This window comes from Stegostoma tigrinum, unplaced genomic scaffold, assembly GCF_030684315.1.
Source record: "Stegostoma tigrinum isolate sSteTig4 unplaced genomic scaffold, sSteTig4.hap1 scaffold_54, whole genome shotgun sequence".
In the NCBI taxonomy this organism is placed as follows: domain Eukaryota; kingdom Metazoa; phylum Chordata; class Chondrichthyes; order Orectolobiformes; family Stegostomatidae; genus Stegostoma; species Stegostoma tigrinum.
This window is the reverse complement of record NW_026728472.1, coordinates 746,088-818,176: the sequence shown is the minus strand read 5'-3', so window position 1 is coordinate 818,176 and position 72,089 is coordinate 746,088. Positions and strand designations below refer to the sequence as shown.

Genomic DNA, 72,089 nt, shown 5'->3' with positions numbered 1-72,089 from the left:
CAAGCAAATAAAGCAGCACAAGATTGAAAAGCATGCTTTTCCCCTTTCATACAATTCCAAACATTTTGTACAGTGCAATTTTCAGTACTAACTTTTTGTCTCTTGTCAAAGTTGATCAAGCCATTCTGTAAGAGATAGACAAGGACAAAGAAAATTAATTCAAATGTACAAAGGTCAAACAGTACAACAAGATCATGAAATTTAAAAGATCAGAAGTGAAATACAAGCTCTGTAAACTTGGTTCCATTTTAGTATATCGTCAAAGGCCAATCACAAATGATCTGTCATACCACCAGGTCATATCTTGGACACTACATAGAGCCCTTTGCTCCAGTCAAGTAGGTCAGTACCAAGCTGAAGACATTCTCAGCTGTTCAACTGCTCAATACGCAGTGACATCCAGGTAACCAATTTACCTGTACAGAATAAAAATGATGTGCAATTTATCCAACCTTTTGAAAAACTAAACCCATATTCAATTAACTGCAAAGTGATTTGCATGTTCCTTTGTTTACAAATTGTTTGATTCACAGCACAAAGCATCAAATTATTCTGATTGGGATTATTAATCAAACTCATTCATTTTTTTTATTGCTTTGATTCTCATCTACAAGCAGCTTGCAATGAAACCATAATAATAGCGCTCATCAGCAAATAAGGAATCCAAATCTTGTAAGAGAGACTTACTGAATGGTAATTCGGGAAAGCCGAATCCAGTGCTGAAAATTCTGTTAAGAAAGTTCCCAGGTACGGCACAATTCCCTGAACGATATCCTAGAAAAAGAGAGGTGAATTTGTTTAATCCATTGTGAACTCATTGTCCTATTTCTCAAAATTACTACTCCATGTCTTATTTATTCCCTTGATCATACAACTAAATCTATTTAGAATCAAAATTTAGGACTCAAAATTTTAGACAGTTATACAGTGGAATGCAACGTTAGATCTATAAAGGCCAGGCAAGTTCAACGTTTGATCCCTCATCTGTGAACTGGAAACCAAACTCAATATTTGTGTAACCTCATCATTTGGAGATTGGAAATTTTCTATGTAACGTGCAATTTCGCTTGAAGATAAAAACAATTTACCTCACCAGATCTCCAAAACTTTGTCTCAACAAGTTTAAACGTCATTTTTTTCTAAACTCAAGAATACAATTCTTCTCAAGGTCTTTTCATTAGACACCTCTCTTACCCGAAGAAATAATTTAATGGTCTCAGATGGTGGGTTGGTTCAGAACCTAAGAGCCTAGGAGATACATCGAATTGGCAAATTGGAGCCAAAATTGGGTTTGCGGCAGGAAGTAAATGTGATTTTTGAAGGGCTTTTCAGCAACTTGATGCTTTCATCCAGCAGCATACCACAGGGTACAGTAATAGTTCTTACTGTGCGTACATTAATGTTGAAGACACGAAAGCTCCAAGTATGAACAGCCGGTTCACAGATGACACAAGAATTGGACGGTTGTGAACAGCAAAAAGCCTTAGTCTCTCGGGTTACGCATATGGGCTGGTTAGAAGGCCTGAACAGAGGCAAATAGAATTCAATCCAGAAAAGTGTGAGGTGAAGCATTTTGGGGGTCTAATAGGTCAGGAGAATATATGTTCAATGAGATAATAAGGTGTGGAGCTGGATGAACACAGCAGGCCAGGCAGCTTCAGAGGAGCAGGAAAGTTGATGTTTTGGGTCTGGATGACAGAGGATCAAAAGGACTTTGGTGTGTGCATAAACATATTCTTGAAGGCAGGAGGACCTGTGGATAAGTTGGTAAAATATTGGATACTTGCCTGAATATAACAGCAAACGGGTAATGATGGAACTGTAAATAACATTAGTTGAGCCACAGCTGGAACAATGTGTGCCTCAAAACTAAGGCATTTTGCTACTTACTACCGCTCCAATTCTTGTGTCATCTGTGAACCTGCTGTTCACACTTGGAGCTTTTGTGTCTTGAACATTAATGTACACACAGCAAGAACTATTGCGGTGCCCTGCACCACTGCCAAAGCACATTTGTGTAAGATGCTGAAAGATTAGCAAACCATGCACTGTAATTCACTGCATAATCTGGGAGAAAGCTTTATGGAAGTTATACAACTGTCCAATCATGAACTCACATTTTCCCCTGTATACTTACAGAATTTTGCACCACAAAAACAATCATCATGCAGAGCACACATTTTTGATTATAAAAGCAAACCTACTTTTAGATTCAATCTAGATCAGAAAAATATGTTGAAATTCTGTACAGTGCACCAATCACAACACACAATAAACAAAGTGTGACAGCAGGGCAGTAGAAATTCTGGGGCAAACATCTGGAAAGCAATGTAAAAAGATAGTTCACTGCAACTAGAACATTGAGCAGTTTGAAAAATGGAGTGTCTGTCAAACTGACAACATGCTAGCATGATTACTGCATTTCTCCCTCTTCAAATACCAGCTTGAAAGTGTTTCAATTCCAACTAAGAATGATTTAGAGAATAAGAAAACGTTGACTATTTTCTGAGCTGGACAACTAGTTTGGTAAAGTGGCACCAAAATATTTATATCTGACCAATTATTCTGTTATTTTGTCAAATTCAGGAGCAAAATGAGTGGACAAAGAGCATGATAAAAGGAGTGAGGAGGAATGGCTAGAAACTTGTCAGTTTTCGTCCAAGCTAGTTGAAACTAGATAGTTGATGTCTGAAATACTGAACAAAGAGATATGAATATCTCTCCATTCCTACGCAGCAAATAGTTCTGACTGCAGAGAACAAGAAAAGGAAGACATGGTAATTGAGTAAAAACACTTATGAGAACCAGTTAAATCTCTTAATGTTTTGCCTTGGCTTTTATTAATTACAAGGCCCTTGAGGTGTACAAAGCAAAAGAAAAAGAAATTGGCACATATCGCACTTTAGACATTGCTTCAGTTCAAATTTCCAAGATAATGAACACTGAGAAAGATAATCTATGAAGGCTGCATCACTGCATCATAGACATTGCTTCAGTTCAAATTTCCAAGATCATGAACACTGAGAAAGGTAATCTATGAAGGCTGCATCACTGCATCATATACATTGCTTCAGTTCAAATTTCCAAGATAATGAACACTGAGAAAGATAATCTATGAAGGCTGCATTACTGCATCATAGACATTGCTTCAGTTCAAATTTCCAAGATAATGAACGCTGAGAAAGATAATCTATGAAGGCTGCATCACTGCAGTATAACCAAATTAGATGTCGATTAAAATGTTAACTGCAATATCATCAGCAATTATAAGAATCATGACAAAACAATCTTGGAAGACTTGAGCCAAGCCAGACCACCTGGACTGCAATACATATACTCCTGTTGCAGTATTGATTGACAGAATCTGTATGCATTCAGTCACCAACTGAGTTCATTGCAGATATTTTACTAGAAACTATTGATCATGCCCTGAATATAGTCACACTGGGCCAAGTGCAACACCTTACCTCCATTAGCAGCTCTCTACTCGCTACAAAGTTATCTTCTTCATTGTTTGAAAGGTCTTCAAATGTTGTCTTACTGCTCCTAGTCAAGAGAATGAGACAAATTACTCTTGACAGAATAGAGTCAAGATAACAAACAGCTGATACGGAATCTGACAAATAAGCAAGTAATACAGAGAGTGAACGGCAGTGAAGCATTTTTACAATAAGTATAGTTATTTTAACCCAATTGTTCAGAAATGTTTTGGCAATCTCTGGGGCAGGTAGAACTTGAACCCTGATTGTTGAAACCCAGGGATGGGGATACTGCCATTGTGCTGCAAAAGCTCTTGAGTGCAGTCGTTTTGGTGAATCTCATTGCAGCAAGAGAGATTTCATTCCCAAGCTGCCTACAAAAACACAACCATGATCAAATGGTCTGAGGCACACGAACATAAACTACAGGTGTGCACTTCAAAGTGTTATAGAGTGCTTTCTTGGGAGATTAAAATAATTGTTGTCTTTGTATTTTAGCATCCCACACAAACCTCCGGCTTATATCACCCCATCACAGCATATCCACAGGAAACTGTGTTACGTTACATCCAACAGCAGATCAGTTTTGGAACACGATAGTTAAATATTTCAAGTTGCCAAACAGTTTTCTTTTTCCAATTAAACAAATTAACTCTTCGCTCCTTTGTGAAAGGATGAAAGATTCTGCCAATTAACCAATTGTTAGGATTGCACTGTAGTGCCTCTGGTAATCCTGTTAATGCACCGAGCGTGTGAAGATCACTTGTGCAAGTAAACCTGGAGGTCAAACCTGCAATTTCCTACCTCATACTTATTAAATAAAAATTACATGGCTCTTTCTGAACAATGACTTACTTTGACACGGCTGCCCAAGTCTTCTTCAAATTGAACACACTATTTGATTGCAATGCAGTGGTAATAGCATGCACTGACGAGAAATTCTGCAAAATCCTACATTCCTGTCAGAGAAAAAAAGCCGTGAGTTCTGTGGAAAAAGCAGTGACTCCCCATTACCCAACACCTCAGACTTTTTAAAAAGGTTCTATCAGAAAAATGTTAGCTGAGAAAATAACAGCATTAACAAACAAACTTTTTGAGGGAAAGAATTCCATGATTCTTGGCAACTCAAACCTTGATATTCGTTTTGTATCCCTCTGAGACAACCTCTTCAGTTCCCTTGCTGCCAGCCTGTGACTGGTTAGATATGATTACTGACACCAAAGGAGAGCTTAAAATGAGTAGGATTGAGACATGGACATCTGAGTGGTAGAAGTCGCGAAGGTAGGGGGTGGAGGCGGGGTAATCATCTTTGTTATATCCATCACATTTAGCTCATAAATGAATGATAGGTTGTATTATCTGACAGAATAGGAGGGCAGGACCAGTCACGTGAGATACTCATTCGAGGGAAAACAGACAAATCAGGAAATTGGGTCTACTTTTATGAATCACTACGTTATTGATACTGAGTTAACTAATCTTACCTAGATTAGCAGCTGAATGTCCTTCATCTGTTTCCACCACCCCCCCAACCTGTTGGAGGTAGGGAGAAAACTGGATCAAATCAAACCTCCCAAATGTGTACTTTGGGGTGTGGTGGAGATGAGGAGGAAGCCTGCGAGTGTTTGTTATCAGGTCTCAAAGCCAATTCTGCTTGGGGAGGAAGGCCAGGGAGGGGCAGGGTGATCACACCATTTGGGATTTCTTTAGAGGTGCGTCAATTGGCATAATCATAAGAGCCTTATCTGATTAAGGCCAGCAGGTAGGTTCTCCAGCCCATAGTCTTCCGGCTTCAGGGAAATAAAGCTGCTGCAGTAAAATGGAAGTAATGGAGGGCACTTCAACATGGAAGCCACTCCTTGTCAACTATTGTAAAAACTCAAAATCAGAACTAGAAAAGTCAGCCAAGTGATCAAAGTAAGGTGGTGATTCCTCTTCAGAATAGCCTTTGATAGCACCAGTGTATATGTCAGCAACTCCTTCATCCATGTCTACTACTGGGAGTCAGCCTACATTCGGTTGAACTGCTCCATGTTGTGAAACTGGAGACAGACTTTCAAATCCCCATCAAGGTCCCATTAATGCCTCAAGACTCTTAACGAGTCAAAACTGATGCAGGCAGTGTTGCCAAGACCCAAACCAGACTTCTCTAAATTAGCTGGCAACAGAATTATTGTGAACTTTCATTCCAAACCTTACGAATGAATGAATATTTTGTTGTCACGTGTATACGGGAAAATACATTGAAAGTACAATTTTGTTGCAAAATCCAGTGCAATTTTGGATTATAAAATCAGTAAGAATCAATTACTTCCTTTACTTAATTAGTTAATTACTCGGTTCCTATCCTGATCCTTTCCAAATGTACGAGTGGGCATGCCACATGTTGGCGACAAGTACAAACCTGGTATCAGATCTGACAGCCCTTCCTCACTCTTTTCCCGATTGCTGACTAACATGCTGAGACAAATTCCTTTGGCAAACACATAGGAAACAGACAACCAGGCAAGTTACTGAAGTGCCGTCATGTAGGCATACAGAATGCAGAACATTGGGAATAAAATGTACACTGTTTCATAAACTGATTACGGCTTGGAAGGGAGGCAAATAACACTATGTAATGCCCAATAACTAACTTCGTTTTTGAAGGGCCAGTAAAAATCTGAAATCAGTTTGCCTTTTTTATCCACATAAATATTTTTGATTAGAAAAAAATACATTAATATTTCAATGCAACTGTAAACTGAGGCAAGAGCTATTAGCAGCCAGCACTACAGAAATTATGAATGCTAGGATTTTCCATGAAGCATTCAACTCTTATTCAGAAAAGTATTCTGCTCACCAATTCAAGAGGCTTTCAAACCTTGGACATATCAACACATAGTGTTAATGGCTTGCTCTCTTCCACCATGGTTGTTTCATGCACTGTGGACTTTAACATGTCACAAAGGCTAAAAACCAATAAAGAATAGTGTACCTGGGCAACATCAATCCATTTCTCAATGATTTTAGCCGTCTGCCATGGTTTCAACTGTTGGCGTCTTAATATGGTGCTGGTGACACATTTTGTAACATTATTGAACTGTGTCATGGTGGCCTGGACGGTTGATACCAGATGCTGTTTTTCTTCCTTCCCTCGTTGAGACCAGATGGACCCTAAACATTGGCTGGGCACAAGTTTCCGAAAAAGATCCTGATCAAAAATAAAAAGGAAACAAAGGTTAAAGGTGTCAGTCGTGCCATGTTTTAAGCAATGAACGACAAACAAGATTTGTCCATCCATGGGTACATTCGTCCTGCTAGTTTGCAATTGTACATTAAAACTGCATGCTATATTGTCAACGACTGGCTAGAAAATACTCACATTGATGCACAAGGGCACATTGGCTATTCAGACAGATCAAAACCCTCGAATTTTCAGTCATCTGCTTCCTATTTGTAGGTTAGATTTAAAATCACTGGTTATCTCCACCCAACTCCGACTGTTGGCTCCACGCACACCATCAATGCATGGCTCTGCTGGCAATAGTCACTGCTACAGATGCTCAGCCCTGGTGGCCCACAGGCTAGACAGGCTGGGCATCAGTATAGCGGCCCTGCATCATGTCTACTTCTCGCACCAAGGCAGGTTGACAGAACACAATGGCAGCCTGGCCCTCTGTTGGTTCAACAGGCCTCAATGTCAACACTTCACCACTGTTGGTTTCATGCTGAACACAAATATTGCCAAACGTCCAAGCTTGTCAACTGGTCATTCAGATTACATTGTGTCCTTCTGTCTCCCTCTTCAAGATGAGCAACTCCCATCAACAATTATGCTCCGACAGTGAAAGTTAACACAACCGGCAAATAGCTCCTTCGGATCCCCGTAAACTCATTCAGAATGGAGAAATTTGTCAGTTTCGTCACTTTCAAAGCCAGAGTTGGCTGTGACAGGCTGCAGTAGAAAGGAGTGCTCAGAAACCATCGAGTGGGAAACTGTTGCATGTTTATGCAAGCATGGTGGGCTCTCACTTTTAACAGTCTGATCACGTCACAATGATGTCAGCGATCATTTCCGGCAAGGAATAGCTTAGGCTAACCCTGCTGCCTCGACAGTAAACTACATAATAAAACTCCTGCTGTTTAACATTTCAGCCCCCTGGCTCTGCATGGTAAAGAAAAAAACTAGCAATGAGGATCAAAAAAACCGCTTTAATATTCACCAGGTAAAACCACTGATTTGACAAAGACTCACAACCCTCACTGCAGATCTCGATGGTTCAACAAAAGAAAAGCAGCTACATTCCTCAACAGACACCCAGCTAGGTTGCTTCCCACCAAAAATGGCTGTTGTCATCAATATGTCACATGATTAGACTCTAAGTGCCAGTCGGTGTATACATACACATATGCAACAGAGACTGCAGTCAAAACAGACAGTTACCTTTGGAACTCTGTGCAGAAAAGCAGCTGCCCCTTAACAAACTGAGATAACAAAGTGTGGAGCTGGAGGAACACAGCAGGCCAAGCAGCATCTTCGGAGCAACTGTGCTCACCCAGCTCTGCACTTTGTTATCTCGGGTTCTTCTGCATCTGTAGTTCCCATTATCTCTTATCCCATAACCAAAACCTACTTTTGACAAACTGGTCACTTCCAGATGAGATTGCTGCACCCCTGTTCTGAACATGAACATATGCTTAGGATTTTTGAGACCTAGAGGACTACTTACATTCTAGAGTCACACCCAATGCTGTCATACAGACCACTGAACTTCCACTTCAAGCCTAAGCCTATGACCAGACTTTGACATAACTCAAATTTTGATTCAGCAACCAAGAGTCTCATTTTGTCGAGGTAGGCATCAAGCCACCTTGGAGACTAGACTGGAATACCCCGTGGCTGATCCCACTCCAGAAGATTCTGGGAAAACAACAAAATTGCCATCCTGGATACTACAAACAAAATCAGTGGACTCTTGAAGAAACAGTGACTGTTATGATGAAACAATTAAACTTTTACCCTGAAATACTATTCATTTTGTAAAGTTTCAACACTAAGTTACAAAGGATTTTCAGTGCTCTCTCGGGTCACTTATTTCACATGGCGTTCATTCAAAACAAATGACAAGTGCTGAAGTTTTAGTTGGCAGGTATTTCAAGCGAGATACTGAAGTCACACGTCAAACAACACATTTTAACATCTTGGAAGACTGCATTTTGAAGGGAATTCAGTTATAATGACTGGTGGAGCAGTAATAGCATTAAACAATACAGAGAGATTCAGATGCCTACTGCTGACTGAAACATCTTATTCAGAATGACTGGCCGCCAGACTCCTGTTTACTCACAGCATCCATAAAAGTCAGCTGCTCTGCAATGAAGCGTGATGGGTAGGACAGGAGCTTTTCGTCAACTTGTTCGATGGTTTGGTCGTGTTCTTCTCCCACATAGAATCTGACTCTTCTACGGTAGCCTTCTGTGCAAGTGAAGATAGACATGTATTTTGTGCCCAAAGTTCACATTGCTCTAAAATATCTCACGAACTTGTGACTAGAAATTGTGCATTGGTTTCCAATAGTTATCTAATATTCATACTTCTAAATCTAGATTTGGTGAAAGTAATATGATATTGCACTGAAATCCTCTTGTTGGGAGCATCTCAATTGCAAAAGAACTTGTATTTAATGACAGATTCCCATCCCTATTTCTGGCTTTAGGAAATATTCTGAATCACAATCTATTGTTTCACAATAACTTGCAAAATTATTACGTCAGATTATAAAATAAAATGTCATTGACGAAAACATTTCAAAAGGAAATTGTCCAGAAAGTCGCATTACATGCTGCTGGGTCTTATCGGACCATATGAGAGTATCAATTCTATGCAGAATTTGGTCTTGTACATCATGCAATTAGTACAGGGGTAAGCACTCAGCAATAATTTTAATTAACTTCGTTTATCCAAAAATTTGCAAGTAATTTTGAAGCTTGTCAAAGGAAACCAAAATGAACTAAATCCTGAGACAGAGGGGCAAGCCGCACACAAACTTGTAGGGAGGCACCCTGAATTAAAACCACATTTTTGCAACATAATTGTAAATCTTACTAAACATCTCTTTCTCCGCTGTTTCCTCCGCCAAAAACCAACTCAGGAGTTTCTGGGCCCGATGTTCAGCATCTGACCCTGGCACTGTCTGGTTCAAGTAGGAAAGTACCTTCCGGAGACAAGAGTAAGTTGGAACTTGACGAAAGTCTTCGGCAGACTCCTCCAGCCAGATTTCGAGAATTTCAGGAATAGCACTGGAAATAAAGTCAGAGTTAACAACTGTTCATCGGGGAAGCAAAACATGTGGGGGAGAAAAAGCTTCTAATTCTACAAATGTCAATGCAATAGATTAAAGTTGGAATATGGGGTCATCGTGCTCACACAGGAGATGAGCTGCCATCTTGAACTGCTGCAGTGCACATGGCAATGGTGATCCTGCTGTGCCATCAGAGGGGGGCTGTGTGGCACTTTGACCCAATGATGAAGAAATGACTGTCCAAGTTAGAATTACGCTGGCCATGGATGGAAACTGCAAGTTGGCCATGTTTCCAAGTTTTCTTCTTTGTAGATTGCACAGGTAAGCTTAAGGCTCACGTATAAAGTGATTTCACATGTGTCTGAGGTTACTTATTACACCAGCAGGACCTCTTCGTGTTTAGAGTTTACTAGTAAAGAGAAAGTGAGCTTTAACAAAAAATCTTCTTTATAAAAGTCAAATGGGACAAATCAGATGAACAAAGAAAAACACAAGGATAATGATGATTTGTTTGCGTTTGTTCTGGGAGTTGCATTGCCAGTACTTGGATACCTCGGTAACATGGATAAATTGGGTCTAGTTGCAGGTGAATAATGAAATACTCCAACATAGTCAGCTTTCAATTCACTTATTTTAACTGTCTGGCTAATACTGAGAGGCCACGTAGCATTATTTCACAGGTAAATCAATGGTTACTTTTTTGCAACAAGACATCAGCTGCACAGAGAAGTCATCACATCACTGAAATCGAACCCTTTGCACAGAAAAACTCCCCAGGGCACTTCACAGCAGATTAACCAGACAAAAACCGACAAAGGAGGAGATATTCAAACAGGTGACTAAATATTTGGTCATAGTGACTTTTCATGAGTTTCTTAAAGGCGAGAGATGGTGATGTCTAGAAGAAGGAACTATATATCTGCAGGAAGTAGCACTAACGGTGGTGGGCTGATGAAAAAAATCAAGTAGTACACAGCACACTGGACGTGGCAGAACAGAAAAGTTCCAGGCAAAGTTTGGGACCTAAAATAATTCCAGACTAAAGCAAAATAAGAACATGAAAGGATGTGAACACAAGAATTGAAAGTTTTTTCGAAAAAAAATCTAAAGTTCAGACATTGGTCAACCAAGAGACAACGTGGGCCAGCAAACATCAGAATGATGAGTCTTGTTGTGAATTAGGAGATGGACTGAGTTGCAGCTATGGTCTATGATGCAGTAGGTAGGAGAAACCTTTGACTTTCCAAAGACTCCAAAAAGTAAACATTTGTTTGATTAGCATCGCCAATTTACATGGAACATTTTACGCTGAAAGTGCTGTTCTAGTTTTTAATTTGGAATTTCTTTATCTGCAGCCCTACACTGAAACCGATGATCACCTATTTGAGCCCGTTCATAATAGATCATGACAGCACAGAAATTACATGGTGTGAAACATTACACACAGACATTGGGGCTTGATTCAGACTTCACCAGCTCCATTCCTGTTAAACAGTGGTTGGTGTAGGAAGTGCTAGGCAGCCACAGTGCCATATGCAGCAATAGCCTCTTGTTGTTTGAGAAAGATATACGACTTAGAAATAGTTCACACTGGAGGGGCTATTTTGACTTCATCTGCTTTCAGATCAGTTGGCATAGGTTGTACTCTTTTGCAATGATTCAAAAACACAGCTGGCCCATACTGGTAAGGTGCTGTATGATATTAACTAGTGAACATGGCAAATTTTGAAATGAAGTGACTCATTTTGGAAATGTCAAGAGATTGTTTTTCAGTGAGGTCAGAAGAATCATGAAAAGCTTGATAAAAGGTGAAGTTTTTCATCAGCTTTTTACAAAATGGAGAAAAGCATACTGTGCATTTCAGATTTTCGAGTCTCAACAGCTGAAACCATGGCTGGTAACAACAGGACAAACATAATCTGGGATAGGCAAAAAAGTGAAACTGGACAGGAAAAAAGAGAAACGTCCGAAGCGGACACAAGGAAATTGCAGAGATGGAGGGACAAGGCTGTGGAAATGTTATTTGTTATGTTACCTCTCGGAAACAGTGACTAACTGAAACACACTGGAAACATGACCTAAGGAAGTTGCCTGGGCTCATTTGGTCCTGAATCATTCAGAAATGCCTAGGTCACATTACAAACACTCGAACAGTAACCCTCCAAAAATATATATAAAGAAAAATCAATTCAAAAGATCACAAAACCAAAAAATTCTATTTCCTACTGAAAGCCTTCATGGCTGGGAAATAAGTTGCTGAGCTAAAGAGCCTCTACCCTGCTGACAATATGGTAGAACTTAATTAGTACTGTGCTGAGTCCAAAATTTGACCCAAAACACTTTTCTGTCGTCCCACTAGAATTAAAGTCTCTGTTTCCAATAGATTCATTAACAAGTTACTACATCCCCACCGAGTAATCTGAAACCTTTAATCAGCTGCAGTGTACAACATCATTTCATTTAATTACTCATTATCATCCTTCCACCATCTAAAAGGATCATTTCCTAAAGCGAGCACAACATAATCTTAGATTCCAATGGCACTGGAGAGAAGTGTATTCTTAAAGTATTAGAGCGTTCCAGAATTGAAATAATTATGTACGGGTGCACTTTTGTCTTTCTTTTCAATTCTGGCCACTTGCGCATCTGAGATTAATTGTTTCACCGATGACAACTTCACTGGATAGATTCCTGCCTCTTCTGCCCTCACTCAAGATGTTCCTTTAAAACCATGCTTTTACTCAACCCCTCAATATCTGTGTTTTCTTCAATGTCAAACTGACAGGTTGTAAGCTACTATTCTGTAGAAAAAGAACTCAACCCAAAAAACTTGAATTTAAAAGGAGATTAACATACCAAAAAACATACCAAACCAGCACATTACTTTCATGAGGATTACACTGTCCTCAATCGGGGATCAGGATAATTTAGGTTCCTTTATACACTTCATCCCTATATGTCTCTTGAGACATTGGCACAGGAATATTGTGAAATTAATCAGGACCAATTTGGTATCCACAATTAGCTGTGTTCATCCAGACATGAATAGCTAGGTGTTGGAGAAAAATGTCCGGATAACCACCAAGCCCTATGGCTTAGATTTCTAAAACTTTGTTTCATTTACCCAAAAAGACAACTGGGTGGGTTAGAGTGAATAGCAATGCACAAGGCATCCCAACTGTGTTCTGAGTTAGTAGGTACTGCTGATGCTGCAGTCTGAGATAACAAGGTGTGGAGCTGGATGAACACAGCAGGCTAGCAGACTAGGGGCTCAGGAAAGCTGGCATTTCAGGTCTGGACCGATCTTCAGAAAATTTCTGGTGGAGGGCCCAGACCCGAAACATCAGTTTTTCTGCTCCTCTGATGCTGCCTGGCCAACTGTGTCCTATTTGTTTGATTAACGAGAGGGATTTTTCCTTTGCTGCATTTTTCATAAATTGTTTGAGCTTTATTTCGAACTTCAGTGCAGCCCAGTTGTGAACGCTTGCTATTGCATCTGAAGTAAAAATATTCCATGAAAATCCTCACTCCCTCAAATTGACCATTTTTCTCAATGCAATACTGCAAAAATTTGCCTTTGTATTTGCTCACAAGTAATTTTTCTGTGCTTGGCCCTTCAGGCATTGGCTTTCTTGATTGTAAAAACGACAAACAATATCAACTCAAGAAAACAAAATAAATGAGTAAGCAAACCATGTACAAAAGAAAATAAATCACTGTATATATAAAGGTAAGAATCTCAAACTTTAAAGTCCCCAAGTCCAGTCCAGCACTCAAATCTATTGGATAAATGTTCTTTTGTCTTAATCAAAAAGCACAGAGTTTAATCGAATGGCCAGACAAAGAAGAATAATCCCATCTTTAACCCCATGCAGCCAAAGTGTCATGCAGGGCAGCATGGTGGCTCAGCGGTTAGCACTGCCACCTCACAGCTCCAGGGTCCCGGGTTTGATTCCAGCCTTGGGTGACTGTCTGTGAGGAGTTTGCACATTCTCCCCATGTCTGAGTGAGTTTCCTCCAAGTGATCCAGTTTCCTCCCACAGTCCAAAGATGTGCAGGCTGGGCGGATCAGCCGTGTGCTAAATTGCCCTTCGTGTTCGGGGAATGGGTCTGAGTGGGATGCTTCAAGGGACAGTGTGGACCTGTTGGGCCGAAGGGCCTGTTTACACATTGTAGGTAATCTAATCTTATTCAGAGCAGTAAAACAACCTCAGCAATCTGGTACAGCTCAAAAATAACTAGAATTCCAGCTAGAGATGCATTTGTGCGATGCTTTCTACAGTCAAATATCTTTGAAAGCACTTAGTTTACAAACTTCAAACATGAAAAATCATTTCACAAGATCATTTGGATTTCATAGATTCAGGAAGTATTAATTCAAGATCGATTATGTGCAAAATGTACAACAGCAGCACGGAGTGGGAGGGCTACCAAAGTCAGGACACCACAAACAAACCACGTGCCAAGTATCTGACTGCTCTAGACAGCGGTATCATTCGGTTTCAACTCTTCACAGGAAGTTTGCAGGATAACTTCTAATAAAGTGGTGTGAAGAGGAAAACCATTCCTGCAATAATGCATCATTATCACAAACTAGACTAATGACAATCTGAGATAAACAACCCCAAAAGCGTGATCATGTAGGACAAACAATTCCAAAAGACAAAGAATTTTGGATGATTTACACTGAAAAATATAAACAAGCCAATCTCTGGGAATAATGCAATCATTGGACATGCAAGACAAGCAGCTTCTTTAATGCAAAAACAGAGTTAACATTTTGGGTCCAGCGACCCTCCCTCAGAACTGGAAGGGTCACCCGGACCTGAAACATTAACTCCGTTCTTACCTTCACAGATGTTGCCAGAAATGCTGAGCTTTTCCAACAACTTTGTTTTTGTCCCTGAATTGCAGTGTCCGTGATTCTTTCAGTTATTATTTAGCTTCTTGAATGTGATTGTTATGGGTTGGAGTGCTGTTTGCCATCCTGTTTTGGGTGCCTTATATATTCATGACAAAGGCCCTACATTATTTTACAGGTCTTTCTGGCTCTCCAGCAATTCTTCTCACATTCTTAAATTTCACATTGAAAATACAATTTCACTACATGTCAAATCAAACTTACATTTTCATTAGTGTTTCCTTTTCTGCAGGACTGAAATTATATTCTTCTAGAAAGCTTGATCTGTTGAAGTCTATGCTTCTGCAATTGATCATAAACCACAAAAGAAAAAGCAAATTAAAATGGTGTTTGGGTCTACAATTGCTTGCCAGCCGTAAAATAAGAAATGAAGTCTCAAAATTCAGCATCCTAAGCCGTGATCAGCTAACTTTATGAAACAAGGTCACACTCTAAATGTAAAACTGCATAAAATAGTGAATACCTTCTTTAAATTTCCTCAGGAAGTTTACCAGAGATGCCCTTGAGGGCCAAAGCAGCTCGCCAGCAGTGGTGGCGGCTGGTGGTAACAGGGGAAAGGAGCAGGTGCAAGGAGTGAAGCCACTTCTTCAATAGCTTACATTTGCTATTAGTCCAGAAATTTCAGTCTGAGATAAACTCAACACCTTCACATGCAACTGCTGCTTGTGCTTTGTATTGCTTGTTCCTCAGAATTAGGGAGAGAATATGCAAAGAACTCAGAAGCTGTTTCTTCATCAATGTGCCATGATCTGGAATGATATCCGTGTTTTTGTTTCTGTGGTATGTCTGACACAGTCATACAGCATGGAAACATCTCTGCCTTCATGAAGAGATTTCTGACTGTCCAACCTATGGCCACCAGCTCTCCAGCCATTCCCTTTACACACTACTGTATTGCAAATGAAGCATAATATGGTCACATTTTGGATCAAACTCACTTCTTGACTGTCGCTCCCTTCTCCGGTGAACTTAAATTCTGAATTTCATCAGAATTCGGACAGTGTTTGGACTCAACACTTTCACAGCTGCAATTGAACATCAAGAACAATTTAAAACACCTCAAGCAAACCCTTTCATCTTCAGTTAAATCCATTAAAATACCCATGAAAATTGAAGATTCAGAATGACAAGCCTCCATCAGATGGTTTTATTAAACAGGTTACACACCAGATGGTGAAGATTTCTGAGTCAGCATAAAATGTTAGCCCATATGCTCCCCAAGTATTCTTGCTTGAGACTGGGATTACAGTTCCTGTGATGCTGTCCCGCCAATAAGATGAATCTAGTTGCTGGATTTATCCACACACTTTTGAACATAAACATAGTACATGTTGTAATCCTCCAGTCCTCTGATACCACCCCCTGTATTCAAACAGGATTAGGTTGTTGTGCAAAGTGCCACTGCAGCCTCAAGCTATTTTTCTCTATCTCAGTATCCTCAGTTGTCTACAATTCACTTCCTTCTGAGTTACCAACACCAGGGACAACCAGCCGTTCTAATCAAAGCAGAAATTGCTGTAAAAGCTCAGTGGCTCAAATTACTCAAAAATATTAACTCTGCTTTCTCGCCACAGATGCTGCCAGACCTGCTTAGCTTTTCCAGCAATTTCCATTTTCGTTTCAGTTTTCCAGCATCTGCAGTTGTTTAATGTTCACATTTCTAAAATGCTGTCCAACCTCAGCTCATCCTTGTCTCAACTATTTACTTTTCATCGTGAATTGGACAGCAACTTCTTCTGAATAGTATCGCAGCCAGGCCCTTACCTCTGTGAAGATTAAACAGTGATTTATGACCATTAGCCCCACTTTCGCTACCCTTTCACTGCTCACAATGGAGGACGACATTCGGATTCCCTTTTAACATTAGCTGCCAGCATCATTTAGTTCAACACTTCCCTTCTGAACTACTTATAATTAACTCGGTACACACTGGGGTCATCAATAATCCTCATCATTTGTACCATTTGCCACACTCTCCCGCTTGTGGGAACATTCTGACACTGTCACTAAACAACCTCCTGCTGTAAGACAGGCTAATTGCAGTTTTGCCTAAACTTGTGTTCAAACTTACTTGCTGCAAACGCCTTCTTGCTCCTTTTGAAGTTGGACCTCCTCCAAATCAAAATTATTCTGGATTGTTCCTTCTTCTCTTCTGGAGCCAAAATAAATATCTTATGATATGGTGCTTCCTGAAATGATCCATGTCTGATATTTGATCGATAGTGTGTGTGTGTGTGTGCACAATAATTATAGAAGTGGTAGTGCAGGTTGAAGATATCATCAGGATTCTGAACTTTAAAAATTGGAGCATTGTATGAAAAACAAATATGTTCTGACTAATCATGATTAAACAAAAACCTCCTGATTTCCCCTCAACTCTGGTATTTACCAACCACACTTCAGGAAGGGATTTGAGAGGGTGCACAAAACATTCACAAAAAATATTACCAGAGATGACAAACTAGACAGCCCTGTGGAGAGGCTGAAGGAGCTTGGGCTGCTCTTGGAGAAGACTAAGAAGTGATTGTAAAAGTGTTCAAAATCATAAGGGATTTGGTTAGAATGGATAAGAACAATCGGTGCCTTGTGACAGAAGGCTTAAGGAGAAAAGGACACTGATTTAAGATGATCAGCAAAAAGAACCAATGGTGACAAGGAATTTTTTTTTTCAATAGCCTATTCAGGAACTGGAAAGCTCTGCCGAATAGTGTGGTGGATGCAGCTTCAATTGCGGTCTTCAAAAGTGAACTACAATTTTCGAAAGGAGAGGTTTCGCAGTATTACACAGTAAAAGGACTTAGGAGTGAACGTAGGCAAGTCCCTCTTTGAGAGCTGGTACAAACATCAAATCATTGTCTCTGGGCTATTACCATTTGATGTCTGTATAACATTGCACAAACTGCTAGCTCCCCAGCTATTTCCTACCGCTTTGTCATATTCTGAATAATGATTCACTTTGTCATGCATGCAATTAAACTTACTCAGCAATTATTTCGCTGGATCCTGAAGAAACACAACTTCCATTTTCCTCACCATTTGCACTGTCAACATTTCCAGAACTGCAATTGATCGAAGAGAACAAATTAAGTCATTTAGAACAGGCAAACACGTCCAGAATTAAATCCAACCCAATTCAACAACAAAAAATCACAGTGTTGAGAGAGGGGTCCTTTTGACTTCCACAGGATGCCCACAGGCCTTCATACTGAGGCAGTGCTGGGGTGTGGGTTGGAAGAGACAGAGCAGGGCAATAAGGAGAGAAAACCATTTCTTCAGTATTTCACCCTTGTTGAAAGCCGTTCCTGCGCTGTGCAAGAACTTGATACTGAAAGACAAGCAAATTTCAGTCTACCATTGAAAAGCTTTGAATGCTTTATGCTAATTCAACATTATTCCATCTCTTAAAATAAGCCAAACATTGCAGAAGCAGTGAAGCAGTTGCTTCATGTGATTGCTGTTGTCTGGATTGGTGCTCACTGCACTGCCAGTTGGGGTATCTTCCTGAGGCAACCCTGACATAATCCTACAGCAAATCCCAACAGTTCCCTTTCACAGTATTAGATCCCAAATACTGAACAACAGGTTTAATCTGTCATCACATCAAATTTACTTGTCAATTACTCCTTCAGTTTCTGACAAACTTAGGTTTCCACCCACTACACAGTGTGACATGTCAACATTTTCACAGCTGCAACTGGTCACAAAACACCAAATAAATCATTTTACTTGTGCACATGATCACATTTTTAATTTCTGGCACTCTTATCTTATTTTGGCTGTGAGGGGGAGCCAGTGGGTACATGAGGAGTAAAGAGGTCAAATAAAGAACCTCTACACTGGGACAGACAATAAACATCCCAAAAGAGAGGATTTAAGTTTAACTTCCTCATCTCTGGCAAAGAAACTCAAGCTCTTTACAGACTATTGACAATTCAACCCTCACAAGCACAGCTTGTAACTCATAGTTTGATTCGGAGCACTGATGTAGGAATTTGTCATTGCTCAAATTCACTGAAGCTTAAGGTCAGATTAGTCACCAGTGGCTGTTTTGCTGAAAAAAAATCATTTTTCTTTCCTGCTCTTTTAACAGTTCTGAGTTTCCTTAAAGACCTGGACAGAATAAACTCAGGATTAATTCCAGGTCTCTGCCTGACTCCATGGATACACATGGCAAATGGCCAACTTAGATAATTCAAAATGCAAATTATTCAATGGCAATATTGTATGGGAGAAATACCAAGGCTCGGACACGGGGAGCAGGTCACATTCTTAATTGATAACATATTTCTACAAATGTCACAGACGTTTGAAGGACACTTCAATGAACTTGGAGGAAGTTTGTGGGGAGGGTGCAGCTGAAGCAGGAAGGAGGAACACAGAGAAGTGCTGAGGTGGGGTAGAGGAGATTAACTCATTTCTTTAGCAATTTTACCAGAGCCACATTGTCCAGAAATATAACCTCAATATTGATCTGAGAACAATTTCCCATCTAAGTGTTTTGGATGCTTCAATGGTGATGCTATCATTTAAGGTAAATATCTCTACCATGAATTTTCTAGGAAAGCAGTCCAGCAGACACTTTAATGTGACTGCCATAGTCTGGAGTGGCATTCATGACATTGCACAAAAAGTTTTGAAATCAATGATACTCCATCATTCCCTTTTCACACTGCTGCATTCCAAATTGCAGAATTAAAACACATCAAAAGTACTTCTGATCAAACTTGCTTCCTCATGGTTACACAGATGCCTGGCAAACTTTGATTCCCACCCACCCGACAATCTATACGGCCAAAATATCTGCAGCTGCAAGTGCTCATGAAGCACAAATTAAGGAAAGGATTTGCATCTACAAATGACTTGTAAACATTGAAAATAAATTTTGAATCCCAAAATGCTCTGTATTTCAAGTCCTCATTTGGTCAAAGTCCAGATGAATGACTACACTAGATGGTTTGCTTTCCAAATTTTCAGAGAAAATATGTAGGACACTCCAGTTACATCGGCTTGTGCATTTGAGGGGAGGTGGGAGGTTTCGCAGTTTAGCATTGTTGCAAGTTAGACCACAAGGTCTGGATGTTGAGGGCCAATCAAATTTTCACTGAACATTTTTAAATGTTTTCTATCGATCAAAGGCTGAAATGTGTCATTGATTTAATTACTGGCAATGGCCTCGGAGGGATTAAAGCTGTTTCTTTAATGTGATTTTTATTGTCTCGAACGGCGATATAATCTTTCAAGAGCTACTATATTCACTGCAATTTCTTTTCATGGTATGTATTATGAATGAAGCACAGAAGGATGAAACTTACTTTGAAATTGTTGCTGTCTCTTTTGGTGAACTTGGTTCTTCATCTTTCTCAGAGTTTGGGCTGTCAAAGGTTTTAGACCTGCAATTATTTAAGACCACAAAACCGTAAGACATAGGTGCAGAAATTAGGCCATTCGGCCCATTGAGTCTGTTCTGCCATTTAGTCATGGCTGATAAGTTCCTCAACCCCATTCTCCTGCTTTCTCCCCATAGCCCTTGATCCCCTTGATAATCAGGCACCTATCTGTCTCAGTTTTAAATTTCCTGGCCTCCACAGCATTCTGTGGCAGTGAATTTCACAGATTTAAAACTCTCTGGCTGAAGAAGTTTCTGCAAATCTCCAATTTAAAAGGTCTTGTCTTCATTCTAAGGCTGTGCCCTCGGGGCCTCGTCTCTCCTACCAATGGAAGCATCTTCCCAACAACCATTCTGTCGAGGCCATTCAGTGTTCTGAAAGTTTCAATTAGATCACCCCTCATCCTTCTAAACTCCAAATGAGTATAGTCTCAGAGTCATCAACCGTTCCTCATATTTTAAGGTTTCCATTCCCTGGACCATTCTCGTGAACCTCCTCTGAACACGTTCCAGGGACAGTACATCCTTCCTGAGATATGGGCCCAAGTCTGCACGCAGTACTCCAAGTACGGCCAGACCAGAGCCTTATAAAGCCTCAGAGGTACAGCCCTGTTTTTAGATTCATATCTTTTCACAATAAATGCCAACATTACATTTGCCTTCCTGACTATATAAGGCAAAAACTAAAGACATTTTAAAAAAACACTTGCACCCAGAAGTGGCTTCATCACAAAAGGACCAATGAAATATTTAGTGTCAAATCCATAAGACCATAAGATATAGGGGCAGAATTAGCTCATTCAACCTCCTCAGTCTGCTTTGCCATTCAATTCTGGCTGTGATGTTTCTGAAGCCCAATCGCCAGCCTTCTTCTGAAAGCCTTGATCCCCTTATTAATCAAGAACCCATCTCTCTCTCTATCTTAAATAGTCCGAATGACGTCGGCTTCCTGCAATGTTTTCCTCAGATTAACCACTCCCTGTCTGAAGAAATTCTTTCTTACCTTAGTTCTAAAGGTTGGCCTCTTCACTCCGCGACTGTGCCCGCATGTCCTAATCTCTCCTCCTAGTGGAAACATCTTCTCTGTTCCATGTACAATCCTTCCAGGCCTCTCAGTATTCTGTAAGTGCCAATAAAATTCCCTCCCATCCTTCTAAACTCCATCCTAAACAGAACCAAAACCCTCAACCACTCTTCAGATGACAAGCCCTCTCAAGTTTTCAAGTCCTATTCAACTGGATTTGTTAAACAGGCAACATTTCTGATGTATGTAACTACAATAGATCGAGATTTGTTTTTCCCTTCCAAGCTCTAACAGGTGGTTTGCAAGTGACAGGAGTTGAGTCTGGAAGAGGAGCTGGGGGAGTTGCAAGGAAGAAGGGATTTCAACTTTCACACAAGTTCTCAAAGCACAATAGTCTGGATTTTTTTGGGCGATGCGGGGAGGTGGGACATGTAATAACACTGCAAACAGAGTTAGAGAGTCAAGTTTTTCAATATATTTACCGGCAGTGCACAGTCCAATGTTTGGAAAAGAAATATTCCATTGAAGACTGTGTGTTAATGCATGGCCAATCATTCGCTGACAATTAAATTGGAGGTGGGAGGATTAGGAAAATGGCAGGGAGGGAGTTTACCACCTACACATTGCAAAGCTATGTGACATGGGCCAGTTCTCTTTTTCACCTGGGCTCTCCCTGACATCTAAGGACTGCCTCCCTCACTTTCCGCCCACTGACACAACCTCAGTGACAATCAGCATTAACAGTAGGGCTGAGAAAGGTGCTGATCTGCCATCCCTTTCACTGGACTAGCAGCTGTCAAAACTGAGCCAAACCGTCAACTGGTGAGTAACCCGGCAATGATCTCTTTGTTGGTCACCGCTAGAATCGGCCAAGGCCTCCAGGTTGCAGTTCCAGCAGAAGGCCTGCAGCATGAACCACAATCTTCCATCTAAAATTTCTTTTTACAACACTAAGAACAGAGCAAATATTAGAACAACAGCCAACTGTTTCTTTAATGTAAAAGAACAAACTACAGAAGCCGACAAGCTGAAAGAAAAGCAGACATTGCTGGAGAAACTCAACAGGTTTTGCAGCATCTACAGACAGAAAACAGAGTTCAAGTTGAGCCAAGTGACACGTCTTCAGAGATGCGAAGTTCTGAACATGGGAACCTCAACTCAAAATGCCCACTTTGTTTTCTCACCACAGATGCTGCTAAGTTTCAGGAGAAAGTCTCTAAATAATGTTCCTGAAAATGGCGGCCTCCAGAGGTTGCCCTTCACATAGTTGTATTCTGATTAAAGCATCATTTCCTCATACATTGGATCAATACTTACTTTCTGATCTCAGCAACTGTCTCTACAGGAATTGGATTTTCAAGCTCCTCACAGCTCGGAATGTTAGCATTGTTTCCGCTGCTGAAATTAGTTGTGAAGAATGTCATTTTAAACAAACACTTGTACCCAGTAATTCTTAGCTCATCGGTAGTTTCCTTTGTATTCCTTGTGCTCTGAATAAAGCAAACCTTAACCACATATTGTATTCAAATTTACTCTTTCATGACAGATTTTCGAGAGCATGGTTTCCCATCTACCTTGTAGTTTGCACCGTCAGGTGATCTGCAAATGGTCCTAAAAGTGTTATCAAGTAAATTTGAGGAAACATCCACATCCACAAGAAAATTATCTCCATACACCTGAAAGACATTGAGTCGGCATTTCGTGCCATTGAGAGCTAATTTTCTAACAACGGGTCAAGACGCAACTACAGAATATGGTGATTGGTCTCCCCAAAACCCTGAACGATAGTTTACAGGATAAGACCGTGAGACTGGAGTGTGGTTGTAAAGACAGAGAGAGGGACAGAAGGATGTAACAGATTCATATCTTCAACATTTTATATTTGTTGCAAAGTCTAAAAATATCTCAAACAAAGAGCTCCTGGCCCAAATATAGAAGGGCAACCAACTTTCCAATGAAGAACTTCAGATACTGTCTGTTCATACAGGGCTGAATGTCCCAAGTCAACTGGCCTTGGCCTGAGACATGACATTCTTGGCAAAGTGGAGGGGAGTTCAGGAGGAAAGCTGAACTCTCTTCTGCACCATTGTACTGTATTGTCAGCGGTGGGCAAAGTAGCCGGCTTAACGACGCACTGGGCATGAATTAAGTCACCAGCTGAGAGCTGCACATGTCTGTCTCTCTGGCAAATATTGGAGCTCCTCAACTCCTACAGTGGACATTGGCCTGCAGATCTCTTTTGTATAAGCTCAGCAATACCAACCGTAATGACAGCAAAGAAAAGATTGCAGCTCTGCCTCTATTTCATTCTTGGTCAACTGTTTTTATAAAATAGATCACCCTCCAGATGTACTGCGAGTAGGTTTTTCTTCAAAACCTTCACAGGAGATTTGAAAGACACCACAGGCAGACTGAGGGGAGGGGAGAAGGTAGGAACCTCAATTCTTCGACATGTTGTATCCTTAATTCAGAGCTCAGCTATCTAAATGTTTGGCGACAAATGGAGATCTGAATAGTGAATGGATGAGCAATTTTTCACTGAACACTTTTGGATCTTTTCTGTTGATACAACTTTTCTTTTTAAACAAAATCTGTGTAGATTTTTGATACAATCAAGCAACTTTGTTAATGTGACTGCTGCTGTCTCGTGTTTGCTGCATTGCTGTGGGAGGAAGGCCCTCCATAGATCTTACAGGAAGTGCCAGCAGGTTTTTTAACATTGTTGTATTTTGGATGAAACTTAATTATGTCACACATAAGATTAAATCTTACTTTGTGCTCACTGAATCGATTACTGGAATCTCTTCTGCCTCTGAGGTGTCAAAGCTTCCATATCTGCAATTGGTCAGACAGCACAAACTAAGTGATTTTAAACAAGCTTGAATCTACAATTTGCATTCAGCCACTGAAAAACATCTGAAGGTTCAGGATTTCGGCATTTGAAGCCTTGATTACCGAGTTTGTTCATACTTTGCATTGAAACTCCAATTTGGCATTTTACAGCATACCTGCCACTTCCCATACAAGGAGGGAAGAGTAAAGCATTCAATGTGGTTCTGTCTCATCTGATCGTAACTTCAAATCTACATTCCTGCCTCTCCTAATGACCTTTCACCTCCTCTCCCTCAACAAGTATCTGTTTATCTTTGCATTTACAATATTCCAGAGCTCTGCTCTGCATTTAATTGCTTTCCAAATTACTTAACATGTCTGTACACGATCATTTTGTGATTCATGCACGAGGATACCCAGATTCCACTGTATCTCAGAGCAATGCAATCTCCCTCAATAAAAACAAAACTGCTATTCTTTCTGCCAAAATGGACTTCAAATTTACCATATACAACTCTATTTGTCAGATCGTTGACGACTTGCTAAACCTATATTTCTCTGCAGTATTCCGAAGTCCTCTAAGGTTAATTTTTTAGCGCATCTTTGTCACGTCACCAAATCTGTCAGTCACAAATTCATTCCTTCAGAAGTCATGGACTGATCGTCAACACTTGGAAAACTTGGGCAGGAACAGATTTTTAAAATTATACTCATACTATACAATCCTAACCATTTTGAACTCAAGTTAATTCTCTGTCTCAAATAAAAACCTCAGTGAATGAAAACACTCAAGTAAAAAGAGATGAATTCCCTGGATCTAAGTACAGAACACCAAAATAACTGTAGCATCTAGTCAGACTGTTTCTCCCTTTCACCACGGATAAAGGAAAATTTTGAAATGTAGGGTGCGTGTAAGGTGAACGGATGCTATAAACATCCGTTGAATTATGATGATCTTTTAGCCGAATTAAAATGGTTGACTCAAACACTAATCTTAAACACAAAATCTGTCCAATTGGTAAAATGGGTTTGAAATTTGAATGGCATGGAAGCCATTTTGTTGTTGACTTTTTAAAAACTCCAAGAATCTCCCTGCAGATGGAGACTTTCACCAAAAGACAATGGACAAGTTAGAGATCAAAGCAGCCAAAGTAATAAACAGCTACATTGTGAAAGGAGGAGACAGTAAATATAACAGATGACTGTCTTAACCACAGCTACCTTAGAGTTTAATGAGAACCAAACTCCTCAAATTTCAACAAACCACAGTTTGCTGAGATTCCTTGGTTTTACGGAATTTTCGCTTTACCTTTAAAAGAATACCATCATCTAAGATGACCACCGGCCTAACACAAAAGCAAATAAGAAAGTAATAACCTGCGAAGAATCGTTGTCCACTATCTCACCTCTGAGAGATAACATGAGACACATGAGTGAGCTGTGATGTTTCAAATTCTACGGCAAGAATGGGTCACCTTTTTTTAAAAACTCAGAAGCTTATTGCTGGAATTATTCTGCTGGAACATTTATTTAGTTGGGCAAAGAAAGAGAATATTTTGGCAACAGGCAAAAAGAGAAACCCAAATTCACTTTTGAAAGGTCCAGCTGGATCGATTTCTGCAACCCATTGGGTTCATGAAAGCCAGCTCATTAGCTTACTGCTTTGAAGAAAAATCTAATCATCTCTGGTTATTTGCTGATTTTCTCAAATTTTATAACCATAGCACATTTGGGAAACTTTTCCTACCCAGGGATATCCCTCTAATGTCAGAGGTACATCAATTGAAGGTCAGCAGTGGTGAGAATCGCTTTGTACCCGAACTGAGCTTTGATAAGTTACCCCAAAACACCATTTGTGAAGTACATAAACTGTTCAATGCTCACCCAACGTGCAAAAAACTAATGTATAAAAACTGAGGTGACGAGAGAAACCATCACTGATGTCATTTGAAAAACATTTCACCCATTATTACAGAATTGCGGTATTCCTGCATATTTCAGTTGGAAGCAGACATTCATTTGACCAACATTTCAGTTTTGCAATGAAGGTTCCTCACCCTGGACTCAGCTTCCAAACTTTGATTGTTATGCCCAACACAGACTTACAGACAATTGATCAGAGATAATGGGAACTGCAGATGCTGGAGAATCGAATTAACAAAGTGTGGAGCTGGATGAACACAGCAGGCCAAGCAGCATCTTTGGAGCACAAAAGCTGGGTCTCGGCCTGACACTCAGCGTGTGTGCTCCTAAGATGCTGCTTAGCCTGCTGTGTTCATCCAGCTCCACACTTTGTTATTACAGACAATTGATAGGCTTCTTTCAATTAAAATAACATTTTTCCATTCACTACATGCAGAAACTTAAACATTCCAAACATAGTTGTAGGAAGCCCCAAACTACATAAAAAGCATTGAAGGAAGTCAACGTCACTGTTTATCTTTAATACCAAGGTCTAGACATTGTCCTAATACATTCACCACACTTTTTAATCGTTGTATTGTACTGGTTCTCGATCGCTTCATTATTGCGAAAAAATAATCAAAAATACATTGGCACCTGTCTCAGCATTATGTTTTGTGAGTATGTTTTATTCACTTCTGTCCCAAATCACTAGCCGGGTGCTTAAACATGATTTGTGCCACCATTTGGGATCAGGGATATTGGAAAGCGATGGGGGCACAAAACAGGAGGGCTGAAGGACTGCTTTGCCTTGTTGTAAACAAACAAGCTCATCAGTCCCACTGCAGTCTCTCTTTATGAAGGACTTCAAGTCTAATTACTTTTAATCAAGTTATTCAAACTTATTATGACACATGACATAGGAGATAGAATTTGAATCTGGACCTTTTGGGCAGAAGGTGTAGGATAAAACCATCTGTGTGGAGGATAAAATCCTCCAGAATACTTTAAAAAATGTGGACTTTTCTGATGAAACTGGATGAAAGTTAAAGCCCAAATTTGCAGAGCTTAACGTCCGAGGGATTGGGGTGCAGGTAAGTTCATGTCTTCAATGAACAAAAAATCGTCTCCCTTACTGAGGGTTGGATGGAGATTCTCAGTTTACTGAGAGTTTGTTTCCATATGGCTAGTTTCAGCGATTCATTGCCAGAAGGATTAATAACAAAAATTACTCGACAGAACATACTTTTCTATCATTACCATTAAACAAAGGAGATGCTCATTAGATTTATGCTCACTTGTCCAGGAGGATGTACAACACACTTTCAGCAGTGGTATATGCTTTGTATGTCGAAAAGAATGTGCGGATGTAGAAACGCTCCTTGTTCATGAGAGCGATTACAAAATTTTCGACGAGTCTTTTTGAGGTCTCAGAGTTAAGAATTTGAACGTTGGAGGTATCGACAGTGAGATGTGATGGAAGCTCATCTCCTGATGCCTACAGAGAGTACGAATTTAAAAAGTAAATGTGATGCAGGAACAACGTTTATTTGTATAGATCTCTGACATGGTAGAAACATTTCAAAATGCTTCACATTTACATAATCATTTAAAAATCACTCCAAGATTCATGAAGCTAAAACTAGGACAGGCCACCAAAAGCTTGGTCAGAAAGATTGGTTTTGAGGACAAAGAGGAGATGTTTTGGAAGAGTGTCGCAGAACTGGGTAGCTGAACACACCAATGACAGAATAAAGAAGATCAAGCATGCAGGCAAGATCAAAGTGGCCGGAATTAGAAGTGCAAAGATATGAGCATTGAAGGGCTGGAGGGGAATACCATTGATGAGGAGATACAATATGTTCAATCCAATGATAAAGCAGCTGGTCACTTCATGTATTACTTGAACCATTCAAAGAAAATACAAAGTTAAAATCAAAACATCACAGAAACATGGCCAGCTAGATTCATATAAAACAGAAATTTGAGCCTTGGAGTTATTTTGTATCGATCTCAAGAATATTAAACCATCATTTTAAGTAAATAAACATTTAATATTAAATCCCTTCAGCTGACCACCCACTATTTCTCAATTTCTACTTCAATCCAGTCATCAGATGGGCCAGAAAGTTTCCACAACAGAGTAAATGTGGAATTATGTACAGCAACTTCTGTCTACAGCTCGAGGCCACAGCAAGCTACCGGAAACAGGACAGTCTGGCTTCAATCCTGTTTGAATTCTCTGCTAACAATATCACTGACTTCACATTTCTGAACAATATTGTTTTTAGGAATCTAATTACTCTTGAAAGCAAGCTTACATAACTGGTAGGAAAACAGAGAGGTGTAAAATGTTTGCTGACTTGGCGGAAAATAGAAGGAGGGAGAAACTGAAGAAAAAGGAAACCTCTGTTTTTTTTTGTTCCACAGCTCGTGCTATGCAAGGTCTCTTCCAATGTGCTGCCTAAGGGTTATCATACTTGATACTGTGGAGTGTGCAAAAGAAATTAAGAACTCTCACAAAGAACTTCATAGTTCAAATCGCATCAAGCACCCCTATATCAAATTCAGTTTCCTTCATGTCAGCAGATGAATATACCTTTGGGATTGGGCAGGGGTCAGGGTGGAGCATGTCAGCAAAGGAGGGAATTGGAGCACTCTTTAAGGAGCCTGATTTGAAATTTGAAATCCAATGTGAACCTCTCAACTTTGCCAGAGTAGCTGGCCGGTTCAGTCAGAATGATGAATTGTCTGTAATCACAGGAAATGTATTTCCAAGACTTGTTCCAAGTAATAGAAAATTGTACAAAATGTGTTTCAATTAAATGAAGTTGTCGTTTTAAGAACTTTACCCCACACAAGTATAAAAAAGCATGACTGAAGAAAAGCATAACCTTCAAACAAAGATAACAAAGTGTGGATAATAAAATGTGAGGCTGGATGAACACAGCAGGCCAAGCAGCATCTTAGGAGCACAAGATGCTGCTTGGCCTGCTGTGTTCATCCAGCCTCACATTTTACTATCTTCGAATTCTCCAGCATCTGCAGTTCCCATTATCTCTAACAAAGTGTGGAGCTGGGTGAACACAGGAGGCCATGCAGCATCTTAGGAGCACAAAAGCTGATGTTTCGGGCCTAGACCCTCCATCAGAAAAGGGGGAGGGGGAGAGGGTTCTGAAATAAATGGGGAGAGAGGGGGAGGCAGATCGAAGATGGATAGAGGAGAAGTTCGGTGGGGAGGAGACAGACAAGTTTCGAGGCAGGAATGGAGCCAGTAAAGGTGAGTGTAGGTGGGGAGGTGGGGGGGATAGGTCAGGCTGGGGAGGTCGGATAGGTCAAGGGGGCGGGATGAGGTTAGACAGAAGGAAATGGGTGTGTGGCTTGGGGTGGGAGGAGGGGATAGGTGAGAGGAAGAACAGATTAGGGAAGCGGGGACGAGTTGGGCTGGTATTGGGATGCGGTAGGGGAAGGGGAGATTTTGAAGCTCAAATTGTTTATGTGTCACCATATTTTGATCCAGTAAGACAAATAACATTAAAAATAAATTGATGTTTTATGACCATGCTGACAATCTCAGCAAGAGAAATTACGTAATGTCCATGTTTAAATATTACAAGAGCAAAACTATTGAATGGTTGCAATACGTTACTAAAATAAAGGCTACCAGCTGTCAATACATTGCTTTCACCATTTTTAATGGTGAAATCTCTGTTCCTTCCTCTCTCACTCTACTTCTCATTCCTTCCATCTGTTCTGCTGTTGTGGTACCAGGCTATCAGCTCCCCTACTCAAATTTACTTCATAATCATTCTTCCCGCTCCTTTCCTTCCCATTCATCGCACGGTGTAACAGAAGAAAGGGCAGGATATCTATGGAAGGATGTGCCCTTCAGTGTTCTAAGTTTTCACAATGCCAGCAAAAAGGAAAAAAAAATAATCGAGCACAGTAAATCACAGTCCCTCAACGCACAGTTTTTGCGGCGATAATTCAAAACTGGTGCATTTTCACAGCATATTGAACATATGCAATTAGTAAGCAATCAACAGGCATGGAGGAAATCTCTCAAGCAGATATTAACATGTCAATAAAAGCAGGATGGAAGAGTTGAAGTTAATTATGCAGTGGAGAAAATCAACTGAAGTGTGCACATTCAGGTTTCAAATATTAAGTAGAGTTCCACATGAACATTGTTTTATTTACCTCTCGTAGTCAAAATGCCACAACACACTAGCTTGCCTGACAGATGACATGTTCTCTTCTTGTTTCAAATTCAGGAACTGGTTTGCAAATCTGGTTCAAGTTTGGACTTTGTTAACTGAAGGTTGCCAGGCACAGCATGTGGCAGAGCAGTGGAATGTGGCCAGTGATTGAAACACCATCTCATGTCCACACTTAACTCCTATTAACACACTCCAGTTTGTGGCTATAAGTTAGTTCTAGTCATGATGATTGTCAAAAATTTACGAAAAACATGACAGTTACGTTCACCACCCCCACTACACTACATCAAGGGACACAATTCCTCTTCATGATTATGTCGTTGTTCTATGTTCATCATGAATGTAAATTGGGTGACTATTCTATCTCAGTCTTAAATTGAAAAGAAGAATTTGCACGTCGCTTACTTAATTAATACCAATTAGAAAAGTTGAACAGATCTCTATCCTAGTACACAGCATACTTTTGTTACTCCATTTGTCTTACAGTTTGCTTGCTGAATATCTCAGAACTTAAACGATATTTTCTGAATTCATAGGAATAAGGTTTCTTGAGCTTGCTCCATTGTATCACATCATGATGTGTTTCTCTCTTAACTCCATTTATCCACCATTTATCCATTTACCGTGAATACACTGGCATAACATAAATGGCAGTCTTGAAGTTCTGAATGAACCCAACAGACTCCAACTTCAGAAGCTCCAACGGACAACATTTTTGGAAAAACGTCTGTCGCCAGATTTCACACCCAACGGACATAGCTTGGATTTGAAAAGTGCAGCAATAGATATTTCCTGACATAAACAGTCAGTGATTATCACAAGAAAAACCCGCTTGTCTGTTTCAAAGTGACCCACCTTTCGAAAAAAAAAGTCACCATTATCACACCACATCATAGGGCTGTGCTCACATGAGTGAGAGAGAGAGACAGCTGGTGGTTGTTTAACCAGCATGTCAGGCACAGGGAGAAGTTGAGAAGGACAATCCCTCATGGTCAACACAAATGTTGTTTACTCTTTCAATATCATCTTGCTCTTCCTTAGAACAATTGAAACTTTAAAAGGCCAAGTGAGCAGACGAGAGCATCAGCCTTCAAATATTTCAGCTCCCTCAGAATGAAATGGGACAAACCTGTGACCAAATATATAAAACATCTTGCACATCGTGGAAGAACGTGCGAGTGAGTGAGTGTTGGATGGTATATAGGAATATGAAGAATAAGTAATCAGGGGATTGGAATTTGTCATGTGTAAAAAACCAAGGATAGTACAAACCATTTTTATTCAGAGTAGTATGACGGAAATCTGACTGCTTCGGCAAGCTGACTGACCGGAAATAACAGTCAAATCTATAAGATAAATGAAACCATCATGACAGACAAAACAAAATTAAACATGTAAAGAGAAAGACTGCCATAAAAATTAAATACTGGACCAAAAAAGATAAAATGCTGACTTCAGTGTAGTTACATCTGTCCATGATCTGTTTGCTCTTCTGATATCACATTGCTCTTGCTTAGAAAACACAACTCTAAAATCCTAACTAAGCCAACACGGACGTCAGGTTTCAGACTTTTTAGGCCACTCAAAATAAAAATCAACAAAGCTTTCACATCAATATATAAATAAAAATCACTCTACACACCCTGGAAGCACTGTCTTAGAATCTAAAGGGAGTAACCCACAGTCGAGGCAAGGTAGGCTGCCTTCACGCAGGATAGGTTCACCAAGAGCAGTCTCTGGCATTAATACAGGGTAATGGGCACTGCCAGATGGACACCCGAGGCAGTCAGCTTCTCAGAGTCCACACCTCTGCAGTCCAGTGAGTGGGACTCAGTCAGCCCAGTGGGAGACTGAACCCAGTGTGGGGAGTGGGGAGAAAACAGCTGGGAAACTGTAGAGACATCAGTTAGATGTCGGGTCACCTATTGCTCAGTCTGTCAAGGTCGCTCAAGGGGGCTGCCACATCAGTCCTCATTGTGCTCAGTGATATTACACTGAGAAATGTCTGACTCCAGGGTCAGGCTGCTGTCATTGATGCAAGGCTGACAACTATTACTTTTCAGAGGTGTCAATGGACCGCTGCTGTTTTAATCTCGTCGGATATGGGAGGCACGGTGGCTTAGTGATTAGCACTGCAGCTTCACAGTGCCAGGAACCCGGGCTCGATTCCAGGCTCAGGCTGACTGTGTGGAGTTTGCATATTCTCCCCGTGTCTGCATGGGTTTCCCCTGGGTGCTCCCACAGTCCAAAGATGTGTAGGCTAGGTGGATCGGCCATGCTAATTTGCCCGTAGTGTTGAAGGGTGTGTGGGTGAAAGGAAGATGGGTCTGGGTGGGATGCTTCAAGGGGCGGTTTGGACTTGTTGGGCTGAAGGGCCTGTTTCCACACCGTAGGGAATCTAATCTAATTTAATATGTCAGAGATGAGTATGAGCAAATGGAACAAAGGAGCAGGAATACTTCCAAGATAACAAAGTGTGGGGCTGGATGAACACAGCAGGCCAAGCTGCTGCAGTTCCCTGCTGTGTTCATCCAGCTCCACACTTTGTTATCTTGGATTCTCCAGCATCTGCAGTCCCCATTGACTCGAAAGGCAAATTTCCATGTGAAGTCTGGAATAAGTGAGTCAATGCCTGACTGAACACAGGGAGACAAGGAACTGGATTGAAGCTTGTGCTTTGTGAAAAATTAATGATAACTCATACCTTTCAGAATCAAAGTGGGTTGGAGTCTGAGGAATGAGAAAGGTGAAGTATCGTCAAACCTAAAAGACAAATGAAAACACCATAAAAGTAAAAGCCAAATTCAACATGAAAAGAGAAAGAGTACGATCACACTTAAATACTAGACCAAAAAATATCAACTGCTGACTTCAGCCTCATTATATATGTCAAATATTCATTTGCCTCTTCACTGTCGACTTGGTCTTCCTTCAACATTTTAACATTTTAACTTGTCAACTGAGCAGCCAGGACATCACCCTTCAGATACTTCAGTTCAAAATGAAACTCAACGAAGCTTTGCTCTAATTCAACTCCTTGAACATTTGGAATGATTTCCCAAAGGGCCTTTTTCATCCAAATACTATTTTTTGGCTGCTGTAATGTAGGAAAGGCACTGGTTAATGTGCAGAAAGCACGTTTTCATGAATAACAATTGGTAATGACTAGTTTCTCCATTGAAACAACATTCACTGAGGGATAAATAGTAGATGATTTATACGGGAGAATTCCATTCTTGTTTTTTTTGCGAATTGTTGTGATAATGGGATCTTGTGGTCATCCGAGATGAACATTTTCCCTGCTAATATCACCTTCAGCAAAGACCAGAAGAAACATTTTGCTCCATCAAAGAGCGGACACAAAAATGTGGCCAATATAATTTTGGTTTTGGCAAGTACTGGAACCATTGCGACCCACAACATACACACATTAATTCAATCGGGTTACCCCAAATTCACATCATTTTTCCAGTTTTCCCGTCTTTGAAATTCGTACTAAAATCCAATTTCTTTACAAATAGTGTCCAGTATATATTGAATTCAAATTACCTCAAAACTCTTCTCACAACCAAGAGTGATACCACGAAGGTATTGCTCCTTTCCCTCCGCTTCAATTCGTGTTAGTTCTAATTACACTGATGAGGGAGAGAAAAGAAATAAGCGATTCGCACTTGAAACTGCAGAGCTACAAGTCTGCAATGTTCACCTCACGTTGTCTCAACATGAAGTGAAGACACACAGCAGTTATTGTTTATTCTTGTTTGTGTTTATGACATCACAGGCAAACCATTGTGACGTCACTGGGCTTATTCTTTTTTGAAAGAAAACCTTCCTGAGAAAGAACACAAAACCTGTTCGAGCAGTTACCTGCTGTTTTCCACTTCATCTCCGTGTACGCGGTTGTCATGTGGGGAGGGCTTGTTTGTAAACGTGGGCATCATGTCATGGATGCAGTTTCCCATCTTCACCATCTTCCCTGAACAGCCTTCCTGGTATATTGCCCATGGAGGTGAAGGCACCAGGAGGCCTGCCCACATGTGACCAATACATCTATTAATTTATTTGGTGGCCAGACTGGCTGGTCAGCTGTCAAGAGGATGGATGGTCTCATCTGTCCTGAAAGTCCCTTAAAAACATCCCTGAAGTTAATTTAACCTTTATATTCACCTTCGAATCCTTTGCACTCCTCTCATCACAGTCACAACAACACTTCCTGTTATGTCCTGCATGTTCACCAACTCTCTATTCATGCTCATACATTACCTTCAGTTCCAGAGCCCTTCTCTTATCTATTAGCCACCAGTGTGACACCCTACAAAATGCCTCTTGGGAATCCAGGTGTTATGCAGCTGTTGGTTTCCTCTTTGCGACCTCACTTGTTTGACTATCAAAAAGGAATGAAATTGTCAAACATGCCTGGCCCCAGGGTGACCTTGAACTTACCTGCAACTGCCCTGTCTCCATCATGGAATGTCTTCTTCTGGATTGACCACGTTGATTTAATCAGATGATACGATTTTTGTTTTAAGTGCATTGCTGAAACATACTTAATGAAGAGACATTATTAAGCACTTTCCCAACTGATTGAAATCATGTTAACTGGCTTTATTCCTTATTTTTGCTCCTCCTTCTTTCTTACATAGCAGTGTTACAACTGCTAATTTCTACTGAACTCAGATTTTTCCAGAATCCAGGATGTTTTGGTAAATCAGAAACCAAAATATCTACAATGTCTGAAGCTGGGCTCCAGGCATATTCAGTTTCTTGGAAGGACTGACAAGAAGGAGGAGGTAGGTTAGCATTACTGGCTACGGAATAAAATTAATATGGTAATGACAATGGATATTAGTTCTGGTGAAATGGAGTCTGGGTACAGTTTAGAAACATCAAGGGACAGAAATTGACAGTGGTCGATGTATATACACCCCAGTTAACTCGTGTGGTAATTTTAGCAGAAGGCACTAAAAAGGAAATTGAAGACACCAGCAGAAAGGGAGAGCTCTAATTATGATAAAAGGTCACTGACTTCAAGAGTCCAGTGACTTCAGTCTGCATAAAGATTGGGCAAAGCAAATCAGTTATCATTGCATACAGGAGGAATTCCTGACGTACTTTTTAAATTCATTCACGGGATGAGGGCATCACTGGCTAGGGTAACATTTATTACACATTCCTAAATGTCCAGAGAGCAGTTAAGAGTCAACCACATTGCTGTGGGTCAGGAGTTACATGTAAGCAAGAATGCCAATTTACTTCCCTTAAAGGACAACAGATTCATGCTCATCATTAGACGCTTAATTCCAGGTTTGTATTGAATTCAAATTCCGCCGTCTGCTGCAACTGGATTCAAACACAAGTCCCCAAAGTACTATCTGGGTCTCTGGATTAACTGTCCAGTGATAACAACCTCAGGCCATTGTCTCCCCAATGAAGTGTGTGCTGTGCGGGTTTCTGGGTCAACACTTTGAGGAATCAACAAGCAAAACTGAAGTTTGAGGTGTGAAGACTGTGCTCATGCCCCCTCGGGGAAGTGAACCTCATTTTCACCCACAGAAGGAAACTAACAAGGACACCTTCCACCGAGAGTGCCAGAGGCTTTCGGAGAGAGCAACCCCCAGAAAGCAGAACTTCACTCACTTGGCTCTATTGTCCCACTCCAGACTCCAAAACTAGAACCTATTTACAGCAACAAATGGAAGTATTTGATGGATGCCCTGGGTTTGTGCTCCTCCCCCATTGCTCACCTACAGTTTTCCTGCTTCACCTTGTACTTCCAGCCAAACATCACTGATGCCAGCTGCTTCCTGCCATTCCAAATGCTCCTCCTCAAGTGGAAGGACAAACAGCAATGTGGAAATTCACACATATTTCTGGTCTGTGGAGGAAATGATACTGTTATAATTTCAGATAATTTTTAAAGGGCTCTTTTTGCCCTTTGAAGCAGGGGGTGTACAAACACTATCACAGGCTCGAACTCACAACCACTTGTTTCTGAGAACAGTGCTCTGACCACTGAGCTGTGCAGCCAGGCACAAGACATGGAAAGAGGGTCTCATGTATTGGAAATAACAAAAGAATAGATAACTGGAGACTATTATATATCAAGACGTAACAAAACCGCAACAGAGCAGAGGGGCATCATGTGCAGAAGGTTGGGAGAATGCAAGGCCGAATCAGACAGTGTCCTGAGTGCCATAAACTGATCTTTCCTGCTGGTCCAGAGATTACGATTCAGTGCCTTCACTGTCGTAGCCTGTTCATGGTTATCATTTAAAGTAATAAATCTGAAATATTGACTGATCTTGAGAAGCAGAATTATGTCATTGATCAGTCAAAATCAATTCACTCCATGTTACAGTTCCACAGCAGCAATGCCAGCTGAAACTGCCTGAAGTGCAATCAGTTTAAAACAAGAATAGAGGGGAGGTCAGGAAAAGTGAAGGGCAATGGTAGTTTGTGAGAGGTGACTGGAGGCCAAGTGGAGCCAGGTTCAATGTGGGTGTTGAAGACCAGTCTTCACTGTTACCCTGGCATACAGATCACATTGGATCAATCACACAAGGATCCTCCTTTGTGTGTTGTCCTTTGCACATCACAACTCGGGTCAGTGCCTTGAGGGGCTCGGATATTTTTAATTTGGCAACTAACTCAGGTCAGTGGAACACAAACTAAGCTGTGTTGGGACACTATTTAAATGGGTCACCACTCATTGCAATGACCCAGAACTATGCAGAAAGAGGAAGAACACCAATACAAAATCTTCGCTTTGAATGGCTATCCCTGCAATTTCATCCACAGGTACTGACTAAACAGCAACACGAAGAGGACACATTATGCCCGAACACACTGGACACACTGCCACACATCAAGAACATATCAGAACTGACAACTCCTATGACCACTAGGAATTACGGTAGCACACAAGCCCAAAGCCATGCTACGACAAACATTCTCAAGGATTAAAGACACCATACCCACGACATGCAGAACTGACAGTGTTTACAAAATACTGTGCAACGATTGCCACAAACATTATATCAGACAGACAGGAAGGAAACTAGCCGTCAGTGTACATGAACATCAGCCGGCAGCAAAATGACATGACAAACTTTCCCTAATATCAGTACACCCGGATAATGAAGGCCATCAGTTTAACTGGGACAACATAACCGTAGTAGTGCAATCCAAACATAGCCACACATGGGAATTCCTAGAGGCATGGTTCTCAATCCATAATGCAGTCGGCAAACATAAAGAATTGGACCCCATATACAACCCATACAGAACAGAATGCGAAATGACAGAAGTTGCCAGAACAGACCGGGCAGGATAAATTTCAAGTGGAGGAGAACAACATCGCTTCTTCGGAAGTCTCACTCATGACGTTACCTTGCGTGGTGACGAAAAGTCTGAACGAAAACAAGCCAGCTGGGCGAGCAAGTTTCCAACTTTACTTGTTATCTTTACCGTTTAATGTGTGGCTCAGTGTCAGTCTTATACACACAGTGTTCTACCCGCTTCTCCTGCTGTACACAAGGTTTCCCAGCAAAAGGCAGCTTTGTGTGGAACACATGCAGTTTCTCCTGACAATGGGTACTGTTGCCATGAGGTGGGATATGAAATATACAATGAGCTGAAGTAGCCCCACACTCAAGTTACTCATTTACCTTTTAATTTCAATTTTCAATTTCCAAAACCCAGCAATCCATTCACTTAAGCTGCTGGGAACCTGACAAAAACAGCGTTGGCCAGACATTCCTCTTCGGGAGTGTCTGTCAATTTGCAAGGGTAGAAAAGCTGTCAACTTCACTCGAGTGAGAGAGGATACAATATTCCAAACTTCCAATTCAAAATCAGATGCCGTATCAATTACACCACTGGCTCCACACGTCTTGCTGCAGCTTTCATCCTGTCGATTGCGATGTAATCAGGGATACTGGCGGAAAAACCATTTGCAAGGTGAATATCCTGCAAAATAATCACCGTCGCTGCTGTACTTCAACGTTCTCCACTTTGTGAAGCGGTGAATGTCACTTGCAAACGAAACACATTAGCCCTCACATGCCTGGCTGTCACCTGTTTCTTTGCCACCTGTTTCTCTGCTGGAACTTGCCATTGCTTTGTTCACAGTCACTGCAAAGTTCTGCCTTGCATTTTTTTTTATTAAATTATCTCCTCCCAACTTAAAAACATTCCCTAGTCTTGAAATCTCCCATCCTTGGGAAATGACGACCACAATTCATACTATCTACATGTCTCATTATTTTATGAACTTCTAACAGGCCGCCTCTCAACCTCCTAAGCACCAGCAAGAAAAGTCAAAGTCTATCCAACCTTTCTTTATAAATCAAAGCTTCCATACCAGGCAACATCCTGGTAAACCTCTTCTTAACGCTCGCCAGCTTCATGATATGCCTCCTGTAATTGTGTGACAGAAACCGCACATTGTATTCCAGAAGAGGTCTCATCAACATCCTGTGCAACCTCAATATGACTTCCCAACTCCGAAACTGAAACAATTGAGCAATGAAGGCTGCCGTGCCAAAAGACTGTTTAACCACTGTTTAAATGGGATGGAAACTTCAAATAATCATGTACCTGGATCCCCTAAGTCCATGAGTAGGCACCTTAACAGTGAGAGAAAGTCTGTGGGAGGATGAGGAATAGTTTTGAATTTCTTTGACCTCACATCTGAAGAAATTTATTGGACACATGCAGCTGAATAAGTTCAACAATTCATACTCCGTGAAGAACTATAAATGAACCTGAAGATTTTTCAATTAAAAAGTAAAGTTAGACCCTCTCGAGTCAGAAGGAAGCCATCGCTGTTCTGTTTCTGAACTTCTCCTACCCAACAGGTTCTGCAACATGTCCATATGAAGATGGATAAGGGAGAACCAGTGGATGTAGTGTACCTGGACTTTCAGAAAGCCTTTGATAAAGTCCCACATAGGAGATTGGTGAATAAAATTAGGGCACATGGTACTGGGGGCAAAATGCTGAGTTGGATTGAAAATTGGCTGGCTGACAGGAAGCAAAATGTAGTGATAAACGGGTCCCTTTCAGAATGGCAGGCAGTGGCCAGTGGGGTACCACAAGGTTCAGTGCTGGGACCGCAGCTGTTTACGATATATATTAATGATATAGACGAAGGCATTAGAAGTAATATTAGCAAATTTGCTGATGACACAAAATTGGGTGGCAGTGTGAAATGTGAGGAGGATGTTATGAGAATACAGGGTGAGTTGGACAAGCTAGGTGAGTGGACGGATACGTGGCAGATGCAGTTTAATGTGGATAAATGTGTGGTTATACACTTTGGTGGCAAGAACAGGAAGGCAGATTACTATCTCAATGCAGTCAAGTTCGGTAAAAGGGAAGTACAACGAGATCTAGGTGTTCTTGTACATCAGTCAATGAAAGCAAGCATGCACGTACAGCAAGCAGTGAAGAAAGCTAATAGCATGCTGGCCTCATAACAAGAGGAATTGAGTACAGGAGCAAAGAGGACCTTCTGCAGCTGTACAGGGCCCTGGTGAGACCGCACCTGGAGTATTGTGTGCTGCTTTGGTCTCCAAATTTGAGGAAGGACATTCTGGCTATTCAGGGAGTGCAGCGTAGGTTCACGAGCTCAATTCCTGGAATGGCGTCCGGGACTATCATATGTTGAAAGATTGGAGCGACTGGGCTTGTATACACTTGAGTTTACAAGGATGAGAGGGGATCTGATTGAGGCGTATAAGATTATTAAGGGATTGGACACTCTGGAGGCAGGAAGCATGTTTCCGCTGATGGGTGAGTCCAGAACAGAAGACACAGTTTAAAAATAAGGGGTAGGCCATTTAGAGCAGAGTCGAGGAAAAACTTCTTCACCCAGAGAGCGATGGATATATGGAATGCACTGCCCCAGAAGGCAGTGGAGGCCAACTCTCTGGATACTTTCAAGAAAGAGATAGATAGAGCACTTAAAGATAGTGGAATCAAGGGTTATGAGAATAAGGCAGGAACAGGATACTGATTGTGGATGATCAGCCATGATCGTAATGAATGGTGGTGCTGGCTCGAAGGGTCGAACGGCCTACTCCAGCACCTATTGTCTATTCATTCACCATATCCAGATACATGAACGTTGGATCACTCTCCAAAGGTATCAGTAACTATTGCCAATCCTCAGTTACATCTGGAGAACTTGATGTTTGACCTTTCTGAACCAGTGCAGGTCATGTGGTGAAGTCGCACTTGCAATGATATTAGGTAACGAGTTCCCAAATGATCGTGAAGGATTAGTGATGTTTTCCAAAAGAACAATTTAAATGTTTTCACATTTTTGATTCAATCCAATGATCTGACATATTACACAAGGTTGTCACAAAACAATATTTGATACCAGGTACTTATTAGGACAAGTGACCCAAAACTGGCCAAAGAAGTAGGTTTCAAGGAATATCCTGAACAAACAAGGGGACTTTGAAAACCACGGATGTTTAGGGAGTAAATTCAAGAGCTTATGGCCTTAGGAACTGAAAACATGAAAAAGGTGGGAGTTAAAACCAGAAATCCACAGGAGGTTGGAAGTCAGGGAGAACAAATGTCTTGAAGGAAAAAGCAAAATGACAGTAGATGCTTGAAAGTTGTAACACAAGCAGAAATTGATGTAAAACTCAGCTTATCTGGCAGTGCTTGTGGAGAGAGAGAGCAGCATTACTGTTTTGTGTCCAGTGACCCTTCTTCAGATAAATCTCAGAGGGGTTTGCAGCTGGAGGGACTATCAAACGAAAGTGGTGTGATGCCAAAATTTCAAAATAAGGATATGAATTTCAAAACCTTGGTGCTTTGCCACTGAGAAAATGTTTATGTTAGTGAGCACAGAATGACAAAACTTGAAGATGTTAAAATCGGTGAGAATAAACACATGGGCAGCAGATTTTTGGATCAGTTCAAGATTTCAGGGAAGTAGTATTAAGAAGCCGGCCGGGAGTGTGTTTGGGGAGTTAAGTCGAGAGGTAGCAAAGGAATGGATGAGAGTTTCAGCAGCAGATGACCTGAGATGCTGTTGAGGTTGAAATTGTATGTGGTCTTTGTGATAATGAGTGTGGGGGTGAGTAATGTGGTTAGAAGCTCATCTTGGGGTGAAATATTGCACCCTGACTGTGACCAGTGTGTTACCTGCCAGTTACCTGGGGCAGGGATGGAGTCAGTGGCGAGGGAGTAGAATTTTGCTCCCAGCCTGGATTGACATTTTTCATTGTCTATTTAAATGTGATCTATACCCCTTTTCAAACAAGAACGGACTTGGCAGCAGAACTAATTGGTGAACCAACTGTCAGCTTTATTGAGACAAAGTGTGGAGTTTATCTGTTATGAAGTAAACTACAGTGACAAACTCAGACAGCTACTTAGAGTTGAATGTGGATTATACTGCTTAAGTCAATAACTAGGCAGTAGAGCAGTGAAACAACTTATTGGAGTTTCTGCAGCCACGGTCTTCAAACTTTTTCTTGTGTTGGGCTTTTATCTTCTGATTCTCGTTGCTTTCCATTGCACAGACCTTTCTTGAGAATCTCTTTTCTGCTTGTTCTTTTTTGATTAACCTCCCTCTCTGCCCAATCACAGTTCATATGAACAACACTCACCTCACTTCACCACGTGATGTTCTTCATATTCATAATTATTCCCTTTACATCTTACCTGAGGACTGCTAGACCTGTATTTATTACCCTTATTTCACCGCTATTTCTCTATTGGCTGACAGAGCGGTATCAAGAGTACCTTTAGCTTTGAGCTGCAGGAAGCCTTTTCAATCGCGACTTATTAAAAAATAACAAAAGAACTGGGATGTTGTCAATCAGGAACAAAAACAAAGTTGCTGGAAAAGCTCAGCAGGTCTGGCAGCATCTGTGAAGGTAAAAAGACAGATCCGGTTTTCAGTCTCATTCGTCTCAAAATGCAACATTGCGACGACGTTCATTTGCTTCCAACAATAACACAAAGCACTGCGCATGCTCCAGCTCACGGTGAAGTCTGGCTGATTGATGTCAGTGCGCGACCAATAGGAGCACAGGTGTGCCGTGCATGACCGGACGGATATCGCCCAATCGGAATGAAGGGAGGGCGGGATCAGTGAAAACCACGTGATCATCCACGAGTGCGGTGCAGAGTCGCTGAGATAACCGGAACTGCAGATGCTGGAGAATCCGAGATAACACGGTGTGCAGCTGGATGTGCACAGCAGGTCAAGCAGCATCAGAGGAGCAGGAAAGCTGACGTTTCGGGCCTAGATCCTTCGCTGAGACCAAGATTTGTGCAATTGAGGTAAGAGCAGGCCACAGTAAAGAAAGCAAAACGGTAGAAAGCTGGAGGGAAGTGATATTCGTATGGGTTTGGAAGTTTTACAAACAGTTAGTGCACGTCGGAAAACACACCCATTTGAAACTCCCAGACTCACGTTTGCAGAAAACAAATCAACGCCTCAGATGGCGATCGGCCCGTGTGACCGTCACCATCTTTATTGGGGGCAGTGATCCGCGGGGCGCATGCGCGACAGCTTTGAAACTTTAAAAGGGCCGGGGGTGAAGCTGGAGGAACACAACAGGACAGGCAGCATCAGAGAAACAGGAAAACTGACGTATTCGGGCCCACACCCTTCAGAAATGGGGGAGGGGAAGGGGATGCTGAAACAAACAGGGAGAGAGTGGGAGACAAGTGGAGAGGAGACAGACAAGTTAAAGAGGTGGGGATGGAGCAGGTAAAGGTGAGTGTAGGTGGGGAGGGGATGGGTCAGTCTATGGAGGACCAACAAGTCAAAGGGGTGGGATGAGGTTAGCAAGTAGGAAATGGGGGTGTGGCTTGAGATGGGAGGAGGGGATAGGTGAGAGGAAGAGTAGGTTAGGGAGGTGGGGATGAGCAATTGTTTATTGCGAACTGAGTGTAGGTGTTCTGTAAAGTGGTCCCCAAGCCTCTGCTTGGTTTCCCTGATATAGAGGAGGCCAGAACGGGTGCAGCGGTGCAGTATACCACATTAGCACCTGCATACCCCATACAGATGGCCTCAAAGCCCTACGCTATTTCCTGTCCTGCAGGTCTGACCAGTTCCCCTCCACTGACCCCATTATGTGCTTCGGTGAACTCGTCCCACTGCCTACAGACAAAGGGGGTGGCCATGGGTACCTGCATGGGCCCAAGCTTTGCCTGTCTCTTTGTTGGAACAATCCCTCTTCCGTACCTCTTCCTCCAGTACATGGATGACTGTATCGGCGCTGCCTCGTGCTCCTATGAGGAGCTCGAACAGTTTGCCCACTTCACCAACACCTTCCACCCCAACCTTAAGTTCACCTGGACCATCTCTAACCACCTCTCTCACCTTCCTGGTCCTCTATTTCCATCTTGGGGAACAATCTCAAAACCGATATATATTTCAAGCCCACTGACTCCCACAGCTACCTAGAATACACCTCCTCCCACCTGTCAAGTTTGTTTTCGGAGACCCTCACGGACGTGCTGCAATAACAAGACACTGACCTGTTTAGAAAAACACAAATCATTTTCTTACCAAGCAAGTACAAGCTGTGAAGAATCACTGTACTCAACCCGGCACACAGTGCAAAGTCTCACAAGGAGTTCTCCCCGGACAGTCCCTGCTTTTTATACTTTACAAAAGACATGATACAGAAAACGATTTCACAACCTCCAATGACATGATACATAAAACAATTACTACAACAGACAAAAACAGGATACCAAGCAATTATTACATGGACAACATAAAAGACCAGGATATAGTATCGATTGCTTGTGAAGTAGCTGCTCATGGCAGGAGGTGATTTTGAGTTGTTGTCCGGGACAGATTGTGATTTCAAGTTGCCAGTGTGTCTGGCTAGGACAAAGTCAGTGCCCTGGCCCCTTAGTCAGCGACAGAAGTTACATGCTTTAGAGGTTTCACACCTTTACAAAATTTCCCCACCTAACCCTATTTGATACAGATTGATTCTAATTTCAGTTCAGTCAGGAAACGTAAGACAGTGTCTGCATGCCGATGTGTGAGAAGATGAGTTACAAAAGCTTTACACTGAATTCCTAGCTGGGCAGGAAGCTTCAGGGCAGTGTCTGCATACCGATGTGAGTAGATAAAAGACTTTACTTCTATAAGTCAAAGTCTCTGTATAGGAATCAAATGCAGATGAAAGACTTTGATTTCTATACTTCTTTAAATTAATGGGATGTTATCACATTAACATCTCACACCCACCCACCGTCCTGCAAAAGTGCCATCTCCTATTCCCAATTGCTTCACCTCTGCCGCATCTGCTCCCAGGATTCCACTCCCGTACATCTATGATGTCCTTGTTTTTCAAGGACCGCAACTCCACTCCCCACCTCCCCACCGGAGTGGTCAAGAACACCCTTGACCGTGTCTCCTGCATTTTTCTACAACTCCTCCCTCGCACCCTATCCCTGCAATAACAACTGAAAAAGAATCCCCCTCATCCTCACATACCACTCCACCAATCTCCGGATCGAACACGTCATCCTCTGACACTTCCGCCATCAGCAATCCGACCTCACCATCAAAGACATTTTTCCCTCCCCACCCTTGCTTGCCTGCCGGAGAGACCAGTCTCTCCGTGACTCCCTTGTCCGCTCCACGCTGCCCTCCAACCCCACTACTCCCAGCACCTTCCCCTGCAACCAAAGGAAGTGCTACACTTGCCTCCACACCTCCTCCCTCTTCTCTTTTTCCCCCCCCCCATCCCAGGCCCCAAGAAGACTTTCTACATCGAGCAGATGTTCACCTGCACATCTGCCAATGTGGTATACTGCATCCCCTGTACCCGTTGTGGCCTCCTCTACATTGCGGAAACCAAGCGGAGGCTTGGGGACTGCTTTGCAGAACACCTACGCTCAGTTCGCAAGAAACAACTGCACCTCCCAGTTGCGAACCATTTCAACTCCCCATCCCATTCCTCAGATGACATGTCCATCCTGGGCCACCTGCAGTGCCACAATGATGCCACCCAAGGGTTGCAGGAATAGCAACACATATTCTGCCTGGGAACCCTGCAGCCCAATGGTGTCCATGTGGATTTCAGAAGCCTCAAAATCTCCCCTCCCCCAACTGCCTCCCAAAACTAGCCCAGCTTGTCCCTGCCTCCCTAACCTGTTCTTCCTCTCTCCTATCGCCTCCTCCCACCTCAAGCTGCACCCCTATTTCCTGCTTACTAACTTCATCCCACCCCCTTGACCTGTCTGTCCTCCCTGGACTGACCTATCACCTCCCTACCTCCCCACCTCTCCTCATCTTTACCTGCTCCATGCCCGCCTCTTTAACTTGTCTGTCTCCTCTCCAAATATCTTTTCTCTCCATCTTTGATCTGTCTCCCCCCTCTCCCTATTTCGTTCAGAATCCTCTTCCCCTCCCCCATTTCTGAAGTGGTGTCCAGGCCCAAAACGTCAGCTTTCCTGCTCCGAAGATGCTCCTTGGCCTGCTGTGTTCATCCAGCTCCACACCTTGTTATCTTGGATTCTCCAGCATCTGCAGTTCCTATTATCTCTTATCCAAGAGAAATGTTTGTTTCTTATGGATTTTTTTTCCCAGACTGTTGGATCATAGCAGCTCACACTGCTCTTGCTCACTTCTGTGCTCCCTGATCACCTTTGTCGGTGTCTAATCTCTTCAGTCTCTAATGATGGATAGATTTGATCTCTGTAGTATTTTACTGTAATTTCCTTGTACCTTTTTTGTAAATAAATTTTCCACTGCTGCCCACCCCCTGACCATGTGCTGCTCTCTTACCAGATTAATTTTTGAATGGTATCTTTCACAGTCAGGAAATATTTTCCCAGAAAGAGAGTGTATTTTTCTTCCATTTCAGACCACCAAATTCTACAGCGTTTTTATCTGTCATTCATTTTGCACTTCTGCAACATTTACTGTGTGTTTCTCCTTCCACAGATACCAGCGATCGTTGCCAAAGCCCTGTTCCCTGTGGAGAAGGTGATGTTTAACTTTCGTGTGCTGCTTCAGTTTGTATGATAAAGGTGCTCTCACAATGCTCCATTTGAGAAGTTACAGATCATTCATCTAGCGATACTGAAGAGCTAATGGTGTATGTCCAAATCAACAAACTATTTGTATTTTTATCATGTTTTATAATTTCACAAAAATATTGTCAACAAACTTTTGACGTAAGGCCATATTAGGTCAGGTGACCAAAAAGTTACCATATCTACAGGTTTTCCTGACTCTCTCAAGGAAAGCAAACCTAAGAGGTTTATCAGGGGAATTCCAGATCACGTTTTCTGGCAACTGTAGAAACAGCCTCCAATAGTGAAGGGATGATTAAACACATTGTTGGAGTCTGGAACTAAATGAGTTATCGAACTCTTGAAGGTTGTGTGTGCAGGGAGATAGGGCTCGTCACAGCCAGGAATTAAATCACGGGTGAGAATTTTAAATTAGTATCAGAGATAATGGGAACTGCAGATGCTGGAGATTCCAAGATAATAAAATGTGAGGCTGGATGAACACAGCAGGCCAAGCAGCATCTCAGGAGCACAAAAGCTCACAGCAGGCCAAGCAGCATCTCAGGAGCACAAAAGCTCACAGCAGGCCAAGCAGCATCTCAGGAGCACAAAAGCTCACAGCAGGCCAAGCAGCATCTCAGGAGCACAAAAGCTCACAGCAGGCCAAGCAGCATCTCAGGAGCACAAAAGCTCACAGCAGGCCAAGCAGCATCTCAGGAGCACAAAAGCTCACAGCAGGCCAAGCAGCATCTCAGGAGCACAAAAGCTCACAGCAGGCCAAGCAGCATCTCAGGAGCACAAAAGCTCACAGCAGGCCAAGCAGCATCTCAGGAGCACAAAAGCTCACAGCAGGCCAAGCAGCATCTCAGGAGCACAAAAGCTCACAGCAGGCCAAGCAGCATCTCAGGAGCACAAAAGCTCACAGCAGGCCAAGCAGCATCTCAGGAGCACAAAAGCTCACAGCAGGCCAAGCAGCATCTCAGGAGCACAAAAGCTTCACAGCAGGCCAATGTGCTCCTGAGATGCTGCTTGGCCTGCTGTGTTCATCCAGCCTCACATTTTATTATCTGAGAATTTTAAATTGTTGCTTATAAACAGGAGCCTTTGTGGGTCAGGGAGCACAGCAGTGATGGGTGAACAGGTCTTGGTACAAATGTACTTGTGTGCAGCAGAACTTTAGGTATTCTTGAGGTTACAGGGACATTGAATGTGGGAGGCCGACTGGCAGTGAGTTTGGATAGTTAAGCCTAGAGGTAACACAGGAATAGATGAGAGGTTCAGCAGATGAGCTGAAACTAAGGTGTCACTGTCAGTCATTGTCACTGAAGTGGAAGTACGTGGTTTTTGTGCAGGGCTCTGCTGTTTACCCTCACCTCACCTCAGGAATTCAGCTGTTTGTGAATTTGCGGATCAAGTCTGTAATAAGATCAGGAACTGAGTGCCCACCATGGCCCATGCTGGGTGTCACTGAGCAGGTTACTGCTGAGTAAGTGCTGTTTAATACTGCTGTTGACAACACCTTCCAGTACTTTACTGATGATAGAGAGTAGATTGCTTGAGGGGAAATTGGTCGGGTTGGATTTTCAATGTTTTTGTGCTGAACAGACCTGGGCAGTTTTCCAAATTGTTAGGAGATGCCAGCGCCGTAGCAGGACTGAAATAGTTTGGCTTGGATGCTAGCAAGCTCTAGAGCACTAGTCATCGCTACTATTGTCAGAGTGTTGCCAGGGCCCATAACCTTTGCACTGTTCATTCATTTCTTTAATATTATGTGAAATGAATCAAATTGGATGAAAACTCACATCTCTGATGTTGGGGACCTCTGGAGAAGGCTGAGATGGATCATCCAGTTGGCACTTCTGGCTGAAGATTGCTGCAGACTTGTCTTTTGCAAGGAGAGGTTGGGCTCCTGTGTCGGGTAAAGATGGGGATTTTTGGCATTCTTCCTCCAGTGAGTTGTTTAATTGTCCATCACTGTTCACGACTGGGTGTGGTAGAACTGCAGAGCTTGCATCTGATCTATTGGTTATGGGGTGGCTTAGCTCTAACTCTTGCTGCTTATGCTATTTTGCATGCAGATAGTCCTGTTTGGTGGTTTTACCAGGTTGGCACCTTATTTTTAGGTATGCCTGGTGCTGCCCTTGGCATGCCCTCCAATACTCTCCGTTCAAGCAGTGTTGGTCCCCTGGATCAATGGCAATGGGTGTCTCTAGGATATGCTGGGCCATGAGGTTACAGATTGTGCTGGAGAAGGTCTGCTACTGTTGCAGTCTCTCTCAAAGCCACATAGATATCTGGTTTTGAGCTCCTGTGTCTGTTCCAAGTCTGTCCCTTTTAGCCGAAGTTAGTGCCACCCAATGCAATGGGGGGTATTCTCAAGTTTAAGATGAGGCTTTGTCTCCACAGGACTGTGCGGTGGTTGCTGTTAACAATCCTGTCATGGACAGATGCCTCTGCAGCTGGGAAATTGGTGATGATGAGATCAGCTATATTTTCCCCCTTTGGTGCGTCAGCACCTGCTGCAGTCCCAGCCAAGCAGCTTTGTCCTTCAGGACCCGACCAGCCTGATTGGTAATCCTCCTGCAAACTACTCCTGATGTGGACATTGAGTACATTTAGTGCTATTCACACTCGCAGTGCTTCCTCCAAGTGCTGTTCAACATGATGGAGTTTTTTGTTTCTTAAAATTCCCTCTTGGGATGTGGAAATCGCTGGCTGGACCAGCGTTTATTACCTGGAAGGCAGTTAAGAGTCAAGCACATCACTATGGGTTTGGAGTCACATGTCATCCAGACCAGGTAAGGATGGCACATTTCCGGAAAGGGCATAAGTGAACCAGATGGGTCTTTCCTGATAATTGGCAATGGTTTCATGGTCATCATGAGAATCTTAGTTCCAGATCATTATTTAATTCATGTTTCACCATCTGCCATGGCAGGATGCGAACCCAGGTCCCCAGAATGTTATCTGGGTCTCTGGATTAATAATCTAGCGATAATACTACTGCTGATTTATCAACCAAGGGAGGATGGTACATGGTAATCAGCAGGAGCCATGAGACTTCCAGGCGTCAGAGTCAATGTTGAGTACTCCCAGGTCAAATAATCTGGTCAGAATAGCACTGTGCTGTCACGTCTGCTGGGACAGGGCTTCACTAAGGACAATGATAGTGGTGTGTGTCATTGTTTGCCAGGTATGTTTCCATGAGTCTGACACTGTTCCTTGACTCGTCTTTGAAGCGGCTCTCCAAATTTTGCCACTAGCCCCCAGATATTATTAAGCAGGAGTTTGGGGGGCCGATAGGGCTGATTCTGCAGTTGTCTTTCCTAGTTCCCTGGTGGATGCCAAATGGGCCACCCAGCTTCATTCCTTTGTTGAAACTTTGCAGTGATTTGCAACTGAGTGGCTTGCTGAGGTTGGCAAATTTCTTTCCCCGAAGGACATTAGATTTTTTTTTCACTCTGTCATCAGCAATTGTTGCCATGGCAACCAGTTGATTCCTCCAGTTTTTTTTTATTGAATTCAAATTCCACCATCTGCTGAGATAGGATTTGAACCTGGACTTCTGTTGTACATTTTAACATTCTGGATAAAAGTTAGTCATCAGGTTTGTTCACTCATTTTTAAATATCACTAACACAGGCATTGTTTCTTTGCAAAACACTGTCCATCATCCTGTCTCCTCCATCCTCCGCTCCAACAGCAAGTGAAGGAGACACATGCAGTTTCTATGTCACTAAGATTGAGACAATCCAATCAGCTGCCTCTGCTGCTTCCCTCTCTTCCACAAGCCCACCAAACCAAATTGCTTAGCATGTTGCTCCTCGTTTTAGGCTTAAACTTGCATCTTTGTCCAGTTTCATGTCAAGCCTTATCAGAGCTCATCTTAACACTTTGCCCTATTCTCACTAAACTACAAATATTCCAACTCTTATTTCTCCTCCTCCTCCTCCTCCCTGCCTCTTCCCCCATGCCAATTCACAGATATTGTTACTTGTTCTGTCTGTTTCTCTTTTCCGGTTATGTCCTTCTCACCCATTCTGTTTAAAACCAATGTTCGACCTCACCGTCATTGGAAAATCCCACTCCATCTCTCTTTCCTGTCTGAAATCCATGTCGTAAATGTCCCTCCAGGATCTATCCTTGGCCCATGCTGTTTCTCACCAACATACTTCCAGGAGGTGAGATCTTCCACAAGCACTGTGTTAACTTTCACATGTATTCTACAATGTTCAGATCGAACTCGTCTCCATCACTTTGCTCCACTGTTACTCAGTTATAAAACTGCTTATCATGCTTCCACTACTTGATTAGTTGAAATTTCCTCCAATAACACTTTGTGATAGTAAAACACATTGCCTTCAGTTATTATTACAAATTATTTTTCCTTACTATTGTACTGAATCCATCCCTCTCATTGGGAACTGTCTGAGGCTGAACTGCACCCTTCTCAATAATGCTGTCATATCTGGTCTCAAGATGAACATCTTACCGTACATTTCAATCACAAATGCCAGAAATTTCAATCTCTAAAATGCTCCTTCTCTCCACCTCACTCCAGCTCATTCGCGACTGAAACCCCTTACCCATGTCTGTGTTGCCTTAAGCTTGACAATTCCAAAAGAGAACCCTCTCTTCTCTGCCTTATCGAGAATCTGCTCCCACGATGAGAAATATTTCCTCAGCATTTATCCTGTCAACTCCCTTGAGAATCCTCTATTTTTAATTAGAACATCTCTCATTCTTCAAAAAAATCTAGTTAGTATATTCCAGACCTGTTTCGTCTTAGCTTAAAACATAATCCCTCCAAACCAATGATCATCTTAGTTCATCTTCTTTGAAATGCCTCCAGTGAAGTTATATACTTGCTCAAATAAGTGGACCAAAAAAGCTGCTCACATTCTTCCAGATGTGGTCTTGCCAGCAAGTTGTACATTTGTCCTAAGACATGTATTCCAAACTCTTCTACTGCAAACACCTTGACATAAGGATAACATCCCATGACCCTTCCCGATTACCTGTTGCAACTGTATGCTCGCTTCATGCTTCCTGCACAATTATTCCTGAATCCCTTTTGTGTTGCAGTTTTCCACAGTTTTTACATTTTTAAATAACACTGTTCTTTGGTCATCTCCTCAAAAATTAGCAACTTCACGTTTTCCCAAATTATACTCCATTTGCCGACTTGTCGCCCATTTATCAATATCTCTCCATAAACTCTAACCCTCATGGAACTTGACTGTTATCCCTTTTTATGAGATCCTTCCTCATTCTTCTCATCTTTTTGTTGGGAGCACTGGGCAACATGACACATACGTAATTGCTGCCTTTTTAAGGGGTGTTTTTTCAAATGACTGGGAGAAGCTTACTGCCCATTTCTCAGAATCGAGACAACTTGTTCATCAAGTTGCATTGGGCCGGAAAAGCTGATGTCTCATTGTGGCAGTGCAGCAGCACAGAAGGAAAGAAAAGGAAGCAAATCCTGCTGCCTGCATCTCACTAAATCTTGGCCATTCTTTGCCTTGTGTCAAACACCTGTTGTTCTGTTCAGTGACATGAAGCCCCAATGTGGAAATTCCTAGAAACCCAAATAGAAATCCCTCGAATCAGCTGCTGACTCCCACAAGGAATAATGTGCAGCAGGAACAATGCACAGTTACCCTCGGCCAGGAGGAGGGGATGTTGTGGATTCCTACTCTGACAGTGATGGATTTTATGAATTTGTGTTACAGGATATTACAAGTGGACTTTCAGGTAGGAAGCTCAATAATTGTAACACCAAACTCTGACAGAATTACTCAATTCAATCAGGACCTGGATATTCGCATTGTGTGTGAGTATTGTGTTCCTGCTCATTCCCATTTGCCATGTAAAATTTCTTTCTTATTACCCCATTCTCTCAATAGATCTTTCCTACGACTTTTAATATATGTCCTGTAGCCCTTTTTTATGGCCAGTTGAGTGTACATTTTGCCGTCCTAATGTTTATCTTTTGTAAACACCTCCTATCAAAGGTCCCCTCAAAATCCTTTGTTACAAGGAGATCAATCTTAGTTTCCCCAAGCACCTGATTACCCAATGACAGTTTGTTTCCTGTGTGTAAGGCACTCATCCGGATTGTGTTGGAACATTTTCCACTTCCCTGCATGAGTACAGCCCCAACAATATTAAAGAAAGGTAACATCCTCCAGATGAAGCAGTGTCAGAGTGGTGTCCCATCCACCACATGCAACATTCCCCTCTACACCACCGAGGCACAGTGGCATCACTATGCCTAAGGTAAAGTCACCATTGTCCTACCTGACCATAGGGCTGGTTTAACCTGAAGATTACTGCACCCCAGGCGAGGAGAGAGATTGAGAGGAAGTCCATCTATTGTAGATGGATATTCTCAATATGTACCAGAAATGTCTAAGTCACACAAAATTATAATAAAAACAGCCCTAACCATGCAACTAAAAACCCTCTCCCTACAAACCATTCTGTTAAATCTCCTCTGCCTCCGATCAGGCACCCTCCCGTCTTTCACAGTGTGTGGGGGATCTTTGGTTTGCACAGACTCAGCTCGTCTCTTTTCCTGTCTGTAATGTCATCATGCTGTGACAATGGCACTGAACCTCACTGTCTGTGAGGGTGGTAGGCACAGAGATCCTCATAGCGTTTAAGATATATATAGATGCACACTTGTGATGCCAATGCAGAGTCTATGGGCCAAGTTCTGGAAAATTAGATTAGAATAGTTAGGTGGTGGTTTTTAACTGGCACAGGCTGGATGGGCCACAAAGACTTTTTCTGTGCTGTAGACCTCCGAGACTCTTCACATAGGAGGATACCCAGCAATATGTCAAGTCATTTCAGAATATGAGATATTAGAACAAATGACTCATGATTGGTCAGTATTTTCGGGAGAAAAGTGAGGTATAGACGTAATGCGGTTTACCTCGAAATTCAGGGGCCTGAAGCCCAGGAAATTGAAAGTACCGCCATCAAGTGGATGTATAAAAATAAGGATTGTATTAGAGGAAAGAAATATCATTCTTGTATCATCCATTTGTGAGGCTGGACGATATTAGAGACAGGAAGGGTTCTGAGACCGGAGAAGATTCCAAAAATAGGGAAAAGTGAGCTTGGATGAGATTACAGAAATGGGGAAGATTGTGAGGCTGGAGGAGACCTCAGACAAAGGGAGGTTTGTGAGGCTGAAGACAATTATAGAGCTAAAGAAGTTTGTGGGCTGGAGGAGATTAGAGATGAGGTGGTTTGTGAGACTGGAGGAATCTGAATAGATGGTGTGAGTTATGTGGCTAGTGGGGGATTCCAACGATAGGCAGGTAGTGAGGCTGGAGAGGGATTCCAGAGATGTGAAGCGTGTTGAGGCTCGATGGTAATGCCTGCAGTAATGCAGGTAGTGAGGCTCGAGGGCATGATCAGGTGGGTAGTGAAGTTTGAGGTATGATTCCTGCAATCGGGAGGGTAGTGAGGCTCCAGGGTGGATTATCATCATAACAACACAGTGGTGTACTTACAGCACATGGAGTGCAGCAGTCATAGAAAGTACCACTTTCTCCAAATCCAATAAAAATGGGCAATCAATATTAGTTTGTGCAGGAAAGACCACATCCCATAAGTCAATTAAAATTATGGTGGGTCTCTGGCTTGGAGAGAGCTAACAGAAGCCGAGATAATTCTCCATTGTAGCAATGTTTGGTAACCGTAGAATACAACATTCAGCTAATTGGCAAATAATGCAGGGTGAAAATGTGAAGATTGTTTGTTTGACTCAGCAAGTTCCCAGGATCTGGAACAGTCTGAATGGTAGCTGGATGCAGATTTAGCAGTTATTCTCAGAAGAGAGTTGGGATTTAACTTTTCAAGGAATGATGGACAAATAGCGGGGGAATTGGGTCAGATTTGCAGCACCTCCCAGAGTGAGAGTGAAGCCTTTGACCGGGTTCCACGTGGTAGACTAATGAGTAAAGTTAGATCACACGTGATTCAGGAAGAGCTCGCTTATTGGAAGCGGAATTGGCTTAGTTGTCGGAGAGAATGTGGTGTTGGGGATTTTTCAGAGTGGAGTTCTGTGACCAGTGTGTTCCACAGCAATCTGTGCAGGGGCCACTTTTGTTTCTCATTTATATTAATGATTTGGATGCGAATTTAAGGGACAAGATTAGTAAGTTTGCAGACGATACGAGAATTAGTGGTTAGTGAAGGTTATCTAAGATGACAGTGAGATCTTGATCAATTATGTCAATGGGTTGAGAAGTGGAGGATGAAGTTCAATTTGAATAAATGTGAGATATTGTATTTTGGTAAAATGAACAGGGTAGGACCAACAATTGATGGTTGCACCCAGGGTAGAGTTGTGAAACAGAGAAATGCTGAGATTCAGGTACATAATTCTTTGAAGTTTATGTAGACAAGTAGTCAGGGTGGTTAATATGTTGTTTAGCACACTTGCTTTCATTGCTCAGACCTCTGAGTCTCAGAGTTGGGATGTTATGTTGAGGTTGTATAGGACATTGAGGCTTCATTTGAGGTATTGTGTGCAGCTCTGGTTGCCCTGTTACAGGAAGGACATTATTATTGAACTGGAGACAGTTCAGAACAGACTTGCTGGGATGTTGCCAGGATTGGAGAGCTTGATTATCAAATAGACAGACAAAGCTAGGACTTTTCTCACTGGAGTATAATGGGTTAAGGAGTGACCTTAGAGGTTGATAAAATCATGAGGGCACAGATTATGCGAATAGCAAGGGTTTATTCCCAAGGTTGGGTGATTTCAAGACAAGGGGACATGTATGTAAGGTGAGAGGAGAAATACATATTTAAAAAGACATGGATTTTTTTATTTTTACGAACTTGTCCACGTGTGGAACAAACTCAGAGGAAGTGGCAGATACAGGTACAGTCACATTGTTTAAAAGACACTTGAATAGGGACATAGATAAGAGAGCTTTAGAGGAGTATATGCCAGATGCAGGCAGATGTGATCAGTTTACATATAAAACTTATACATTTCAAAATTCTAAATATGCATTAAATTGAAGTAAGGCCAACTTTGACATTATTGGGCAAGAACTTCCAAAAGATGATCGGGAGAGGTAATATGTAGGTCAAGGAATGCTTGGAAAGTGGGAGGCCCTCAAAACTAAAATAAGGAGAGCCAGGCACATGTTCCTGTTCACGTGAAGGGCAAGGCTGGTAAATGTAGGGGATACTGGCTGACTGGAGAAATTGAGGCTCTGGTCAAGAAAAAGAAGGCAGCACATGTTGGGTACTGACAGCAGGATTTGGGTCAATCCTTCAAAGTATAGGGGCAGTAGGAGTATACTTGAGGGAAATCAGGACGGCAAAAAGGAGACATGAGCTATCTTTGGCAAATTGAGTTAAGGGGAATCCCAAGAGATTCTGAAACTTCATTTGGGACATAAAAACAACAAGGGAAAAAATAGGGGCCCCTTTAAAGATCAACAAGGCTGTCTGTGTGGAACTGCAGGCTGAGATAGTGAATGAGTATTCGCATTAGTATTTACTGCAGAGAAGGATATGGCAGTGAGAGAGCTTGGAATCATAAATAATGAGTCGTGAGAAGTGTCTATATTACAGAGATCTAGGTGCTGGATGTCTTAAAATGCATAAAGGTGGATAGGTTCCTGGCACCTGATCAGGTGTTACCCACAAACTCTGGGAGAAGCTGGGGAAGTAATTGCTGGCCCCTTGCTGAGGTATTTGTATCACTGACACTAGTGAAGTGCCAGAAGGCCGGGTGGCTAATGTGGTGCCATTCTTTAAGGAAAAGCCAGAGGACCATCGACCGTTGAGCCTGATGTCAGTGGTGGGTAAATTGCTGGAGGGGATTCTGAGGGACAGGATTTGCATGTGGTTAGAGAAGCAAAGACTGATTAGGGATGGTAGACATGGCTTTGTGAGTAGGAAATCTTGTCTCACTAACTTGATTGAGTTTTTTGAAGAAGTGACAAAGAAGATTGAAGAAGGCAAAGCAGTGGACACTGTCTATTATGGACTTCAGCAAGGCATTCACCAAAGCTCCACATGACAGACTGGTTAGCAAGATTAGATCAAATGGAACCCAGGGAGAGTTAGCTATTTGAAACAAAATTGGCTTGAAGGTAGGAAACAGGATCATGGTGGGGGGCGGGGAGCGGGTTCAGTCTGGAAGACTATGAACAGCAGTGTGCTGCAAGGATTGGTGCTGGGTCCACTGCTTTTTTTATCATTGATGCAAATCATGTGGAATGAATATTGGAGGAATGGTTAGTAAGTTTGCAGATGACACTAAAATTATTGTTGTTGTAGTAGACAGCAAAGGAGTTTACTTCCCAAGTACAATGGGAACGTAATCAATGGGTTGATGGGCCAAGGAGTGATAGAAATACACTTAGTTCAGATAAATGTGAGCGATTTGCATTATGGCAATGACAAATCAGGGCAGGACTTAAACAGTTACTGATGAGGCCCTCGGGGCTGTTATGCAACAGAGACTCCTTGGGGTGCAGGTGCACAGTTCCTTGAAGGTGGATTGCAGGTACAGAAGGTAGTGAAGATGATATTTGCTGTGCTGGCATTTATTGGTCAGTGCATTGAGTGTAGGAGTTGGGAGGTCATGTTATAGGCTGAACAAGACATTGATTATGCTGCTTTTGGAATATTGTGTTCAGTTCTGGTCTCCCTGCTATAGGAATGATGCTGTTAAACTTGGCAGGGTGCAGAAAAGATTTATAAGGATGTTGCAGGAGGTGGAAGTTTTGAGATGTAGGGAGAGGTTGAATATGCTGGGGCTATTTTACCTGGAGCATTGAAGGCTGAGGGGTGACCTTATAGAGGTTAATAAAATTATGGTGGGTGTAGGGTGAATGGCCAAGATTGTTTTCCCAGGTTAGGGAAGAACTAACCTGAATTAGAGACTAGAACTAATAACATTGGCTTAAGCTGAGAGGGAAAGTCTTTAAAAGGGAGCCAAAAGAACTGCAGATGCTGTAAATCTGAAAAGAAAACAAAGTTGCTGGAAAAGCTCAGCAGGTTTGGCAGCATCTGTGGAGGAGAGAAGAGTTTCGGGTTCTGAGGAAGGGTCACCGGTCCCGAAATGTTAACTTTTTTCCCCCTCCTCCACAGATGCCACCAGGCCTGCTGAGCTTTTCCAGCAAATTTCCTTTTTTTAAAGGGAAAGTGGGTGGTGCCTGTGCAGAATGAGGTGCCAGAGGAAGCTGGTACAGTTACAACATTTAAAAGGTATGTGAATAGGAAGCGTGTAGCAGAATATAGGTCAAATGCTTGCAAATGGGATTAGATTAATTTGGGATATCTGGTCAGCGTGGACAACTGGGACCAAAGGGATTGTTTTGTGCTGTACAACGCTGATGAAGCATTTTTTTTGTTTTCATTTCAGATTTCCACAATTTTACTTCTGCACTGCTCTTACTCTTTCAGAGGGATTGAAAGGTGGAGTTACAGATCTATACAATGACTGTCCTTCCTCGCTGGCTCTCCCAATTCTCTCTTTTGGTAGTTTGATGCAAACACTGACTGGATCCCTTACCTGGAGGATATTTATGAATGAATTTGTTCTAATGGTGATCCAGCATATTCCCCAAGTGTTGCTGTACACATGTCCAGAGAATTTCTCAGTTTCACAATCTGTGTCCTTCTGGTTTCTTACTTACTTTCTCTTTGAAAGTATAGTCTGCAGTTGGAGAATTTAAACAGGCCCACATCCAGGTCTGACGGTCACTTTGTTTATCACAACCCAATTTTCTCAGGATTTTGAACATTGAAGGAAAAAGCAGCACTCACATTGGGGAGAAATGCACATGGTGTGTGTGTTGAAGAGTCTGTGAAGATTCATCTGAAATGTCCAAACACCAGTGCAGTGACACTGGGAGACAGTGTGGAAATGTGCAGATTGCAGGAAGGAATTTCTTCATCCATCCCAGCTAGAAACTGACCACCAGAGTCACACTGGAGAGAGACCATTGACCTGTTCTGCGTGAGGGAAAGGCTTTGCTGACTCGAATTCCCCGCTGATACACCAGCGAGTTCACTCTGGGGAGAGACCTTTCATGAGCTCTGTGTGGGAAGGGATTCATTGTCATCCAAACTGTTAACACACCAGCGAGTTCGCAGACAACCACAGTTGAAGAACATTGCTGTCACTCTCACTATCAAATAAACCATGGTGTTGGGCTGTTTGTACAGATGTTACCGATACCTGCTCAATTAAAGGTGCTGGTATTGTGAATAAAATGTCACACTAACAGTTGTGTAAGGTAGAGCTTGGAAATAGTCATGTTGTCACAACACATCGACACATTCACACTGACTAAAGCCTATCCACCTGCATGATATGTGAAAAGGGATTTCCTGGTACATTCCTGGTTCCTGGTTAACGACCAGCAAATTTCTGAATAAGTTGATTGGTTTGAATATAGCTAACAGTAGAATCAAAAATAGTATCAGTGATAATGGGAACTGCAGATGCTGGAGAATCCAAGATAACAAAAAGTGTGGAGCTGGATGAACATAGCAGGCCAAGCAGCATCTCAGGAGCACAAAAGCTGACTTTTCGGGCCTAGAGAAGGGTCAAGGCCTGAAACGTCAGCTTTTGTGCTCCTGAGATGCTGCTTGGCCTGCTGTGTTCATCCAGCTCCACACTTTGTTATAGTCGATTCAAAAACCATGTGTTTTGGGCTTGTTTCTGGAGATCATAGAATCCCTCCACTGTGGGAGCAGACCACTTAGCCCATCAAGTCCGCACTGACCTGACGAAGATTGTCTTACCCAGACACTGTCTGCGTGAGTTTCCTCCAGATGCTCTGGTTTCCTCCCACAGTCCAAAAATGTGCAAATTATGTAGATTCACTATGCTAAATTGCCCATAGTATCTTGTGTGCAAAATGCAGGGATAGGGTAGGGTGTGAGACTGGTTGGGATGCTCTTTGCAGGGTTGATATTGACTGAATGGCCATCTTCCACACTGTAGGAATTCTGTGATGATCTCGATGGCCCTTTATTTGTTAGATAGGTCTGCACACCTTTACAATGACAGATTCTGTTGCTCTCCCACAGACATTTGTTTATTGGAAACAATGTAATCTTTCAGTTTGTGGATAAAAATCAAAGGAATGTTTTAAATCCAAACATAGGATTGGGTTGAGTCATGTCCTATAATCCCTGATTTGCATTTTCCCCGTCGGCTATGAAACCTGGTGACCGCTGTGACTCTGCCTGGGAGCATTGCAGTCTCGTCAGCTCTTTACCTGGTGTCCATAGCAGTGATGGATCTCATGACGGAAACATAAACCAAAACATTGTGTGATTTCTAGTACATATTTTCTATTTAGTCTTCTGTCCATCACTTCCCTAGAGGCTGAGATACTGGTCTGGGGACCTAGGTGTGAATCCATCTGGAAATAAGAATGTGATGATGACTGTCAATCCATTGCCTTTGTTGGAAAAACCCATCTGTTCACCGATGGCCTACAGGGAAGGAAACTGCCATTCTTATCCAGTGATGTGATCATCCCATGAATGAATTTTTTAAAAAAATTAAAAACTCCTGCAAATACGTTAAACTGTCTTAATTTATTTGACAGCTGACAGTTCAAACTGCTTGATGGTCACTTTCTCTTTTGATCAAGTTGTGGCCATTTCATAGTTGAAACCATAGTTATTCTCGTACAAACAGTGCATGCTCTGACATGCCACTTATGAACCAGACATCCACGTTGTCCATATCCTGATGCTGTGTACCACGAAAGCAAAATTCTTCACCATCTTATCTACTTGTGTTGCAATTTCAGAGAGCTATGGACTTGAACCTCCCAAACTCCCGAACACTTTTTGAGAATTTCATCAAACTGACCTCCAATGGCAGGAATGGACAGGGTCAGCTTGGATTGATGATCATAATTCAGGCTCAACAAATCTACTGGAGCATTTTGAAGATGTAACTGGTGACCATCTGCTGACTCGCCCTTGACTGACTGCTGGTAATAACAGTGATAAGCTGCATGGCTTATGCCTGCAGTAAACAGCCAGGCAAGACAGGAGCACTGTGAGACATTAGGTTCTAGTTGAGACATCAAAGTGCTAAAATGCCAGGGAAAGGCAGAGATATTGTGGCAGGCCCTAAGCAGAACATGCCTCAGGTGCTGAAAAGCATGTAGAGTTCTGACAGCAAGAATGTACTTTGTGGACAGGCAATTCTGCATCTTGATGTAACATTTTTATTTCACTCTGGCTCATTTTGCTAGATCTGCAAATATCTATTGGTCTGGCTAATTTGAGAATTGGCTTTCGGTGTAATGTGCTGATTCATTTCTGGAGAAACTCAGCAGGTCTAGATGCATCTTTGGAGACAGAGAAACAGAGTTAAGGCTTTAAGTCCAGCGAGGCCCTTCTTCAGAACTGAACAGGTTCAGAAAATGGCCTTTTTAATACCTTACCAGAGGTGGAGGAGGGCTAACAGAAAACAGAGGGTGTTGGGATGCGGTGCAAAATACAAATGGGCTTTTAATTGTGTTGAAAGAGAAGCAGATGTACAATGAGAGTAAATAAAGTTGTGAATGGGGGAGATGGGTTCCCTCCACTGAATGCAATGTTAACAAGACACAAACAAGACAAGGTCACATCGTCTGTGCCATATTGTGTTCATCATATCTCCAATAATAACCCTGAATGTGTTGAGCATATGTGAACAATCTTATATGTCTACACACATACGCTGATTAAACAGTGTATATAAAATCATTTCTCCTCCGTTCCGTTGCAACCTATCGTGTTTTTTTCACCTGTCAGTCGCCATTCCTTCAGCCAAATTTATTCTGTCTCTTTCTCTGCATTTTATTTTATTCCATCTATGAAGAAGAAATTGCCTAATGGGCGATATCATGTTAGTCCTGTCCAGTCTGCACAGCCACTGTCCCCTCTTCCTTACTGTTCCTTAATCACTCACATAGATATTGTCTCTGACCCTTTACTCCCAATAAGCAAAGCAATTGGAAATGTAATGTTTAGTTTTGGGCTCAGGCTAAAAAATTGGTCAGGAAAGGCTGTATAAACTGCAAAAAATTTGTTTGCAACTTTAGAAGCAAATTATTGAAAATATTGTGTTAAGGATAAAATGTTCATTTATTAGTGCAGTGAGAGGAAAGTTCAGCAAAACCCACATTTCCTGCCTTTCTCCAGGCAGTTGTGGCCAGAGATGTGTTTGGATTGGCAGTTGTTGTGGTGGAGGAGACTTCGGTGAAATAACAACCTCTCATTTGGCTCTGAGGAAAATGGTTACATACGTCATCACATGTGGATAACACAGCAGAATCATCGAGCCTGTGCAGAGAAAGTATCAACTTTCTCCTCTGTCTCTATCATTGTGAGATGAATTGGAGATGGGCATTGAGACCAATAGCAGGCAATGTCACCCAAACCAGGTATTGTTGTTACATTAAAAGTGTCAGAGTGAAAGGGGTTAACGGGAGCTGTTTGTTCAGTGACTCGAATTAATGTCAGTCTCCATGGATACTAACTGTGTCACTGGAGGGTTTCCCTCTTCTATTAATAAGGGGTTTCTCCCAATGCGTTATCCCACAGTATCTGTGGCTGTGGCATATTCAACACAATTGGGATCAGCAGCTCCAGAGATGTGGAGAGATCAGAATCTGTGACCAGCAGATTGGGATGTTCCAAATGATGGATCAGAATCTCAGAACCACAGCCGGGAATGTGACAACAATGTATAAGAAACTGAGAGGAATAGATTGGAATGTTCCAACAATGGACAGGAGTTTATCCTCTGGCCTTTACTATCTTTCTATCAATTGGTTACCATTAACATTGTGGATACAAGCTGTACTGATGGTTATTCAGGCGGGTTACTATCCCATCCTCGCTATTGTTGGTGTTCCCGGTAAGTCTCTCTATCTCTGCCCATTCATTTATTCTGTGACCAGCGACTCAATTTCTAAGCTCTGTATTTGGCAACGAAGGAAACTATTGTATTCACTTTCAGTGACAAACTCAACTCTTATTCCAGGGTTTTTTTCACCTTCACTTACAAACACCCGAGGAGGAAGAAAAGTGTTCATAACCACCATTGGCCCATTTTGTCCTGATCTGATTTATATCACAATATTCCCTTTATCACTAATAATATCCTCAGTTTTCACTTCCGCTTCAGTGCTGTTTCTGATTAAATCATAATCTGCTCCTTTCCAGTTGCAGCTCTCTTCTGGCCACACTTGCAGTTACTAATATTTTGATTGTATTCTTATTTTTATCTCTACCTCGACCTATGCCAGTTGCAAAGTGTGAAGCCAGTTTGATTCTAAAATGAGGAGGTTACAGCTTTGTGTCAGTGGTTTCAGCATAACCCGTCGATGGCCATCAAATGACAGTTCATTGAACTGTTTAGATTCTAGAACTTTCCAAGTAGCAGTGGTGCCATGTCCATTATCTCCTAAGTGCAGTGTTCCGATGTGTTCACTTGTTGACAGAGGCCGTGTCTCTTCACCCCAACCCCCACTGACCCACTGCTGAGTGGGATACATTACTCTGTCTCCACAGAATAAGATATAGGAAATCTTCCAGAAATTCTACAGGACTGTGACTGTGAAAATGAGAAACTGTGGGAGATTAGAATTAATAAAGCGGAACTGCTCAAAACTAATTGAACTGAAGTTTGGTACTTTGCTCTGGTATGTCCCAGAGATTACATGGAGGTGGGAATAGAGCTTGTGAAAGAGTTACAGGGTCAGACAGCTCTTCAGTCCAACCAGTCCATGTCAAACATAATCCCAAACTATCCCAGTCCCACCTGCCTGGGCTTGGCCCATATCTCTCCAACTGTTTCCTGTTCATGAACTTGTCCAAATGTCATTTAAAACTTGTAACTACGAGAAAGAATTATTGATTACCATTCAGAATTCTTCAGATTCAGGAATTGCCAGTTCCTGCAGAATGGAAGTAGCTGTTGTAACGCACATTAAAAAAAAACTGGAGTGAGAGGGAAATCAAAATAAAAATAAATTTTGGACAACTTGATATCTGTTATGAGAAAAATATGGAACCTTTTTTGAGGGCTGTAAAAACTAGACACTTGGGAAATCATGATATGACTTGGCAGAGTCAACTTCGATTCAGGAAAGGGAAGTTATCTTTGGTAAACCTGTGCAGTTTATGTTAATTGAAACATCCAAAAATTTCAGATGTGTGTCCAAATTATCCCCAGAAATGTCTTCCATTGCTACTCCACCATCTTCCCTAAGATTCTATTCCTAATAACTCCAGCCCGTTCCTTCCTCATGATGTTTTTTTAGTTTCATCACTCAGTTGTAATTGTGTCACATCCAAATGCAAACAATACATTTAAACTGAAAGAGGGAGCTTTGAGAGATAAAACATGGAGAAAGATTGGAGTATTCATTAACTTGATTTATGTCATGTATGTATGAGATAGAGAGAGAGAGAATATGGGTGATGAGATGTGAAAATAGAGAAAACTGCATTATCGACTGAAGTTGATGTACTTTCCAACTTGTTTTGGCAATTCCTGTGTGTTGTGATCCTTTGCCCAGTGCATGTACGACTGAGTAATATGTATATAATAGTTGAAGTATCCACACATGAGAACCAGTGAGAGCGGTGTATTTGAATTTACAGAGTACTTTTGATATGGTTGCACACAGGTGAGTGAATAAAATTAGAGTTGAGAGGTAAGGTGGAATATACTACATGGATTGAGAATTGTTTAGTTGACGCAATACAGAGAGTGGAGCCCTTTTCCAGGCTGAATGCTGCTCGTTATGGGGTATCACATGAATCAGTGTTTGGACCACAGTAATTTAAAAGGCATACAAACAATTGGATGTGGCCAGCAACAGCATACATCTCATTTTGTAATGATTAAATGATGTGAGGTTGGGAAGTGTTGTGGTCACAAAAGGGCCTGCATGTCCTTGATCATAGGTCACCAAAATTAGTACATGCAGCGCTATCAGTCATGTGGGAAGTAAATGGTATGTTGTCCTTCATTGTAAGATGATTCATGTACATGAATAAAACCATATGTCTGCACATGTACAGCCTTGATGAAAGACTATTTATGGGCACTGTGCATAGGCTTGATCCCTTTTGTAATGAAAGAACTCCTTGCCACAGACACGGTACAAATGGTCATCACCAGTCTAATCCCTGAGATGATGGTACCATGAGGAGCGAGTGAAGAAAGTGAGTGTTTAATATGTTGTGCTGTGAGAGAATCAGAGATTACTGCATTAAAATTACAAAGTTGGTGATGAACTCTTTTATCCACAAAAGAAATTGATAGGGTGAGAAATCCCATACGTGACCCATGTAAATACATGTGGATTTTACATATAAAATGACATAGAGCCCCACAGTGATTCAGAGAGAAGCACAGGCTCTGAATGAACTCTCCCCACATTAATCTGTGACCTTACACTGAACCCGATGTTGTTCACAATCCTGACAGCAGCCCAAATACCCTCTTTGTGACATTAGCCAGACCAACCAGATTCTGATCTCCATAGAGAACGGAAGCATGTATTTTCAGAGGATGCCACTTGTGATTTTGCACAAAACATTAGTCTTCCCACCACACTACTGTAAAACTGCATTAAAGTACTGCATGTGTACCATGAACAATGGAGGCATGTTGACCAGCGTGAAGCAGACTATCTGTACAGCCTAGCTCCATTTGCTTGTCATGTTACCTAAGTCTGTTTACATGTAAGTGACTGTAGGGTCTCAATGGCCTTCTCCTTTTCATATGTAGGGACGCAAGGGGCTGTACAGCAGGGCCAAATGCTGAATTGATCCACCCTGGGCTCCTGAGGAACAGTTCGATGTGTTCATGTGACATTGCTGTAACTGTAAGATATTATTTTATTTTGGTTTCTTTTAAGAGAAGGATTGAACGAGAGGCACAAAGCTGTCTAGTTAAGACCATTGAGTAAACAGTCTTGAGAGGGTTCGGGTTTTTTTTAAATGCAGCCTGAATGAGTGCGACGAGCTCTCACAGATCAGAATTTCTGAGTTTTGCTTTTCTGTTGCATCAGAAGCTATTGGTGTCTCAATGGAGTTGGAAGCTTCAGTGAATGTCTCCTGACTGCAGAATTTTCTTTGGATGATTATTTTCTCCTCCTGAATTGGAGAACCGCATGTGAGAACCTTCTCTGAATTTTATTTCTGACCAAAGTGTCTGTTTATGGGCTGCTACTATGCTGGAACAGTTAATTAGTAATATTTGCTATAGCTATTATACTATAAGTTTATCCACCAGAGCGAGGTTATTCTAAATTCCTTTTTTTTGGTTCTACTTTGACTACAGTGTTTAAATAAATTGTGTTTTGTTTAACATCTGTCAACTATTTCATTAATGTATCTCTGAATAAATGTCAACACAAAGGCAGCACAGACCTCTAGGGAAGAGAATTCCCACTCCAAATGCCCTTTTCAAATTTCTTCTCATCTACCTGATGGAATCAGAAAGTCACACAACGCAGAAACAGATTATTTGCCCCCACTGACTTGATATGTAATCTGATCTATTCCCATTTGCCAATATTTGGTCCATATCCCCCTCAACTTTTCCTATTCTTGTACCAATCCAGATACTTTTTTAGCTGTGTAATTGCACACACCTTCACCACTTCTGACAGCACTTTCTGATCACACACCTCTCTCTGCGTGAAAATGTTGCCCGAAGTTTCCTTCTAAGTCGCTCCCCTCTCACCTTCAACATCAGCACTTTACTTTTGGCCTCCCCTCTCCTGGGAAACCGACCTTGGCTATTCAGGCTATTCATGCCCCTCATGATCTTATAAACATCTGTCATGTCACCCCTCAGCCTCCACACTCCGGGGAAAACACTTCAAATTGTTCAGCCTCTCCCTACAGTTCAGACCCTCCTGTCCTTGAACATCCTTGTAAATCTGTTTTTTTCTGCACCTCTCAAGGTTAACAACATCTTTCCTTTAGCAGAGCCAACCGATGTGTGCGCAGTATTCTTAAAGTGGCCTCATCAATGTCCTGTACAGAAGCAACATGCCATCCCAACCCCTATACCCAATGCTCTGACTGATTAGGGCAACCATGACAAATGTGAGACATTTTTCCATCCCCATCCCTGTCTGCTTTCCGGAGAGACCACTCTCTCTGTGACTCCCTTGTTTGCTCCACACTGCCCTCCAACCCCACAACACCCAGCACCTTCCCCTTAAACAGCAGGAAATGCTACACTTGCCCCCACACCTCCTCCCTCACCCCTATCCGAGGCCCCAGGATGACTTTCCATACTAAGCAGAGGTTCACCTGCACATGTGCCAATGTGGTATACTGCATCCACTGTACCCGGTGTGGCTTCCTCTACATTGGGGAAACCAAGCGGAGGCTTGGGGACCGCTTTGCAGAACACCTCCAATCGGTTTGCAACAAACAACTGCACCTCCCACTCGCGAACCATTTCCACTCCCCCTCCCATTCTTTAGATGACATGTCCATCATGGGCCTCCTGCAGTGCCACAATGATGCCACCCGAAGATTGCAGGAACAGCAACGCATATTCCGCTTGGGAACCCTGCAGCGCAATGGTATCAATGTGGACTTGACCAGCTTCAAAATCTCCTCTTCCCCCACCGCATCCCAAAACCAGCCCAGTTCGTCCCCTCCCCACACTGCACCACACAACCAGCCCAGCTCTTCCCCTCCACCCACTGCATCCCAAAACCAGTCCAACCTGTCTCTGCCTCCCTAACCTGTTCTTCCTCTCACCCATCCCTTCCTCCCACCCCAAGCCGCACCCCCATCTCCTACCTACTAACCTCATCCCACCTCCTTGACCTGTCCGTCTTCCCTGGACTGACCTATCCCCTCCCTACCTCCACACCTATACTCTCCTCTCCACCTATCTTCTTTACTCTCCATCTTTGGTCCGCCTCCCCCCTCTCCCTATTTATTCCAGAACCCTCACCCCATCCCCCTCTCTGATGAAGGGTCTAGGCCCGAAACGTCAGCTATTGTGCTCCTGAGATGCTGCTGGGCCTGCTGTGGTCGTCCAGCCTCACATTTTATTATCTTGGATTCTCCAGCATCTGCAGTTCCCACTATCACTGTCCTTCCCTACCCTGTCTCACATGCTACTCCACCTTCAAGGAACTATGTGTGTGCACTAAAGGTCTCTTTATTCAGTAACAGTCCCCAGGGCTGTCTAAGTCCTGCCCAGCATCACCTTACCAAATGCAAAGCCTCTCATTTATCTAAATTAAACTCCATCCGCCATTCCTTGGCCCATTGGCCCATTTGATCAATGTCCCATTGCACTCTGAGATAATCTTCACCACTGTCCACTGCATCACATTTTAATATCATCTGTAAACTTACTAACCATGCCTCTGATATTCACACCCAAACCCTTTATATTAATGATGGACAGCAGTGAACTCAGCACTGATACTTGCAGCACGCCGCTGGTCACTGGTCTCCAGTCTGTAAAACAATCCTCTGCCTTCAAGCCAATTTTGAATTCAATTGGCTATCTCCCCCCGGATCCCATGTGATTACCCATTACTAATCTGTCTACCATTCGGAACGTTACCGAACACCTTCCTGAAGCCCATATAGAAAATGTCTGCCACACTGCCTTCATCAAACTTCTTTATCACCTCTTCAAAATAATCAAGTTAGTGAGACACGATTTTCACTGCGCAAAGCAATGTTTACTATCCCGAATCAATACTTGCCTTTCCAAATGCATGTAAATCCTATCCCTCAGAATCCCCTCCAACAACTTACCCAGCTCTCATGTCAGCCTCACTGGTCTATGGTTCACTGGCTTGGCTGATCATTGTTTCCTTTTCGAGTCCCACTCCTCCACTGGTCACAGCAAATTTTAAATGCAACCAGGTTGGTGATGTGGCCGATGATATAGGGCTCAGACTGTGTCAGCATCAGTGTAAGGAGCAAGTCAGGCAGTTTACTTTGATCTGCGAAAACAACATGTTTATGATCAAAACAAATTTACTCAAACTATGATGGAATGAAGAATGACACATGCAGTTCACAAACACACACACACGCACACACACACACACACACAAAGAAATGTGATCAATTCTCACAAATGTTATTCTGGTGCAAAATTTATTCTGTTCGCACAAGTTGTTGGCAATGGGATTACTTCCTGCAGCCCTTAGATTTGGCTGAATTCCCTTTGCTACAGCTGGTGGGAGATTACAATTAATCCTCATCATGAATCCTCCATGAGTGGTAAAGATGATTGGTGCATTTTCAGCTCTCATACATTGATGTGATGAGGAACAAGGAAATAGAGACGGAGCAACAGGCTGTTGCTTTCGAGGCAGGTTACTTTTTTTTCCTCTGAGTTGAATCGCACAATAACACTATCCAACCCACAAACTGGAACATGTGAGGTCTCCTTGAACATTGTCTCCATTATATGCGTACATCACATTCCCTGCTCCACGTAGATGTATCATTGCTGCTGTAATACACAGAGCCACATATGACCGCACTCGTTATAAAGGTATGTTTATATGTGCCTGCATAATATAAAAATAACATGTTTAATATATGTTTAATACATATATAATCTGTGTTAACAAGAATGTGTCTTATTCCTAAAGAAATACAAAAATTACTGGAAAAGCTCAGCAGCCTGGCGGCATCCATGAAGAGAAATGAGAATTAATGTTTCAGGTTCAGTGATCCTTCCTCAGAAACTGTTTTATTTTTAAAATTATTTCCCCAGTTTTATTCTCCCATACAAGAGGAAATATCAGTCAGGTCTTCACCATTAACACTCACCTCAAGCTCTTACATAGTCAAGAACATTTCTCGTTCTCAGGCCTAAACTGTTAATCCTCCAGGAACTGAATGCCTTCATCACAGGACGGTATATACAAGTTAGCAAGGAAGGAGCTGAAGGAAGGGCTTAGGAGAGCTATAAAGGGGCATGAGAAACCCTTGGTGGATAGCATCAAGGAAAACCCCAAGGCTTTTTGCACGTATGTGCAGAACAAGAGAATGAACAGAGGAATGGTAGGGCCGATCAAGAATTGTAAAGGGAATTTGTGCACAGAGCCGAAAGAGATAGGAGGGGTCCTTAATGAATACTTTTCTTCAGTATTCACAACTGAGAGGGACCTCATTGTAGAGGAGGACATTGTGAAACAGGTAGGCTAGAGGACGTGGATGTTCGTAAAGAAGATGTACTATGAATTCTGAGGAAGTTGAAGGTAGATATGTCATGCAGCCCTGATGGGATTTATCCAAGGATTCTGTGGGAAGTGAAGGACAAGATCACAGGGCCTGTGGCAATGATCTTTTCATCCTCACTGTCCATGGTTATATTGCTGGAAGATTGGAAAGAGGCAAACATCATTCCCTTGTTCATAAAAGGGAACAGGGATAACCCCAGAAATTACAGAACACTTAGTCTTACTTCAGTGCTGGGCAAGTTATTGGAAAGGGCTCTGAGAGATAGAGTTTATGATCACTTGGACAGGCACAGTTTGATTCGTGATATGCAGCATGGACTTGTAAGGGTTAGATCATGCCTCACAAACCTTACTGAATTCTTTGAAGTGGTGACCAAACACATGGATGAAGGTGGAGCAGTGGATGTGGTATCTGCGGATTTGACCCAGGCCTTTGATAAGGTTCCCCAGGGTAGGCTTATGCAGAAGGTAAGGAGACATGGGATATGGGGAAATGTGGCAGATTGGCTGACCCTTATAGGACAAAGGGTGGTAATGGATGGGAAATATTCAACATGGTGCTCTGTCACAAGTGGTGTACTACAAGGATCTGTTCTGGGTGTTCTTCTGTTTGTGACGTTTGTAAATGATTTGGATGAAGGGGTGGAATGATGGATTAGTAAGTTTGTGGATGATATAAAGGTGGGTAACTGTGGACAGTGTGGACGGCTGCTGTAGGTTACAAAGCGACATTGATAGGATGCAGAGCTGGGCTGAGAAGTGGCAAATGGATTATAACCCTGAAAAGTGTGACGTGATTCATTTCTGAAGGACAAATTTGAAAGCAGAATACAGGGTTAACGGAAAGATTCTTGGCAGTGTGGAGGAGTAGGGGGATCTTGGGCTTCATGTCCACAGTTCCCTGAAAGATGCCACCCAGGTGGATAGAGTTGTTAAGAAGGCACATGGTGTGTTAGCTTTCATTAATAGAGGGATTATGTTCAAGTGCCATGAAGTTTATGCTCCAGCTGTACAAAAGCTTGGTTCTGCCACATCTGGAGTAATGTGTTCAGTTCTGATCACCTCATTACAGGGAAGATCTGGAAGCATTGTAAAAAGGTGCAGAGGAGATTTTCCAGGATGTCGCCTGGAATGGAGGGAAGGTCTTCTGAGGAACGGTTGAGAGAGCTAGGGCTTTCCTCCCTAGAATGACAAAGGATGAGAGGTGACTTGATAGAAGTGTACAAAATGATCGGAGGTGTAGATAGAGTGGAGAGCCAGAGACTTTTCCTAGGGTGGAGGTAGCTTTTATGAGGGGACATAGTTTTAATGTGAGTGGAAGTAGATATAGTGGAGACGTCAGAGGTAGGTTCTTTACTCAGAGAGTGGTAGGGGCTTGGAATGCATTGCCAGAGAGGGTAGTGGAGTCAGCCTCATTAGGGGCATTTAAGTGGCTATTAGACATGTAAAAATGTGATAGTATAAGGTGGGGGTGGAGGTTAGATAGACCTTAGGTTTAGGGTAAAGGTCTGGCACAACATTGTGGGCCGAAAACCCTACACTGTGCTGCACTGTTCTGTTCTATATAGAGACCCTTCTTTGAAAAGTTTCAAAGGCCATCATTTTTTATTAGTTTAGGGCATGATACCTACAGACAGTGCATTGGGTAGAATCTCAGCAATGTCCTGTAGAAATGCAGGGAAATATGCCTAAGATCATACCCAGCACCCTTTGCAGGAAACAGCACCATTCCATTTCCTTTCCAAATCACTTGTGACATCTTCAGATTAACTTTATCTGATTTATGTACCAGGACCCACAACTCCCTCTTTCGCACGCAAACTCTGTGTTCTCCCTCCAGTTAAATAATTTACTGCCGTTTTACCCTTTCCCCAAAACACAAACTTCCCATAACCCACACTGTACTGTTTTATTTGCAATGCTGAAAGTTCGCTCATTATCATCCCCTGTCTACAGCCCGTTATAGATGCTCCGCCTCCACTTGACATCTTATTGAATGACTGTACTGGTGTACTAGCAAATTGAGCTCCAATCTTGTCAGACCTTCGTCCAAATCGTTAATCTAGATTGTGAACTGTTGATGACCTCGCACTCATCCCCAAGGAATTCCAGTCGCTGCAGCTTTTCAAACTGAAAATAAATAATTATCTCTACTCTGCATTTCCTGTTAGCGAACCAGGGCTTGCTGTGTAGCAGCCAAGAAAGGTTGCAGGGCCTCTACTGCAGTGTGTAACTCGTAGACGAGGTGTATTTGAGCTCAGCAACACACCATTAGGGCTATTTGTTGTCAGATCATCAGGTAGAGGTTGTATTGTCAATGATTCCGATCCTTGAGCATTTAAAAAATCAAGCATAGAATATAGACTGACATTTGAGTAGAATGCTGTACGGTCAAAAATGCTGTCTTTTAGATGCAGCAATAAATCTAGTCTACCCTCTCAATCAGGTGCTCAATTTTCCCTGGACACATATTGAGGAGGAGCGGAGATTTCCTATCAGCCTGGTTAACATTCGCCCCTTTACAAACACCACAAATACAGATAATCTTCTTAATTAATTTCATTTCTGGCTGTAGGTGCTGTGTGGAAAATTTCCCATAACAAAATAGAACAAAGTCTTTGACGAGTGACCTTGCAGACGTTTGCAAAGTCATAAGGGGCACAGATGTGCAAAGAGCCAAGGTCTTTTCCCTGGGGTGGGGGAGTACAAACCGAGAGGGCACAGCTTTAAGGAGAGAGGGGAAAGGTT

General features: G+C 42.2%; 2 protein-coding genes and 1 long non-coding RNA gene across 5 annotated transcripts in view; 1 reads left to right on the top strand and 2 right to left on the bottom strand.

Moving 5' to 3' along the window:
* Positions 1-17,701, bottom strand: part of LOC132208825 (ral guanine nucleotide dissociation stimulator-like 1) — a 23,927-nt gene extending 6,226 nt beyond the window's left edge. The window contains exons 1-11 of the mRNA XM_059644146.1: positions 17,666-17,701; positions 16,756-16,836; positions 15,623-15,709; positions 14,889-14,966; positions 9,568-9,761; positions 8,810-8,937; positions 6,457-6,672; positions 4,335-4,438; positions 3,468-3,546; positions 688-774; positions 93-125 (exon numbers count right to left, since the gene is read on the bottom strand). Of these exons, the coding sequence (XP_059500129.1) occupies positions 93-125; positions 688-774; positions 3,468-3,546; positions 4,335-4,438; positions 6,457-6,672; positions 8,810-8,937; positions 9,568-9,761; positions 14,889-14,896 (849 nt within the window). The 5' untranslated portion in view covers positions 14,897-14,966; positions 15,623-15,709; positions 16,756-16,836; positions 17,666-17,701. The remainder of the gene's footprint in view (positions 1-92; positions 126-687; positions 775-3,467; positions 3,547-4,334; positions 4,439-6,456; positions 6,673-8,809; positions 8,938-9,567; positions 9,762-14,888; positions 14,967-15,622; positions 15,710-16,755; positions 16,837-17,665) is intronic.
* Positions 17,702-22,267: 4,566 nt separating this feature from the next.
* LOC132208823 (ral guanine nucleotide dissociation stimulator-like 1) lies at positions 22,268-42,569 on the bottom strand. Its single transcript, XM_059644145.1, has 6 exons — positions 41,818-42,569; positions 32,753-32,811; positions 31,321-31,394; positions 27,127-27,326; positions 23,867-23,929; positions 22,268-22,492 (listed from the first exon to the last, which is right to left on the bottom strand). The coding sequence occupies exons 3-6, from the start codon at positions 31,321-31,323 to the stop codon at positions 22,408-22,410; spliced, it is 351 nt and encodes a 116-aa protein (XP_059500128.1). The 5' UTR covers positions 31,324-31,394; positions 32,753-32,811; positions 41,818-42,569; the 3' UTR covers positions 22,268-22,407.
* LOC132208824 (uncharacterized) lies at positions 42,156-59,660 on the top strand. 3 transcript variants are annotated; one of them, XR_009444953.1, is made up of 4 exons: positions 42,156-42,360; positions 45,998-46,083; positions 51,801-51,901; positions 57,479-59,660. It is a non-coding gene; the product is annotated as an uncharacterized LOC132208824 (long non-coding RNA). The 3 variants fall into 3 exon arrangements; XR_009444951.1 differs by having other exon boundaries at positions 42,157-42,360; positions 45,998-46,039; XR_009444952.1 differs by lacking the exon at positions 42,156-42,360 and having other exon boundaries at positions 46,036-46,151.
* Positions 59,661-72,089: the final 12,429 nt, after the last annotated feature.

Coding starts and splice junctions, on each gene's coding strand:
- LOC132208823 (XM_059644145.1), bottom strand. Junction 23,930..27,126: donor TTGTACATCCTCCTGGACAA/GTGAGCATAAAT, acceptor GACCAATTGCAG/ATATGGAAGCTTTGACACCT. Junction 22,493..23,866: donor ATCGATTCAGTGAGCACAAA/GTAAGATTTAAT, acceptor AACTAATTTCAG/CAGCGGAAACAATGCTAACA.